Genomic DNA, 72089 nt, shown 5'->3' with positions numbered 1-72089 from the left:
TCCTTGGTACTCGGGACAAACACAACCTAATTTTTATAAAGAGGGATCCCACCAATACAGTGGTTGGGTGGTTGGCCAGCTAGGGGGCCTGGGAACTCTTTTCCTTGGTACCCGGGACAAACACAACCTAATTTTTATAAAGAGGGATCCCACCAATACAGTGGTTGGTGGGTGGTTGGCTAACCCATGGGCCGGTTAGGCTAGATTGATGGATACAAAATTCAGTTAGGTTTAAGTCACGATAGTTAAAGTAAGTCAAAGGGAGATTCTTGCTCTATGGGAAAGAATCAACGGTTATGCCTCACTTGTGGGGGAAAAAGCGATGATCTTATGAACCAAGTTCAAGTCCCTTCCTTGATTCGACCATGTGACCCCTACGGGTTCAATCGGAATAGATAGAATAGTTAAGGCTTTTGATCTCGTTAGATAAATTCCCATTAGAAGATTTTCCTAGAGGAATTGTTTGTGCCTTCTGGGCAAGGAAAGTTTTCCGATCTCAATTTTCAGAAGAACCGCCAGACTAGTCCCTTGCCCGGACATCCGTGGTGGTGGGTGAGGCCCCGAGTAGGAAGCTCTGCCTTGCGTAAGAGGTTGCTACTTCCGCTCTGCTAGCACTCGTGAGTTTGGTGCATAGAGGGGGCAGGGGTCTCACATGGCTAGACCATCATATGAGGTCCCAGCAGTAGGTAGCCCACTATTAGACCTTTGAGCCGAATCATATTGAACAAAGCAGTCGGCCATTTGAAAGGTCTTAAATTGCTTGGGCACCTGTCATGTTTCTTCAAATTTAGCACTTTCCTTGTCTATTAGCCTTTTGGCTTCTTTTTCTACAAGTGCTAACTTTTTGTTGCATGCCTTACGTGCAGAGCGAAAAAGCTTTTTAGGGACTGGTTTTGGTTGAATGGGCGCAACTGGCTGTGGGACAGTAGTGTGGACCAAAAGAGAAGTGTTTGCCACAACCTACTCGAATCATTATTGAAGCATGTTGTGATCATTTCTTGATATCATTATATCATTACCTTATGTTCATCAAAAGTACTTATCACATATCCTTAAAGTTGCTATACCCCTCCCCATCCCCCCTGAGGCCCCCTCCCCCTAACTTAAATTTAAGATTTAGTATTCACCCAAATACATGGCCTTACCCCTACCTTATAAGCTTATGCCTCATTTCAAAAAACCCCCCACTTGTACACTCACGTGATATCATAAGTTTTCTAAGAGTGAATCCCTCGGGATAATAAAGCACTAACCAAGATAGCAAATCACAAATAAGCTCATTGCATGCTCTCTGATAAATAATCTCCTAATAAATCATCGTTATATGTTAACCACTTCATTGGTCAACATGGTTTTGCCTGCCTGTCCTACTGTAAAGGCTCTTTGCTATCACAAAAATCCATTCCTTTATAAGGCAATGCTGGAATCTATGAATCAGCCTTACCCTAATCTCAATGAAATAGGGAAGTCACAAACTTCATGTACATACTTGCTTAAGGATAGAACTAGTGGGGCATGGACTTTTTTTAAGTTTTGTCGAGCCTAGTATATGTAAGTCATTTTTATATTAAGCAATATACATTCATTTCCTTGTGAGCTCTCCTTGTTCTCCATTCTCTTGATACTCTCTTGATTGCTTATAGTTTGTTGGGTTCTTATATAGCTATTGATGGTTTCTTTTGCACGAAAAGGATGATTGAGTGTATGTCTCTCCCTCTCATGAGCTTCCCCTCTACCCACCGTGAAGGCGATCCTCTTCTTGCCTCCATCTAGGCAAAGAGAGCTCTTTCTTCACTCCCATAGCCTCAATCTGATAAGAAGACAATGCAAAAGACATGAGCTAGTGTACCCACACCGGATGCCTCAGCTCTATGATGAAGTACCTTGATTTAGGCAAAGAGAGCTCTTCCTTCAATCCCATAGCCATGGAATCTTATCTCAGTAGTAGTGTGATAACATGGAGAGGATACAAAAGACAAGCTAGCACACCCATATTGGATGTTACTTTTGTAGCTGAAGTACCAAATACTTACTTTGGTATGGGCTAAGGTAAGCTCTTGCCTTGAATGAAAGAAATCAAGGTGGGAAGAGATTTGAGCCATTCATAATATGAGAAATAACTTCATTGCTTCATTCATAGTGTGAGTGCTACATGGGCTTTATATAGCCTTTGGATCCAGTCCTAGATGACATCATTGATGATGTAGATGAGCTAGATGCTTCCCCTAAATATGCTCCACGACCCCTTTGATGTAGGGATGCTCCTTGACGACATGTGGATGGACATGTGGAGTGATGCTTCATACTCTGATTTGACCTTAGGATAACACTTCATCCTATGCACATTTGTTTGATGGCTAAGGGACAAGTTGGGCTTATATTTCTAACACCCCCCTTAAGCCAAACTTGACACTCTAGTAAAAGTTTTGAGCCTAACAACATCCCCCTTGATACATTAGAGTCTCAACCATATAATAACAAGGTTTGAGTACTCTTTACAAACAAGAAGGGAAGAAAACAACTAAGGCTTTTTTTTACCATACAAGAGTGGACAATGACAACCTTTTTACAAAACATAGGAATCATCATCATCTCTAGGTTCAACAATATCGGAGACTTCTACAAAGTGATTTTCTTCAACAATGTTGACCTTCTCTTTCTTCTTGTCCTTGAGGTAGCATCTTTGTGATGGATGATTTGTCTTTCCACAATGCACACAAGGATTGTTAGTGAAGCAATCCTTTGTTTGGTGATTAGTTCTCCCACAGGTTGCACATTTCTTCTTGATGTTGATGGTGGAGATCGCATAGGCACCTTCTTGATGTTGATGGTGGAGATCGCATAGGCACCTTCTTGGAAGTCTTTGATTTGTTTTTTCTCTTATTTCTACAAAGAGTTTATCACACTTTCCAAAGGAATAGGATCCTTCTCTTTAAGCACAGTGACAAGTTGATCAAATTTTGAAGGCATAGTCTTCAATAAGATGGAAACAACATCTTCATTAGGTATAGGGGGTTGGACATACACAAGTTGAGTCATAAGACTCTTTAACCTATTGATGAGTGAATCCACTCCTTCATTTGCTTCTATTGTGAGCCCATAGAGTTGCATTTTAAGACTAATCTTAGAATGCTTTGCTTTAGCACCAAAAATTTTCTCAAGTGTTTCCCAAGCTTGAGCTGCAGTGTCAGCATCATCTATATAATGTATAAAATTATCATCTAATGTTGTGATTATTATCCCTAAAGTTTGTTCATCCTTTGCTTGTAAAGCAATAGTGGTATCTCTAGTGACAACTCCTTCTCCCCCTCCTTCTACTTGTGGTTTAGCTAAGCTCCATAAGTTCTTTCTCATTAAATGCCCCTTCACCTTTGTTTGCCAGGTGTGAAACCCTAATTAGGACACTTAGAATTAGAAGCTATGATTGATGTGGATGCCATAGATAGGGAGGTCTTACCCCACTGAGGAGATATACTCAGGGGAGTGTTAAGAGGTGGCTTTCAAGCTTCATAACCATATACACACCTATTATCTACGTGGATAGATATGTGATAATGCTTAATCAAAGACCTTTTGTGCATGAGATAACGTTATTATGATCATTAAAAAAGGATTAAGCAAGATCATTACCACCAAGCATTAAAATGCTTTATGTAGAAAATCTACAGAACCCCCCTCTGCAAATCAGCTTGCCATTGGAGATCAGTTGCACCATTTGGCAAGCCCTTTTAGGATAAGATAGAGCACATTGGGGTGCATGTACAGATCATAGGAATTGAAGCAATTCATTTTGTGGAGGGAGAACAAGCCAACAGCCGCCTTCTCAGACGCAATGAATATTTGGGGGAAACTGTAATGCCCGGGTCATGAAGTAGTGGATCTAAAAAATTGAGGCGATGGGGTGACTTGCACCCTGAGCAGAGGGAGAGATTTTATGAAGAAAGCGTGCCAAGATATGCCCTGTAGAAGGCGGTGGAGGTCCTCCAATACAGGTGGTTACTGTTTTGGGAAAGCCTATTTTAGCTCCACTAATGGTGGGTGATTAATAAGTTGATTAATATGCTAAGTAACTAGTAAATTAACCTAATGAGGGCCTTGGGAACATAATTGGCTCTGATACCATGAAAGAAATCAAGGTGGTAAGAGATTTGAGCCATTCATAATATGAGAAATAACTTCATTGCTTCATTCATAGTGTGAGTGCTACATGGGCTTTATATAGCCTTTGGATCCAGTGTCCTAGATGACATCACTGATGATGTAGATGAGCTAGATGCTTCTCCTAAATATTCTCCATGACCCCTTTGATGTAGGGATGCTCCTTGACATGTGGATGGACATGTGGAGGGATGCTACATACTCGGATTTGACCTTAGGATAACACTTCATCCTATGCACATTTGTTTGATGGCTAAGGGACAAGTTGGGCTTATATTTCTAACATTGAACATATTTGGTGCCACTAATGGGAAAAAGCATAGGAAGTAGTTCCGATTTCAATCCGTTGTTTGTGGCTATTGGGTTTACCAAATATTGTATCGACGAATAAGGAGTCACATCCCAAAAGGTCAATTTTAAAGTCTTGGTTGCTTTTGTTTTTTGTTGTTTGAGTCTTCCTTTTTATTTTTTAAGTCTTGTTTTATTTTAGGTTGACATTCTATTTGTAAGATTGGAAGGGAATCTCTACTTTCATTGGTGATTTTGAGCCCAAGAGGCCTAGATTTGATTACATAGAGCCAAGAAGTCACCTAGCTAGAGTGATTAGGAGTGATTATCAATATGAAAACATAAGCTTTGAGTGCTCCAATTAAGTGGATTAGAGTGTGGTGGTTATTTCATTTTATTTTATTCATGCATTGTTGCAATTAGTAGCATAGAGCATCTAAAATCAACAAAAATCAAACCAAAATAATCAATCACTCTTGCATAATTACCCAGAAATAGAATTAGGAAACTTTAACACCTCATACAATTCCAAGGAATTTGAAAAACTAGAAAAGCCATGCCAAATCACCTCTCAAGTTGAGAGATGTAATCCACCTTACTTGGAGGAAAACTTAAGTAGATACAATAAGAGAAGCAATAATATTGCTTCCATGTTTCCAAGGAAAAAAAAATTGAAAAAGAGAGCTTATTTCTGTTAGGCAATTTGAGGTGTAAAGTAAAAATGTATATTACAAAATACTCATTTCAGTAGTTGCATCTACACCTAAGCTTTCAATACCATCTTTAATCAAAATATGTGGCCCATAGTTATTGGTTTTTTTTAAAAAAGAAGCATAAACATTGCATGGAAAATTGGGAGAGTTAGGATCTTGTGGAGGTTATGGGATCCCAATAGTCACATAGGTAGCCCAATAGTCACATGGGTATCTTAAGATTCACATGGTTGGATGGCTATATAAAGCCCCTCTTATATGCAAATTGGACATGACTATGGTATGTACATGATTCTTACACATGATTCTGGCACACACACTATACATGATTCTTGGATACACAATATGTGATACATGGATATGGAATACACTATGATGTTATGTTTGTATGTTTATCTTGTAGCTTTCATCTTGCTCTTGATCCATGTTTCCTACTCCTTACTCATGTGTACATGTGTACTCCATGGCTATGTGTGTAGGAGCATGTGTGTTCCCTCATGTTAGCAAGGCTATGCTAACACTTGGCCATCATGACAAGACGAGAAGCTTCAATCTTCTCCTTGCCCACAAGCTCTTTATTAGAAGTCAAATTCCTAATCCATACACATTACTTACAAGAAGAGAGATTAGTAGCATGCATGATTCTAGATTAACTTCATAATGTTTGTTGCTTTCTCAAAATCCCATGACAAGGGAGATTAGCATGCTTCTTGGTGTTCTTGATATAATTATTATGCATCATGAAGTGCTTCTTGCATCTTGGGTGGCCCCATGCTATTAAAAGCATGCCAAAAGCTTCACAAATAGCCATTTTCAACACCCTATTCTTGGACTGAGGATTTTATAAAGTTTAACCTTGTTGCCCTAACACCCCGAGGGCATACGCCTATAACTAGAGAATTCCGCCTTCACCATTGCACCTCTTCACGGATCTTCCTGGCAGCAACCAGCTCTTGCAAAAGGTTTGCTGCCTAAGATGAATTCAGAGAGTCTATCTTTCTTCTTCACCCTCTGCGCTGCATGCACCTCATAGAGGTGGCAGCAAGCTGCGCCCAGCCACTTCTCTAGATTGTTGGGATTACAGTGATCTGTAGGCTGATGAATCCCTCGCTTACTTCTACCTTGACAAGGCAGAATTGGAGGCATCAGCTTTTGATCTCAAAAGCTCCAATGACAAGGTAGAATTCTCCGATGACTGCGTAGAGGAGGTCACGGGTCTGAGTCACAATGGCCTCACCTCCACAAGCTCTATCTTTGGGGCATTGTCTCTCCAAGAGGCCCACCATGTTTTCCAAAAACTAGGTATCTCAGACAGAAAGCTTCTCTTTGTCAATGTGGAGAATTCCAGCCTCGGGATTCGCCCAAGGGAGACATGAGGCCGCATGGTGCATACTGTGACAACTAGTGGATGAGTGCAAAACGGAAGAAAAAAGAGATAAGGATAAGGTGGAGAGAGAGAGAGAGAGAGAGAGAGATGATGTAGCAAAAAACTTATCATTGCTTTAGCTAAAAACAAGACTTACAAATTCCTTTTTCCTCTCACACAATATTGAGAGAGATTTGACCCTTTTATAGCTTCTAGGCTAGAGTTTGCTACACACAAACCTTATCTCTAACATGAGATGATTCGCTACACACACACACACACCTTATCTCTAACATGAGCATACAATTTCAACACCCCCCCTCAATGCTAACCATGGGACACCGGGAGGCATTGGACATCCTCATACACCAAAAACAATGGGAAAGCCTTTAACATAGGCTTGTACAAGAGTTGGCTTGAGAGTTACAATGTGTGCTTATTACAATACTCCTTTCTCATAGGAGTCCATCATTAGGAGTAAAGGTATTGGAGACAAAGTTCCCTGCCTCTTGTTTAGAAGCATGTTACGGACACCTTGAAGTAGTGTGCCCTTGCTCTCCACACTTACTACATTTGAGCTTATGGGGACACCTTTTGAAACATTGATAAGCTGTATGTCCCTTTTTGTTACAATAAAGCATTTAAGGTTATGTTTCATAACAAGAGCCTCATTTGATGTAGGAGGAGAAGTAGATGTAGATCCTCCATTCTTCACACATAGTCGTTGATCTTCTTCAAGGAGAGCCACCTTGATGACTTTGAAGGTAGGGTTGGGAAGGTGATTTAGGGTGGTGTGACAAGGTTGGAGAACTCATCGGGCATCGCCTTGAGAAGAACCACACGACGGATTCCTCCTCTTCGATTCTTGCATCAATGCTTGCAAGTTGTCCCATTGTGCTCTTCATGTTACTTATGAAGCCTCGAAGGGACTCTCCACTCGTCATTTCTAGGCTAAAAACTTTCACAGTTGAGAGAGATACGGGAGTGAGTGCCCTTTGCTCCATACAACTTTGCCATCTCGTTCCACATTGCCTTCATGGTCTTCATGTTGGTCGCATGATGGATGAGCTTTTTGGCCATATATAGAGCTATAAGGGATTGAGCTCATTCATCATTTTCCAAAAGTTTGGAATCATCAAAATACACCACCTTTGTGCCTTTCACCAAAGGCCACAAACCCTCGCTCATGAGAGCATACCGAACTTGGACTTGCCAAGTGTGAAATCCTTATCCATCAAACTTGTCGATGGCATGTGTATCCTTCAACATGATGCTGATGGGGAGGTAGGAGAGTTCTTACTACTTGCCTTATAGAATAGCAAGAGCAATGTCTAGCTCCTTTTATAAACCGGGTATCCCAACACGAGAGAGGAAAAACAAGCTTAATGATTTCAAAAGTAAATACATGCTTATGGAAAAACACAATAAAGAATTTCATATGAATAAGGCTTTAAATCTAATCAAGGCATGGGCATGTGAAAAAGGCTTGTCATTTTAATGAAAAATTACTCTTAATGGATAAAAGGCACCCACGAGTCATGGCATGGAGAAATGAGCATGTTGCTATAGCCTGCTACCTTGTGGATGCCTGGATTACCTTGTGGGTCACCACCTCTTCCAGCTATACAACCAGTCGCGTGGAACACCTCGCTTTGATGGGGCTGGACCAGGTTAACTTACACTAACCATGGGTCATCACTTGCAAATGACACTGCCACCTAAGCTCTGTTGGACACCAACAAGTGAAGTCGCCATCAACTCTGCCAGGACACCAATGAGTTCCTGAAGTTCAACACTAGTTGTTGTTGCGATGCCAAGGTCCTCATCAGCTTCTAGCAGTTTTGGCTAAAAGGGTCGATAAGCCTCGGCACACGGAAGGTAATGCACGCAAGGTGTTGTTGAGGATGATGCAAAGTGGCTGGGTGAATCATGTAGCAAGGCTTGCAAAGTCGCACGATGTAGAATGGCTGGAGTCGCCTCTAGAAAGCAGGAAGCCGCTGAGAACACTTGAGCAAGATAGGCTTGGAGGAGAGACCCTTGATACAAGACTCGCTCTGATACCATGTGACAAATAGTGGATGAGACGCAACAGAAGAAAAAAGAGATAAGGTGGAGAGAGAGAGAGAGAGAGAGAGAGAGAGAGAGACGATGTAGCAAAAAACTTATCAATGTTTTAGCTAAAAACACCTCAATTGAATTATATTCAATATTCCTCTTTTGAATAAAAGAATTCATGGGATTTACAGAAATCAATTCCACTTTTGATAAATAGTCATAAATTGAATTATACTCTCCCACCACTCATAGGATAAGGTATCCATGTTTGTAGCACCTCAAGGGTTTCATTCTTTTTCCAAATGAAGATATAATCTATGTCCTAATCATGAGCCATTCTAGTTTCTCTCATGAAGGGTTTGCCAAGAATGTAGTCATAGGTATTGGGATGTTGAGAAAATTTTATCACCACAAAAGAGTGGTAGAAACCTAGACCAAAAGTATTGATTCTCAGATTTTGCGAAAGCAAAAATGGGTTTTGTTATGGCCCTATCACAACAACCGGTAGTGTTAAGTGAATGTTGCCCCCACTTCACAGCACTACTTGGTAATGATACTAATTTTAGCTCCTCCATCTAGGATAGTTGTAACTTGATTGTCCTTGTATTTTACAGGGAGGATGGCATTTCTTTTCATCATCACTCTCAAAGTAGTGGCCTAGCTCATTCATTGATAGTTTCAAAAAAGCTTAGTGGGCCACCTCTTTCCTAGAAAGTTCCTTATGATTCTAAAGAGTATTGAAGTGGTTGTTCTTCCATGCTCGTTTTTAATCTTCCATACATCCAATCCTTTGGGCTTCCTTGCAACAACGAGCTAATATAAATATGGACTTAGGAGGAAAGGAAGGCGATGAGTCCTATTATATCTCTAAGTGTATGTCCATTATCACTTACAAAGCTTTTGGGGCTGGTAATGGTATATGGAATATGTATAGGCTCCTTTAAGTGGCACTCTTCTATCATCACCCAAGAGCTTGGAGGCAATGACTTTAAAAATTTTATCCTCATTTCCTAATACGTGTTCCAAGCCTCCTTGGAACACGGGTTATGGAATGAACTGGTTTAATGGACTATATCATTTCCTGATCTTCTCATGAGTAAGGTGAATTTGGCCTCTACATGGGCATCCACTCCAATAGTGGTGGGGACTACTGGGAGGTTCTAGCGTCCATTTGTGCTTAGCATGCCCTTACCAATCCTTGGGCTACTTCTAGCCTGTATTTTTTCTCAATTAGAATGGGGTATTCTGCTAGCTTCTTAGATAGGTTGCTAGGATCTATGACTAGTTCATCTTCGTCCTTAGTGGGCTAAGGATTCACTTCTCCCATTGAAGAGGATGAAGAGGATGAAATTGAAGTCCTTGCTTGAATCCTCTTGAGCTATCATGTAGTCTTCCCCTTATCCTATCTTCTGGTCTTAGGGGCAACTCTAGCATTTTTTGACACTTTATTAGCTATGCTGGTAGGAATCGAGCTAGTTTTTGTGCCCTTTGAGTATAGGAATCTGAAGCTTATCTAGCTTTGTGAGTAGTGAATCTCCTTCTATTTTGTATTCTAATCACCACATCGAGAGAAACCATTGATAATAGCCCATCCTTGGACACTTAGCAAGATAAGGCTTGTTCTTGGTTTATGCTCTTGGGTTGGGCCTGGATTAGATGCTCTTAATGGGCAATCCTTATACCTATGATCAATGCCATAGCCCATGTAGAGTGGTACTAATGGTTGTGGGTTGGTCAGTGAGGTGGGGCTATCATAGCCTCCTCTTGATGGGAGACACTGCCACTTGGGTGAGGCCCCTTGTAGTGATAGTAGTGTAGCGGGCAAATACGGTATCCATATATGGGATCCTAAGGCATTGATGTCCCTCCCCCTATTGGAATGCATAGCGGCCATATAAACAAATAGACACTATCACCATCTTGAACATAGTGACTTAGGATTTTCCTTGGGGGACTCTAAGCCTCTAGGGGTTCTAGGTAGTTAGAATCCCCCCCTATTCCCTCTTCCTCCCCCTAACATATTTATGTTAGGATCAATTGGTTCACGCAGGTCACCCGGGAGAATGGGTGGCAACATTGGAGGTGGTAGGGGTAACTCTAGGACTCCTAGCACTCCTCTTTGAGGCACGTGTTTCCCTGACTAGCACTGTTGCCTATGTGGTTGACTCTCATAGAGCAATGGGAAGTATTATGATTTCCTACCCTTATGTAGTATGCACACTAGATTCCTCCTTGTCTTAGTCTTAGGTGGGGGAATTCTATGCTTGTGTGGCTAGCATAGCATATTGAACACCAGACTAACTCACGATGACTAGGGTATAAATGTGGTTAGCCTATGTTGTCTTTCCTTACCCTAACCTTCAACTACTCCATTATTAAAGCATGGCTACTGCTATAGGTCTTCTCTAGAGTTGGTGCGGCATGTGGCTCTTTCCCTTTGTCATCAATCTTTGTAGGCATTGTGCCAAAACATGCTTCGTATGGGGCTCCTTCAGGGAGATTGGTTTTATGCAAGGTTGAATCAAGGATCCCTTCCAGGAATCTCCTAGTTAACTATTCGTTAGAGAATTTATCATTGTAAAAACATCAAGAGTGAAGGTATCTCACTCTGTCAAACATCAAGAGTGGAGGTATTCACTTTGTTTGTCAGAGAATTGTCATTATCAGAATATCGAGATTGAATCTATCTCACTTTAATTATCAAAATATCGAGATTGAATCTATCTCACTTTAATTATCAGAGAATTTATCATTATTAGAACATTGAGAATGGAGGTATCTCACTCTATTAATGTAGTCTCTTATGGATTCATTCTCTTGCTACTTGTTGACGGGTTCACTAACAAGAATACCCAATTGTAAAAGCAGTCTTTAGGGTGTCAAAGTTATCCTTGTCTTCCATGGTGAGGCCAAAGGCACTCACCCTTGCTAGGTCATCAAGACAACCACATTTATCACACATTTGATCAAACACTTCCAAGTGTGCAATGGGATACTCGATCCCATTTAACTTTGGCATCAATTTTGCGATTTGCATAGGTTTGATTGTATTTTGATGTCTAGTGTTTGGTCCAATTGCTTGCAAAAAATAGAGGTGGTGTTGTTTGTGAGCCCCATTGCTATCCCTCCCTATTTGGGCTACTATCCTCAAGATATCTTTAGTGGTTAAAGTAGCCCAGGTAGTGGTGTGGGTAGAGGTTGAGGTAGTGGTGTATGTAGAGGTTGAGGTAGTGGGGCTATGAGAGTGATATTATGGGTATGGGTAAAGAGCATGGCATATATAGGATATTTCTCTTACCCTTGAGACAAGTTGGGGTATTGCAGAGGGTATCCATGTAAGGTTGAGTCATGCTAAGGTATGTATGCCCCTCCCAATGCTAGGTCTATTCCAAAGCTCCCTGCTCCATGTTATAAGTTTCCCATTATAGTGTACCTAGGAGTTTGGGTAGCCCTCTGGTCATATTGAACCTGAATCCCCCTTCACTACTACTGGGGTCTAATGCTTCTAATCTTGAAGATACTATAGGCCTCTAAGATACTATAAGCGTCCAGGCTATTCCAAACACTCCAAGGTTCATGTTTTGAGAGCTAGGCAAGCCAAAGCTACTGACACATAAACATTGTTTCTGTAGGCCATGCCAATTTTGGTTCTAGGAGGGATTACTCCTTATTAGTCCTTCCTCAAGTGGGTTGGTCCTTCTCATTCTTGACCTAGACTTTGGAGTGGAGGTCTCCATGTTTTGCCTTTCTAGCGGATGGGGTTGCTAGGCTTGATAATGTCTCTAATCATGTCCATAAAACTCGTTTTAGATCCATACAAAGGCTCAGAAGAGAGAGGCTCCCAGTAATAGGCCTCACTCAAGCTAGCATCTTTAGGGTTTCTTGGAGACTGCGATGCATAAAGAGGTTTCTCTTAAGGAGGTGCCATTTATTCAGTGTCATTTGTTGAGGCACTCTCTTTTAGTGGGGGATCAAGTCCAAAAATCCTTCTTAATCTTATATAAATATAAGGGTGATTAGCTTAGTAGAGTATACCCTTTACTGACATGTCATGTGGTGGCCCCTAGAACTTTGGGATTCAGTTATATTTTTTATGTTTTGAGTTGTGAACGTGCATTCATAAGTTAAGAACATGCATTCCCACTTGGGTACATTCATTGGCTAGTGCGTTGGGAACATGCATAGGGATTTGTGAACGTACATGGCCAAGAAATATGGAAACATGCATGGATAAGTCTTGTGAACATGTGTGGTAATGTGCAAACATGCATGGCTAAGTGTATGTGGACTTGTGAATGTGAATTCACACGTGAGAATGTACATTCCCTCTATGAGATATGCATACATAATTTTGACAGGTCTGCCACTTGTAGTGGTGGAAGTCTTCACCATATGATGGTCAGTTTTCAATCGTTTTCATCATTATGAACATTTATGGGAAGAATATTATCTGACCTTTCCTTAATGAGAATATTATGCAAATTTTCCCTGTCAACTTAGGAATATGTGTTCCTAAGCCCAGTCGAGTACGTACGCAGTGAACATGCATTCTTAGGCTCATTCGAGTACGTAGTGAACTTGCATTCTTAGGCTCAGTCAAGTACATACACATGTGGTCCAAAAATTTAGGCCCTTACTCTTCTTAATGGTGCATGTTTTTGGATTTTTAATTCAATAGGATGCTTTAGGTTTTCCTAACCTATCTAATGATATGCTCAATAGAACTTAATGGTTTTTCAATAAAGATTAATGGTGAGATTAACTCCTAAAATAAATAAAAACTTAGTTTGCAAATGCAAGAAGGAAAGAGAAAGAATAAATGGAAATAGAACACTTACTTGTAATCATGTAACTTAAGCTTAAAGGGTTGCTGCTCTATTGGAAACAGGGTTGTAGGAATGCACACACACACACACGCGTGCGCACACAATGGAGACTCTCAAGGGAGCACACAATGAGATGATAGAGAGATAATGAACGTGTGTTGTACAAAGATGATAAGTATACCCCAAGATGGGTGTATACTAGCACGAGGGAAAAAACCTCCTAAAGAAGGAAAAAGTGCCTCTGCTCTAGTCCTAGTGTGTTTACATATATCACTACCAAATATGCCTACAAATCTCTCTTGGGAGTAATGATGTAAACAAGGAGTGAGCCGGCACAAAAAGTATAGAGATGTGCCAGGCTATTTGGACTATGAGAGGGAGGCTAGACTAATCCCCAAAGGAAAGTAAATTCAAAGCTTTGCAAAAAGCTTCAAACTTCTCTCATGAGAAAGCCTTCGTTGATGAAGAAATCTGCCATGTTGTCCTGTGTTGGCACATAAGCCAAGCTTCCCCTGCAGAGTCTCTCTCCTTGACATAATTATAATGCACCTCAATGTGTTTTATGCAAGCATGAAAAACTGGATTCCTCACAACAACTGTCATAGTGCTCTAACCATTAGTAAAGATGGTAGTGGCTAAGGACTCACCGATAGCGAAAATAGCAATAAGGCATTTAAGCCAAACACACTTGTTAGCAAGGGCCTTCTATTTCTTTGTGGTTATTGTAGCCTTGGGGACATGGTTCTCTTGATGTCAGTATCTGATTTTAATGTTATCATCAAATCAATACCTCTTAATATGAGCTTCTTCTACCAACCCTTTGATCTTAGAGCCTTCTCAGTAGTGTCTTGTGCTTCCTCTTCTACTCAGGCCTTCTTTGGCAAGTGCGAGAGTGAGTGCTCTTCTGCTTCTTTTCTCCCTTGAAATGCTTGGGTGGAGGTCTGCCCCTCTGAGGGCCTTTGCATTGGTGCGGACAACTATTGATGTGATTTTAGCCCCAAATAAATGATACTTGTCAAGGGGATTCCTACCCCAAGGTACTACCCTCCCAAGGTTAGCAACTATTGAGGAGTCTTGCCCCTAGGTACTAGCCTCCCAAGGTTAGCAACTTCTCCAACTCTTTGTATACTATTTCTACAAAATTCTATAATGCGGCCTCTACATCTTGCTCCTTATAAGCTCAATAGAATTTAAGAAGTATTCATGTGTCTACCTCCTCTGTAAAATGTTTGGCTTGTAAATTGAGAAATAACTGCATATTGCTTTTGTCGGGTTGACAAAGTACAAACATCAATCCAGTGAGGCTTTACTAACTTAGTGGGGCCAAATAAAACTGCCCTTTCCACCTATGTGGCATTCTGTTTTATCCATGGATGGCTCACCTGGGCAATCTTAGTGCATTTTGCACTGCTTTTATTATCAGCCTCAAAGTCACCCTTTGCATACCTTGGCCTTGGGCTCATTCCACATGCAATGCTTTGGTTGTTTAGTCATGAGATGCCATTGCTTGGAAGCATCTAAGGAAGTCCATTCCCCATGGCAATAGTCTAAAACATTGAACGAGACTACTTTCCATAGGAGCCTACTAGCATTAGCATCCTCAAGTACAAGCATGTGGCAGTAGCAACTAGTGGATAGCACCATTGTATAATAGGCTTTCTCGGCGTGACCATACTTGACATGAAACTTTAGCATGTAGCCATTCACCATCTCAAGCTCTTTGGCTCTGAAATACCCCTCTCTCTTTTTGCACTGATTTGATAAGGGATTTGTTGGGTATTTTGGAATCTCTTATGTCTTGTGTGTCCACCCAATGTACCTATTGTTCGTGTGTGTGTGTGTGTGTAACCATCTATATGTGTTTGTATAGGTGGGAACATTTCATATATGTGTAAGTGTGCCTACATATGTATGAACATCATCCAATGTACCTATTGTTCGTGTGTGTGTGTGTGTGTAACCATCTATATGTGTTTGTATAGGTGGGAACATTTCATATATGTGTAAGTGTGCCTACATATGTATGAACATCATCTTATCTGGATAAGATAAATGTATGCTATGTGTCATGTCCTCCATATGTGTATGATTTATGTGAGTCAAAAGATAAGGTTTGTAGCCTATAAAAGCATGTACTTAGTGTACTTAAAATCAATCTAATCAAAGTACTATTGAGTCAATGTGCAACATCCTCTCTCTCTCTCTCTCTCTCTCTCTCTCTCTCTCCATAATGATTTGCTGTGAAGATTTTTCAGTTGAGAGATCGACTTTTGATTTCCCGATTTATTTTTTTTAAATTCTTCACCGTTGATGGTTCTTTTTCAGTTTGGTTCTTTTTCGAGTTTTTTTTTCTACCTGACCTTTAGTTGTTTTGATTGCTATGGTTACTTCTGGGCTCTCCATTTTTTATTGTCTCAAAATCGTTCCGTGGTCTTGGGCTATCACTTGGCTCAAAGTGTCGTTTTCCATTTCATAGACCTCCTCGATCTTAGAGTTCTTTCTAGTCTCAAATTTGTGGTTGCCTTCATACCTTTTTGTGTACGAGCATGGTCGAACTTGAACTACCATGGGTGTGTAGATCTCGATCTTAAAGTCTCGTTCTTTAATGTGCTGAGCACGCCATTCTTTTCTCCAGTTTTGTGTTACCTGTCCCCCGAATGTGCCCTAGAACTGGTCCCTCTTCCTCTCGTCAAGAACATTAGCACGAGTGTGATTTACCTTCTAGTCAAGGTCCTGCCAAAGCCAGCACCATCATCTTTCAGAAGATTTCTAGCTTCGGAAGGTGATTCCAACTTTCCACCACCCAAGAGACAACAAGGTCAACCTCAGGATATGGGAAGTTTCAGAATGGAAGAAAGGTCCTTTTCCCGGAACTCAATCCCCTGGAATTCAACTTCAGAAGTTCCACCCTTGAACAAAGAACCTTGAACAAAGAAGTGAAATGCTATAACTGTCAAGGATTTGGACATCGCAGTATGGATTGCCCAACTCCTTTTGGATCAAGGTTTGCGGGGCAGGTTAGTCAGGGACCAAGATTCCAGACTCTAGCTCCTTCCTTCCAGAGTAATCAAGTTCCCTTTCGTCAAAATCAAGGAAATCCCATGTTTCTCCAAGATTGAAAACATTGTCTATTTAGTGTTCCATGGTGAGCCTTAGATTTGGGGTCAAAAAGTCTAAGGTAACTACCACTTCAAGACTATATACTAGCTTAAACGATGTGTGGTTGTTTATGACTTTATAGACTATTCTATAGGCCCAAAGTGCAGTCATTAACCTTCTATCCCAATTATGTGACTCTCAACTTGCCCACCATTATGTGGCTATTCTATAAGCCCAAAGTGCAATCATCAACCTTCTATCCTAATTACGTGGCTCTCAGCTTACCCAACATTATGTGGTTGACTTCATGTTCGCTATCATAAACTCTCCTACCAACTCTTTCATGGCTTTGTTCAAGAAGTGAGCACCTTGAACATTTACAATTTCAATTGGGTAACCAAACCTTTTTATAATTAATTCATGTATGAACCAAGACGTGTTCCAATCGCAGTTGTCTCTGATAAAGCCTTTGCTTCCGTCCACTTAGTGACATAGTCCATTGTTACAACTATGATGTACAAGTTTAGCCTTGGGGTCACCTTTTTGAAAGGTCCTATTAAGTCTAGATAACTAATATGTTTACGTTTATAAGATAAGTGAAAAGCAATACACATGTCGCACATGGAAGATCTTGTCTATATCATCTCAAAATATTATTGTTTCAAATTATTTTGTTAGTCATGTGTCAAATGATCATACATATTATTTATGCACACTTGTGCGTAACATTGCTATATTCCTAACACATATATTAGAAAAATTTTGATATTTACACTTAATATGTAAATAAGCTTTAGTGTTTGAGCTATTTTTATAAAAGTGAAAAAGCAAGCCCAATCTTATAAGCACAACTATTAATAGCTCCTCAGACTATTTATTGAATACAATTCTTAAAATACTCATGTCTTGAAAGTGAAAACTACACGCATTAAAGAGGAGATTGCACCCAATAGTGTGTGGATGTTAATATTGCTCAATTTTTCTTATTTTATGTTATGCTATGCTCTATCATATCAATTTGATTCAAGTCTATTCTTTAATCTTCGATGTATATGTAAGTTTTTAATTATTTCTTCGATAAGTACATGAGGTCTCGTGAACAATCCATGAGAAATGCAATTAGCTGAAATAAGAAACAATCTACATGTGATGAAAAAGGTGATTCTTTAAGATGAAACATTTCTTGATTATGGTGATTGCATCAAGGAAAGCAACCCATACCAATAAGTATCAATAATCCGTTGCCATGAGCATCAGTTAGGGCTGATGTAGTGTCCAATTCAAGTATCACAATCAATCATAAGCTTACAATCAAAATGACTAAATTGCCAAGGGTCCTAAGAAGCCAAGCCAAGTCCAATTCGAATATCACAGTCAGTCATTAAGCTCACAATCAAATTGACAAAACTGCCAAGGGTGGGGAGCTCCTAAGAAGCCAAGCCAACAATGGACTTTTTGATAAGGAATATAGTTGTAACTTGTCATCCATGCTCTCAGATGATTATGGTCTTGTATGCTTTTCAAATGTTTGTATATTTTTTCATAGTTACATGTTTAAGAGGCACACCTATTTTCATGTAAATAAAAGTTTTCATTAAAATCAATTTTATCTCAAATTCTTTTAATGAATTCCCTCAACAATGCAGAAAGTTAGCATTTCCGTATTTAAAAATTATGCAATAGGCGAAGTCTAATTTAATGATAGAAATCGATGAATCCTGTACGTGCAGCGAAAAAGTGTGACGTTGAAATTGTATTGTATCACCAGTTCGAATACAGTAAATATCACGAGATAATAATGGAGCATAAAAGCTATGAAAGTAAGTCATTCAGTATGGGTCATTATGGACTGTCAAAACTCCTCTTGATACCAAGCTCATGAGTGACCATGAACCTTTCCAGTTCAGCATCTATTGTGCCATGCTGCTCATCAACTTCTGCAAGCTTGCAACTATCTCACACTGGTAGCAAGCTAGATTGAACACTGCCTCCTTGGCTTGAGGCATGTTCACTCTCAAGAATGCCCACAACTGATATGGCCATTGGATTGAGCGTATAAAGATTTCAAGCGAATTCAATCCCACAGAGTAACATCGAGGAGGGTAGACCAGACACCTAAACTATTTCAAGAGGCGGGCATTGACAAGCTTTATGGAGCTTTCAATCATTTAGAACCCCATCTGCAGTAGATACCATCAAGTAACTTGGTGCAAGAAGAGAATTATAATGAAACCATGATAAATTTGCCATTGGGTAATTCACTACCATCATTTTTCATTATCTAAATGCCTCCTGAGCGAAATGCTATCAAAGTCTGTTTTCTTTTTAATGATGATATCCATTCCCCAGCCATCACTTACCTCACCAACATGATATAAGGCCACTCAACCACATCATATGTCATCTTGTGCTACAGAAAATATAATGATCACTCTAAAGCATTGGCATTCCAAGCTTGCCCCCAAAAAAACACACAAGCACCAAACTTTTTTCAATGCAAAAAAAGGGGAAAAAAAAACATCATGATCCATCTAGTCGATAGTGGCCTTAAAGAAACACAATCAACATCAAACTTGAGCTTTTTTCAAAACAATCAAGCCTGTTCCAGCTGCAGCAACATCCTGAACTCTTCAGTCGTGTGAAGGCACAATGCAGCAAATACTTCCGAGGGTTCAAGTCTCCACATGCTACGAATGAGGGCAAGAGAGGAGCCTCCCAACTGTGAGTGGTAACACAAAATGAACTGCAAAAAAAAAACAAACAAACAAACAAACAAACAAACAAACAAACAAACAAAAAAACAAAAAAAAAACTTCTCAGCTAGCTTCCTCTTCAGAGCCTTTTAAATAAGATGTCTCTGACTCATCTGCAATATGCCCTGCACCACTGCCTCCATTGCCACCCGATGTACCATGGCCAGCTTCTGCAGCTGATACAATATCTGACTTAGCCCCTCCACTCAAACCCCTGCTTGCCTGTACACCATCGCCTGTGTTCCCACCACGGCCAAAGTCATGGAAGCCTCCAGATGTAAGAGAATTGTTCCCTCCCATGCCTGACTCAGAAGCCATACCACTAGGAGCATTAGGGCCCCCTGAGTTCATTCCATGCTGTGCCTGCATGGCCTGTTGTTGATGTTGCACATGATGCAGCGATGGATATGATTGTTGGGTATATTGAAGAGGATTCCGCACAGCCATGAATGACTGCTGTGCCATCTGCTGCTGAGCTTGCTGATGAGCCACGTAATGCACTCCAGGCTGCATGACAGCAGCTTGAGGAACCTGCCGGGCAGCATCACAAAATACGTTCCTCGAGGTCTTAGTGCATGTTTATTTGAGCCAATTCACCTCATCAAGAACGTCAACCATAAGAACTGACTTATTGATGAAACACACCTGTGCTGCATGAACAGGAGGTGGTTGAGGCTGTGAGTCAGCAATAGCAGCCAAATACATAAGATTGGCCTGCAACCTTGCTTGATATCTGCATCACAAGATGGTCAGTGTCATGATGCCTAAACAAAATCTCTTAAAGCTTTTGTTTCCACTTTACTGCATGTCACATGCACAGCATGTGGACATGCCCAGTTTTAGCCTGTGATTAGGAGCTTTTTGGGGCAGAAAACAGCTCAGTTTAATACTAGATAATTTTCCAAGCAGCAGTCAGAAGGAGCTGGAAGGAAATTATGGGTAGTTTGGCATTTTATGTGTATTTATGCTTTGTCCTAAACTGGCCGCCTGTAGGTACAGCTATTTGGGAGCCTATAAATAGCTAAGTTCATTCCCTTTTGTATTCATCTGTTCCGTAGGCTTTTGGGGCAGAGGTCATAGCTGACAGCTGGCCAACTGTGGGTAGGGGTATTTGGGAGCCTATAAATAGGCAAGTTCATTCCCTTTTGTGTTCATCTGTTCCCTAGGCTTTTGGGACAGGTCATAGGCATAGGAGATTCCTTTTGGGAGGCCACAAGGCCAGGATCAATGTATATATTGATGAATATATGGAAAACTTTTTCAGCAGCATCTCTCTTCTCTCCATTAATCTTTGCACGGAAAAGAGATCCTTCTATTAGTTACCAAGAAAAATTGCCACACAAGCAAACGGGCCAAATACAAGCAGTTCTTCCGCATGTGACACTGCATTAACTACCTGCAAAAAACCACACACCAAAAAGATCCAGTGATATAGAGAGCTAGAAAATTCCCACAAACAGTGTAAGCAGCCCCAATGCCTTGCCCCTCCGACCTCCCTCCTTTGTGCTACCTTTCCCCTGTTGCACCTTCTTCTCCCGACTTCTTCCAGCCCCCCTATTTTCTTGTTCTGCCCCCCAGGTCCTATTAGTTACCAAAAAGAACTGCCACACAAGCAAAGTACAAACTCCGCTCCATTGTCAATGAGAAATGGGCCAAATACAAGCAATTCTTCCACATGTGACACTGCATTAACTACCTGCAAAAAACCACACACAAAGAAGATCCAGTGATATAGAGAGCTAGGAAATTCCCACAAGTAGTGTGAGCAGCCCCACTGCCTTGCCCTCAGCCCTCCTTCCTTTGTGCTACCTTTCCCCCGTTGCACCTTCTTCTCCTGACATCTTCCAGCCCCCCTATTTTCTTGTTCTGCCCCCTAGGTCCTATTGGCACACACAAACCTAGTGTTAGGGTTTGTGGGCCAATGGAAGCTCTCTCTCTCTCTCACACACACACACACACAGAGGAAGCAAATCAATAGAGAGAGAGAGAGAGAGAGAGAGAGAGAGCTTCCATTGGCCCACAAACCCTAACACTAGGACCTAGGGGGCAGAACAAGAAAACAGGGGGGCTGGAAGATGTCAGGAGAAGAAGGTGCAACGGGGGAAAGGTAGCACAAAGGAGGGAGGGCTGAGGGCAAGGCAGTGGGGCTGCTCACACTGCCTTGCCCTCAGCCCTCCCTCCTTTGTGCACTATGCACTATGCACACACACACACACACAGAGGAAGCAAATCAATAGAGAGAGAGAGAGAGAGAGAGAGAGAGAGGGAGAGGGCGTCACATGCACTATGCACTGTAGTGCATGGTGACAAGATGGCTCATCATCAGTGCATCATTGTAGTATTGTACAGCAATAGACCCCTTTAGGATAAGAAAATGTCATATGCCGTGGCCCCATTGTAATCCTCAATCCAAGATATGTCAGGCACGAGCAACGTAGGTCATTCCTCAGCCTTAGAGTGTCGACCAGTCAGTCAAGTGCCTTAACCCACTTGGAGAGAATCATTCATGCATGTAGAGTCAGTAGAAGCCTTAGAGTTTGCATCAGATCATGGTCTGCATTTGCATAGATTCATCCCATATGCATATAGACCATTGTAGAAGCCTTATAACATTATTCAGCATTTTTTTGCATTATTTTATCATTTTATTTCAGCATTTTATCATGACCAAGTCTTGTAGCATTTAATGCGACAGTCAGCCAGCTCTATAGCCAGCCAACCACCAGCCCCATGATCATATAAATAGCATCGCTTGCATCATTCCATCTCATCTCCACATTCAAGCATAAGCGATTCAGCATTCAGCATCTCGCATCTACATCGCTTGGAGCATATAAGCATACATCATCATCAAACGCATCATCAACAATCAGCCCAAGGAAGAAGCGCTTCAGCCCTTGCGTTTCTCAGCCTACAGCAGATTTCAGCATTCATCCAGTCATTGCTTTTCTCCATCCTCCCGGGAGAAGGTAAACGCAGCATATTCATTCATTCATCTTGCATATTCACAGCCTAGAACAGTCCCAAAACAGCCCATCCCTCAGCCACAATTTGGAGCCTTCCTACAGCCCCTTGGAAGAGTGCATTGGCCTTGAGATTGGACATCATTGGTGCTTCTACAGCCATGAACAGTTCAGCCCGACTCTTGGTCTTTCGAAGGTCTTATGTTTGGCTTATCTACAGTCCCAATTCAGTTATTATCTTCAAAGTAATAAAACAACTACTCCTAGCAATAGGAGGGGGGCCTTCAGTGGGTAATTTGGGACCCAATAAGGTGTACAGATTTATCTCTCTCTCTCATCTCTTAAATTGTGAAATGATAAAGTGGATTGCTAAAGACTCACGAAACTCGGGATAAAGAAGGCGGTGTGAGAGTTTATGTGACAGGATTCTACATTTACACATAATTCCGCTGCATGTTACATTGGTATCAGATTCAGCTTGTCCACACACACTGCATCCTAGTGTGAGAGCATCCTTGGATGGTAGCATGACCACTGACTTCAGTAAAATGTCTACACAGGAGAGTACACATCAGCAAGAAGATGTCTCCCTCGAAGGAGACCATTGTCTTCCACCAACAGCAGATACCATAGCTCTATACTCCGAGCACAAAACCAACTTCTCATGGAGCATCTCCAACTCTTGGAGGCAACCGTAGCAAAACCCACTCCACCGGCTACCCCCGACTTCATCTCCCTCTTTTTTTTTTTCCGAGAAAAGATCCTTTCATTAGTTATATAAAAACGCCCGTAGGGCTACAAAAGATCTCTCCTGCTCCTAAGAGAGAGAAGAGCCGCGAATACGTCATGGCAGCCCGGGAGACTCTCCCTAGGTGCTGCAAAATACAAGCATCAGTACAAAGAACTGAGCGGCTAAATCATACAATAGGGGGGGGGAAGAGCCAAACAGGTGGCCTGTAGTGCCAACGGGGGGATCCCGTGTGTAAGGTGTAGAAAGGGCCACAGCGCCAAGTGGTGTGAAAGGCCTGGCGCCGTAAGATCGCCTCATCCGAGTCTCCCCGGATGCGGTCGTACTGTCCTCGCAGGGTGTGGATCAACTCCTGCCAAATCCCCCGTACAGTCTCTGCTGGTGGCTCCAATCTCCCCTCAAAGGCCGTAAAGCACCGGGCCCTCCAGGTGAACCAGATGGTGAGGCTGCTGAGGAGCTCCCATCGTAAATCCCTCTCCTGTGTCCAACTGGCGGACGAGAAATCCGGTGCCGGAACCAGGCGAGGCTGGCCCCTAATAAATCTGATGGCCTGACTGCCCTGCTCCATCTCATAGCCCATAGCAGGCCCTGACGAAGTTGACCAAGCAGCGGCACCCCACGTAAACGTACCCTCTGGAGAGAGGGGGGCCAGAATACGCAGCATCCGCAGCCAAATCTGCTGTGCCTGAGGGCAGTCCCAAAGGCAATGTCTCTGTGTCTCCATAGGGTGGCCGCATCGAACGCAGGCCGCCGGAAGACCGCTGTAAACAAGCCAAGTGCCAACTGCTGAGCCCCTGTGGGCGACCAGCCACTGAAAAGCCGAGATCCTGCGGGCCTGCCGACTAGCCCAGAGCCGAGCCCAGAAATCCTCCAGGAACTCCTGTGAGAGTCCCTGCAATCGCCAATGCCCCGCTGCCGCTGGAGAAACCGTCCTCCTCGCCGTCAAAATATGCCATCCTAGCCGAACAGTATACTGGAAAAAGGTGATCTCTGTGGCCTCAAGGGATGCATAAGGATCATGCCACTCGTACTCCCCGGGGTCCCACTGTAGCCGGGCCAAGGGGCGCGCTGCATATGCCCATATGCGCCAATCCGGGAGCACATCAGCAGGGTCGGGGTCAATATGCCACTTTCGAGAAGCGGCAGCCACTACCCGAATCCTCTGAAAGGTGCACTCTGCAACCAAAGGCGACTCCACCTCCACTCTCTGGAGTCTGCCCTCATCCTGAATCTCATAGTAGAGGCATCTGCCATCCTCAGTGCTAGCTCTGACAGCAATCAGGATCTCCAACTGTGTAAAGGCTCCCATCCACCGTGGGGCCACTGGCTCGAGAGGCGTGAACCACTCTGTTGGGGTAAAGGCGTTATGCCCACCCTTATAGTGTGTACAAGCCCATAAGTTATAGTACATAGTACACTTAGTACTTTTAATGTACTAAGTGCACTATGTGTACTAGTGCAATATACATGTGTGATAGGGGAGTCACACACTCATGCCTCATGAGTTGACTTATCCCCACAACTCTCTCTCTCTCTCTCTCCCTTGTGCTTCTCTGTGTATGTCTCTCACATGACCTAACCCTAATTCTCCCATCAACTGGTATCAGAGCTTTGGTCACCAAGTTCCCCTCCCTCTCATCAAGAATTGTTTGCCCTTTTGCTGGTCGTTTTTTGCTCATTCTGTGAGTCGCCCTTTTGCTGGTCGCCTTTGTGCAGCGCTGGTCGCCTTTGTGCAGCGCTGGTTACTGGTCGACTGTGTGACCAGTCGCAGGCAGGTGGGTGGAGAGAAGCAGCAGCGTGGGCAGGCGCATCCACGCTGCCCAGCAAGCGAATCCACGCTGCCCAGTAGCAGCAGCTGTGCCATAGCCCGAGGCATGCGTGCCCATGCGTACAAGCGAGGGTCGTGAGGCAAAGACCAACGAAAGCAATAGCAAACCGCCTTGGACGTTGGTCAGCAGCGGGAGAAGCAGAACTCAGAGTGGTGAAGAGGCGGGGGCACATCTACGTGCTCAGCACTGCCAAAACCAAGCATAAGCAGCGCCAAGGCTTCTCTACCCTCGGCCCCTGCACCTGGACGCAGGCAACCAGATAGCGCAAAGGGTTTCCCTGCCATCTGTGTGCTGGAGAAATTGGAAAGCTAAAAAGAGCATCAACACAAACGTGTCCCCACTTTTCTTCTACAACAACAAAATTCAGCCTGCAAATTCAAACAGAAATCAGAAATCAGAGGTATTTTTGCTTCAATTTTGCGAATTTCTTATCAATTAAATCAATTGAGCAAGTACAGGTGCTCAATTGCTCAATTTTTGAGCAAAATTGGCAAAATTAAGTGACATTGGTCACAATCAGGATCAATTTGCAGAAAATTGGTCACAATCAGGATCAATTTGCAAGAAATTGAATGTCAAAATTTGGGGCTTTTTATGTAATTGTGCAATTAAGCACTCATACATGCTGTATGATGTGAAAAATCGCACATTTGGGCAGAATTGCAGCAAATTGCAGTGCAAATCAAGGGGCTTTTGTGCCGATTGGTTGATTTGCATGCAGGCAATCGCATTTGATGCTGTGGATAATGTGTTGATGCCTTACAAGCACTCAATGTGCCTGTAAATCAAGGGGCTTTCATTATTTGGATGTATATGTGGCCAGGGGGAAGCATCGTGAACACTCTGGATGCCTTCATGTGCGTCAATGTACCATGTATGATCAGAAATTGATCTTAAATCAAGGGGCTTTCATGTATTGGATGTATATGTGGCCAAGGGGAAGCATCGTAAACACTCTGGATGCCTTCATGTGCGCCAATGTACCATGCATGATCAGAAATTGATCTCAAATCAAGGGGCTTTTCAAGTTTGTATGCTTGTTGAGCTTGGCAAAGTAGCAGGCAAGACATTTATGCCTTGAATCCTCAGAAATCAGCTTGCAGTCAAGGGGCTTTTGCCCAATTTCTGTTCGGGACTGTTGTATGCAGTGTACGGGACTGTAAAAGTCTGATTTTCACTCATTTGGACAGCCAGGAGAGCATTTATTGCTACTGTACCTGCTGGTACAGATTTGGCACAGCTTTGTGCATGTTTTGGCATGGCTGTACACTGTTTTGAGTGACCAAAAGGTTCAATTTCAGCTGCTGTACTTGCCGGTACAGGTTTGGTACATCATTGGTGAGCACTTGGTACTGCTGTACAGTACTTTGGAAGGGCAAAAGAGCACATTTAAGGTGCTGTCCAAATTCTGCAGCAACCAGATTTTGGTGTTTTCATCACATAAAGTGGGAGAAAAGTTGCATTTGTGCTTCCGCAGTGGGAGATAAAGCTTGGGAGAACATTTGTGAGCACTTTGTGTGCTTTGGGTGCAGTGTTTGCACATCTTGGGTGCAGTGTTTGCACATTTGCAGGGAGTCAGGCATTACAGGTTGCATTTTGCTATGGCAACCACAGGTGAGAGCTCTTCATTGCTTCACATCAAGAAGCTTGAAGGCTCGCATAATTATGATATTTGGCAAACCCAGTGCTACAATGTGTTGCTCCAGAAAAAGCAGCACAAGCCTATCAAAGAAAGGGGTGTGATGCCCGCTTCTCTTACTGCTGAAGAGTGGGAAGATATGGATGAGCTGGCAAGATCTACTATCATGTTGTCTGTGTCAGACTCATTACTTTTCAGCATTCGTGAAGAGAAGACAGCTTGGGGAATGTGGCAGAGATTGCAGGACTTGTATGCCCAACAAAGTGCCTCAAGCAAAGTGTATTGGTTGAAGAAACTCATAGGTCTTCAGATGAAGGAAGGGGCGTCTATGACAGCCCATCTAAATGAGTTTAATGGTATTGTCAGCCAGGTCATTAATCAAAAGTTGGCAATGGACGATGAGTTCAAAGCCACTTTTCTGTTATGCACTTTGCCAGAGAGTTGGGACACATTCAGGACAGCCACTAGCAATTCGAATGCTATGCTGTCATATGCAGATGTTGAGGGTGCTCTTCTTCAAGAAGAGATGAACAGGAAGAACAACTCTGTTGGAAAGTCCAATGCAATGAATGCACGTGGGAGATCCCAGCAAAGGGGGAAAAGCCAAGAAAGGGGAAGGAGCAAGTCTCGCTCCAAAAAGGATTTGGAATGCCATTATTGTGGCAAAAAGGGACACATTAAAAAGCAATGCTACAAATGGAAAAATGATCAAAAAGAAAAGGGAAAAGGCAAAGACAAAGAGAAGGATGAAGCCAAAGATGTAAAGCCAAAGGGCAAAAGTGGAGTCAAGATTGAAGAAATCAATGTGTCACATGCAGGTGGCAGTGAGGATGAGGTCCTATTTACTTCTTCACTTGATGCCCATTCACTTCTTACAGGTGGTCATGGTATGCACTCATGGATCATTGATTCAGGTGCCTCCTTTCATGTCACAGGTTGCAGAGACTTGTTTGTCAGGTACACTGCTGGCAATGAAGGAGTGGTTTATTTGGGTGATAACCATGCATGCAAAATTCTTGGCAGAGGTGATGTGAGGCTTGTATTTTCAGATGGCTCACAGCTTATGCTCCATGATGTCAGGCATGTGCCTGAGATCAAGAAGAATCTGCTTTCTACTGGACAGCTTGATGATGCTGATTATGTTACCACATTTGGTAGTGGAAAGTGGAAAATTAGTAAGGGCTCACTGGTTGTTGCCAGAGGCTCTAAGGTGGACACTCTTTATTTCATGCATGCAGGTGTTTGTCACCATGCTAATGTAAATGCAACCGAGCTGCCGGAAATTTCTATGTGGCATAGCCGGTTGGGACACATGAGTGTCAAGGGAATGGAGCAATTGTCTCGTTTGGGTTACTTGCCTTCTCTAAAGTTTTCAAGTTTTCAGTTTTGTGAGCATTGTATATATGGTAGGCAACTACAGTGCCCCCACAAGAAAGCTCTTGGACAGAAAGATGCTCAGTTAGAGCTTGTGCATACAGATGTATGTGAGATGCCTCAGCTTTCTTTAAGAGGGGCAAAATATTTTGTGTCTTTTATTGATGATGCCACACGCAAGGTGTGGGTTTATCCTCTTCGTTTGAAGAGTGATACATTCTCAGTGTTTCAGAAGTTTGTTGCTCATGTTGAGAATCAAACTGGTAAAACACTGAAAGCGTTCCGACAATGGTGGAGAGTATATGTCCAAACAGTTTCAGGACTTTTGTGATGCTAAAGGCATCAAGAGGGAGCTCTCTACTCCTTATGATCCTCCACAAAACGGGACAGCAGAGAGGATGAACAGGACCATTCAGGAGAAGGTCCGTTCTATGTTGTCACATGCTGCATTACCTCATGGTTTTTGGGCTGAAGCTGTTATGACAGCCGTTCACCTTATAAATAGGTCACCTAACACGAGGCTTGGTGGGAAAGTGCCAGAAGAAGTATGGACAGGGAAGCCTCCGTCATACAAGCACTTGAGAGTGTTTGGTTGCGTTGCGTACGTGCACATACGTAGGGAAATGCGCACCAAACTTGATCCTAAGTCTCACAAATGCATATTCCTAGGATATGGTGACAGAGGTGAAATGGGGTATAGACTTTGGGATCCCATGAATAGAAAGATCATACGCAGCAATGATGTCATTTTTGATGAAACATGCATGTATAAGGAGCCTGCAAGGCAACAGGAGCCTGGCAGAGTCATCTTTGATGATGATGGACATCATGGACAACAACAAAGGGCTGTAAATCAGCCATTACAGCAGGAAAACCAGCCCTTAAATGGTGCTGAAAATGGTCCAAATGGACAGCCAGACATGGCAGAAGATATCCCTATGGATATACCACAGTTGGAGGAGATACCGGGCATGATTTTTCAGCCTTATGGCATGGAACAGGAGCCACCAATGGGTGATATGCAGGCTGGACAGCAACCTGCAAATGATGGTCATTGGGTACGGAGGTCCACAAGACCCTCCAGAGCCCCTGACAGGTTTGTTCCAGGGGTTGACTACTTGATGCTCACTGACTGTGGGGAGCCCTCATGTTACAAGGAGGCTTTACAGAGGGCAGACAAAGCTCTATGGGAGCGTGCCATGAAGTCAGAGATGGATTCTCTGCATAAAAATGAAACATGGAAGTTGGTGCATTTGCCTGCAGGCAAGAAGGTTTTGCCATGCAAGTGGGTATACAGGCTCAAAGTTGCACCAGATGCAAAGCCAAGATACAAAGCCAAGTTAGTGGCTAAGGGCTTTAAGCAGGAATATGGTGTGGACTTTGAGATCTTCTCTCCAGTGGTCAAAATGACCACACTTAGAGCTGTGTTAGCTTTGGTTGCACATGATGATCTGGACTTGATTCAGATGGATGTGAAGACTGCTTTTCTTCACGGTGATCTCCATGAGGAGATATATATGCAGCAGCCAGAGGGTTATGCAGTGAGTGGAAAGGAAAAGCTTGTATGCAAGCTGAAAAAGAGTCTTTATGGGCTCAAACAGGCACCAAGAGAATGGTATCATAAATTTGATACATTCATGAAATCTCAGAAATTCAGGAGAAGTGACATAGATCACTGCTTGTACACCAAGAAAGCTTTGGATGGCAGTCTATTGATTCTCATTTTGTATGTTGATGATATGTTGATTGCCGGGAAATCTCGTAAAGAGATGGATGCCTTGAAGCAGAGGCTGCATCAAACCTTTGATATGAAGGATTTGGGTGATGCAAATCACATCTTGGGTATGCTGATACTTCGGGACAGAAATCAGCATGTGTTGTATTTGTCTCAGAAGGAATACATTGGCAAAGTCTTGCAGAGGTTCAATATGGACGGGGGGAAGAAGACTAGTACTCCTTTGCCTCCATATGTGAAACTCGGTGCTATAAACAGCCCACAGTCAGATAGAGACAGGGCTGATATGGCCAAGATTCCGTATGCTTCAGCTTGTGGCAGTCTCATGTATGCCACGGTTGCTACTAGGCCGGACATTGCATTTGCAGTGGGAGTGGTTTCTAGATACATGGCCAACCCTGGCAAGAAGCATTGGGAAGCAGTGAAAGGTGTCATGAGATACCTGAAGGGCACACAGGATTTGTGCATTTGCTTTGGCAAACAGGATGCATTAGTGCATGGTTACACGGATTCGGATTATGCCGGTCATCCAGATAACCGGAAGTCTACTACCGGTTATGTGTTTACATTCACAGGAGGTGCTGTGTCATGGATATCCAGGATGCAGAAGTGCACTGCCTTATCTACTACAGAGGCCGAGTATATTGCAGCCACAGAGGCTTGCAAGGAGGCATTATGGCTATCTCGGTTAGTGGTTGATTTGGGTTATACAGGGGATATTCCATTGTTGCATTGTGACAGTCAGAGTGCCATCCAGTTGGCAAAGAACCCTGTCTTTCATGCAAAGACGAAGCATGTGGATGTGAAGTATCATTTCATCAGAGAGGTGATAGAGAACAAGCAAATTCAGCTTGTTAAGATTCATACGGATGACAACCCGGCTGATCTGCTGACGAAGAGTTTGCCTCCGGAGCGGTTTGCTCATTGCAGACACTTGATGGGCATTGGATGAGGCCATTTTCAGCCTTGATATGGCCTTGTATATTATCATGTACATGCTGATTTTTTCTTTTCCTTTACTTAAGGGCACTTTGCCTTTAAGTGGGAGGTTGTTGGGGTAAAGGCGTTATGCCCACCCTTATAGTGTGTACAAGCCCATAAGTTATAGTACATAGTACACTTAGTACTTTTAATGTACTACGTGCACACTGTGTACTAGTGCAATATACATGTGTGATAGGGGAGTCACACACTCATGCCTCATGAGTTGACTTATCCCCACAACTCTCTCTCTCTCTCTCTCCCTTGTGCTTCTCTGTGTATGTCTCTCACATGACCTAACCCTAATTCTCCCATCTTGTAGGATCGCGGGGGCAACAACTTCCCGGGAGGTCACCCATCCCAGTAGTGTTCCAGCGCAGGTGCGCTTAACTACAAGGTTACACAAACTGGTCTAGCCATCTAGACCCCAAAACCTTAAGGTGTCAGGGACCTCCGGTCTAGCCAATTTATGCAAGCCTTGCCACACAAGTTGGGCTTACCCCAACAACCACCCCCTTAAGCCAAACTTGGGACTCACCTGTCCCCCTTAGTACCAACATGGTCCAACCGGCTCAGAGGTTGAGAGCTTCAACGTGGCCTCTGCCCTGGCTCAGAGGTTGAAGTCTCCTTCAACATGGCACTTTCCATGGACTCAGAGGTTGGACTTTCAACCATGGCTCTGATACCACTTGTAGGATCGCGGGGGCAACAACTTCCCGGGAGGTCACCCATCCCAGTAGTGTTCCAGCGCAGGTGCGCTTAACTACAAGGTTACACAAACTGGTCTAGCCATCTAGACCCCAAAACCTTAAGGTGTCAGGGACCTCCGGTCTAGCCAATTTATGCAAGCCTTGCCACACAAGTTGGGCTTACCCCAACACACTCCTCTGTGAGTGCCTCCTGTATATCATCCCTCATAATCAACCCCCCTCTGAAGTGACTCAGTCTCTCCACCTGGATCTCCTCTGGTAGACTGCAGAAAGCCTGCCAGTCTCCAAAACTACGAGCGGGGCCTGCCGCTAAAGGTCCCCAGGCTAGACGAGGCCGAGAACCCAGCATATGACCCTGCTCCGTGCGAACTGCTGGGCTCCAGATGAGCGGCTGCCTGGCCCGCTCCTCAACACAAGAAGGAGGCCGCTGAGAGAGCCCCGGTCTCAGCAGCTCCCAAGCTCTCAGGATACTCAAAGCAAATCTGTCCTCCCATCCTCTACTGAGGCCTGTCCTCCTCATCTCTATGAAGATCCAGCGAATCTCTGGTGCCCAAGTACCCCCTGCAGGGGGCGCCCGAGCCTGCACAGTCGCTGCAAGAGGAGCTCTTTCCACGGCTCAGCGCCTGGAAGCAACCCCCGAACAATAAGCTTCCCCAATAAGGCTCTGCTCTGATCGACTGGATCTATAATGCCCAAACCGCCCTGAGCCAGCGGAAGTGTAATAACTGTCCATGCAACCTTTGCCCGAGCTGGCTGACCGTCCCGCCCAGACCACAGAAAGTTCCTGATCAGCCTCTGTACCTGGCTGATGCAAGAGCTCGAGAAAATCCAGCAAGACGTAATGTACCACATAGTCGCTAACAGCACCTGATTTGCCACCACCACCCTCCCAGCCAAGGATAGTCGAGCTGTACTCCAATACAATAGCTTCTTTCGAATGCTCAGAAGAAGCGGGGCAATCTGCTGCTCATGTGACAAATCGAGGCCAATCTGGCATCCCAAATACTGCACTGCTGTGCCTGGAGGAATCCATCTAAAGCCGGGGTCCGGGCTCCATGCCAGAGTGGGAGCACTACTGGTCCAAAAGGCCACTATCTTGCGCCAATTGATCAATGCTCCCGAAGCTGCACTAAAAACCTGGAGCCACTGCTCAGCCCGAATAAGATTGGCCTCTTGGCCATGCAAAAATAAGCCCGTGTCGTCTGCAAACTCAGCATCAAGCAAATCCTCCCCCCGGACTGGGAGCTGAAGTCCTCTCAAACCAACCTCCTCTGCCGTCAAATACATACTCATAGCCTCCGCAAAGAAGAGAAAAAGGAAAGGGGCGAGAGGACACCCCTGACGGACTGATCTGGTCAGCTCAAAACTCGGCCCCCGTCCTCCTGCAATCAGCACCTGGCTGCGAGCTATGGAATACAGAGCTGCCACCCCTCAGATCCATCCTGGCTCAAAGCCCAGGCGAAGCATAGTGCCCTCTAAGAATCCCCAATCAACTCTATCGTATGCCTTCTCAAAATCGAGAAGCATCACGACCAAGTCCTCGCCAAGAAATCTAGCTCGGGCCGTCGCCTCCCAGAAAGTAAAGATGTTGTCAAGGATACTGCGCTCCTTGACAAATCCTGTCTGAGTAGCATGAATCAACTCCCCCAGGAAGGGCTGGATCCTCAAACTCAAGGCCTTTGCTAAGACCTTGTAGACAGTATTGAGGATCGTAATAGGCCTCCAATGCCGAATGTCATCTGATACTCCCTCCTCCTTGGGGATAAGATAGATCAAGCCCTCTGAAAAGCTCTGCGGCATCACCCCAGTGTCCAAAACATGCTGAAAGCCCCTGCGGAGTCCTGGCCCAAAAAGGTCCCAATAGCGCATAAAAAAGGCCGGCGTCAGTCCGTCCTCCCCTGGGCAACTATGTCGCGGCAGGACCCTCAAGGCCTCGGCAAGCTCAATCTCTGACAGAGGCGCACCTAGAGCTGTACGCATATGGTCTGTGACCCTCCTCTGCACATGGGCCCACACAGTCTGTCTGCAAACATCTCGATCCTCAGTGGCTGGCTCCGCTGAAAGCAGGTCACTATAAAATGCAGTGGCAATGGCTCTAATCTCCCCGAGCTCAGTAGCTACCGATCCATCCGGTCTACTAAGCTGGCGGACTCCTGCTCGCGCATGACGGGGTCCAGTGATCTCAAAAAACTCCCCAGTCACTCTATCACCAAGCTGCGTCCACTGAGAGGCCTGACGACGATAGTAAAACTCATGTCTCTGCTCCTCTACCTCTCTAACCTCCTGGCGTGCCTGGCTCAGCTGGGATGCCACCCACTCACATGTAGGCTGCTGCTCCTGAAGGCGCTGTAGCGAAGCAAGGCTGCGTCTCAGCCGTTGCTCCCGCTCGCGAATCTCTCCCAGTCGTGTCAAAGCTGCAGCGTGTAGAAAAGAGCTAAGATCAATGAGTCCCTGGGCACACTGGCCCGCTGCATCCTGGTCAGACCACTGACTATCATGCCAGATCCTCTCAATGTCCTCAGCGAGACTGGGATCTGCAAGTACCCTCTCTGGGATCCTCAACTGCAAGCTGGGCTCCCGTGTCCCCTCCTCCAATGTCAATATAACTGGCGCATGATCTGAAAATGAGGTGCCAGCGAGAATGCCGACGGAGCCCCCTCGCTCCCCTAACCAGTCGCCCACATAAAAGCGATCAATCCGTGATAGATTAGTCCCTCCCTGCCGGCGATCCGACCGAGAGAAACTAAGACTGTCCTGAGACCGGGAGAAAGCCCCATGCTGCCATGCATCAGTGATCCTCAGTGACATGCAAAACCGGTCCCAAGCTGCAAGCTCCGTGTCGTGCACTGTAACATGACTGCCTCCCACCCTATCTGCCGGGTCCTCAAGCATGTTGAAGTCTCCCCCAACACACCAATGTGCAGCCTCTGGCAATGCATCTGTAACCTGAGTCCAGAACTCTGCTCTGGCACTAGCATGATTGGGCGCATAGATGTTGAGCACACCCAATAGCTCATCATGCATCCTCAGAATGACATACTGTGCTCTACCAGGCACAATGATCCCTCGATCCACAACGGCCTGCCGCCATACATCTGTAATAACCATGCATACTCCTCCCTGTCCACCCAAAGGACCAAACCCTGCAGACCAAAAAGTGTCCCATCTACCAGGCATTACCGAACCATATCTCCGGATCCTGCTCTCACCCAAGTGGTGCTCCTGCATCATCAAAATGTCAATGCTGCCACCAACCAGGCATCTCTGAAGCTCCTGCCTCAAGCAACCTCGATAGCGTATAAAGTGTGCTCCGCCAAGGCCCTGTACATTCCATGAGATGATCCTCATGGATGCCCTGCTGAGGTGGATGCTGTCTCAGCCGTACGGCGGGCCTTCGCAAGCGGCTTGGATGGAGAGTAGTCCCCATCCGAACGGCTGTGAATCTGCCCACCCGGTGTACTGCAAGAATCCCGGATCAGGCGCCAGTGGCTGTGGCCCATGGCGACTGCCTCCTGCTCTGACATAGAAACCTCGTGTATACTCACATATCCAGGGTCGCGTGCCAAGTCTGCCACTATGCGCACGACCAAATGCCGAATCCCTGAGGTATCCACACTCCCGGGATCCAAGAAAAAATGAGCCAACTCCCAAAGTCGGCCTATCACATCTGTCACCTCCAGATCACTCATGTGGTGAGAAAACTCAACTGCCTGAGTCTTCAAAGTGCTGAGAGCGAGCTCTAGAGTCCACTCCCGGTCACAAGGTCCACATAGAGGGAACGAGAAGGCCACCGCTGAGTCTAGTGCCTCCTCCCCGCGGGCCGGAGGTATCACTACATGAACTCGAATGGGTGCTGGCTCATGGGGGCCCTCTGCTCCAAAAAGCCGTGTGAAGGTATAATCAAAGGCCTCCGAGCGCTGTCTAATGCCAAGGCGACTCAACCGACTGCGGATAGATGAAATCCGTGAGGCCCTAATCGGCATAGGTCTCCTCTGTGATGCTCAAGCGAGGTCAGTGCTCAACGCTCTCCGGACTGCAGGTGAGCGCCAGGGAACTGCCAGGGCCTCCCGGGAAGGTGAGGCGGGCGGAGGGGGAGGAGGGGGAGGCGAGGGAGGTGGAGAGGGAGCCGCTGCCGAAACCGGAGCGGGGGCGGGAGGAGGCGATGGTGGAAGCGAGGCGGTGGGAGGGGACGGGGGTGGGGGGGGTGAAGGGGCGGGAGCTGGCATCTCCTGGTCCTCGGTCGCTGCAGGGGTATCCTCCTGAAGGGGAGTAAAGCTGTTCCTCACGGGAACCCAGTGAGGCTGAGACTGTGGCTGCTGCTGCAGCGGTCTCTGGGCGTGCTGCTGTGGCTGTCTCCCTCGGCGGCGCCCCTGTCCAGGCTGCCACTCCGAGGTCTCTGTGGCCTGAGCAGGTGTCCTGGAGGCAGCCTGCCGAGCCGAATCTGTGGGCGGGCCATCAGTAGCCTGCTGCTGTGGTGAGGGTCGAGGTCTCCTGCGAGGGCAGGCCTTGGCCAGATGACCGACCTGCCTGCAAATGAAGCACTGGTTCGGGAGCCCCGAGAACTCCACTCTCTGATCTATCCACCCCCCCCCTATCCTAGGTAACTAAATGACCTTAGGAAGGGAGGAGATGTCAGACACCAACACTCTAACCGAAGGTAGCCCAGCTGCTCTGGCCACCACTGAAGCTGCTGAGGGGCCCGTCTCTAGTACCGAGCCCACCAATGCTCCGAGCCTGGAGAGGAGCGGAAGATACTCCCGGCGGAGCCCAGGGAAACAAACTGTAACATGGAAGAGGCGCTCTCCCTGCTCCGCCGCTGCTGGGTCAAATCCATGCTGCCAAGGTCTGAAGAAAGCCCGAGCACCCCTGATGTCAAGGGGACTCATGGCAAGGACCTTGGCAACGCTCTGGGCGGCCTCGAACTCGATCTGATAATGTCCCCGGCCCAGAAGCTGTACATCCAGGATCTTGCCCACATCTGCAAGAAGGCGGGCCTGAAGAAGATCCCTGATCTCCCCTCTGCTGGGGCGAGTGCCGACTATACGGCAGATGGTGGAATGAGCCTGGAGGCGTTCCACCTCTGCGGTGAGGCTCGCTTCCTCTTCCGGCGAAAGAGAAAGCCTGATGGGGGTGACCTCAGCCAGGGGCGGGCGAGGGGGCTGCGGATGAGTCCCTCTGAGGCGGGGCGGGAGGAGCCTCCATCAGAGTCTGAAGCTGCGGCGAAGGCGAGGCGAAGGCGGGAACCTGCTGGAACCGAGTTGCACACAGAGAGGCGGAATACGGAGCGAAAAATGAAATCAAAACCCCCAGGGGGCGGAAGCAAGAAAAGGAGGGAGGGGAGGGGGGGGGGGAGGGCAGGGGCAAGCGCACGAGGGATGGGAGGAAAAAGCGAACTGGCGGAGGGGGGGGGATGAGTCACTGCAGAGAGGAGGAGGGGGAGGCGTAAGGGAGAGGAAGGCGGCGAGCAGAGCTATGGGCAGCAGCGAAGGCAGGCGGAAGGGGGGGGCGCAGCAGCGAATGCAGACAGGGGGGCTAAACGAAAGGCGGCGGGGGTCAATGCAGGCAGCGGGCAATGCAGGCGGCGGGCAATGCAGGGAAGGCGGAGAAGGAGGAAGCGAGGAGGAAACGAGGGGGCGAGCAGGCAGGGAAGGCGATGGGCGCAGTGCAACAACGCGAGCAGGGAGAGGGGGCGGGAGCTTCAGCCGACTTCATCTCCCTCTTCTTTCAGATGGAACAACAAAGACTAGAGGATGAGGCCAGACGGCGGGAAGAAAAAGCTAAAGCAAAATCAAGAAAACAACAAGAAAAAGCGAAAGCGAAAGCAAGAAAAAGCTGAAGCGAAAGCAAACAAACGAGACTATGAGGAAGCCCAACGCAGGCTTGAAGAAGACCGGCGTCAAGCTAAACTCGCAACTCCGGAGCACCAACGAGAGCTCGATCGAGAGCGCATGTTACTCAAACACAAGCGGAAAAAGGAGGCCATGCATCTACAATTTCAGCACACCCTCTCTTTAGTTTCCCCACCCATAGCCTGTAGGTGCCACTGGCCAAACTCCTGTGACATAAACGACCATCATCCGAACTCAACCAAATTTTAGTAAGTATGATGGTAAGTGTGATCATTGAGCTTTCAATCAATTTATTCATCAATTTAATGCATATTTTCCTTTGGCAAAGCTAAGAGATCCTCCGAATAAAGTCCATGTAGCGGCTCCCCACCTTATGGGTGAGGCAATCACTTGGTGGCAGCAATGGTCTAGTTTACATACAAACCAAACCACACGTGTTGTGAGGATTACTGTTATTACTTAGTATTTCATCCACTATCTGTGTATTTAAGACTGAAACTGAAAGTAGACTTGAACACAGATGTTTGATTGATTGATTGAAATTGTGATACAACAGGCTCCTTATATAGGAGTTCAAGAGACACGAATGAAAAGACACATCCCATGACCAATAGTCATGACTCTAGGCGAAGAGACACATTTGAAGAGGCATGTCCTTTGATGAAAGGACATGACCTTAGACGAAAGGGTACAACTTTTAGGCTAAGGGATGTGTCCAGTCGATGTAGAGGCACAACCATTCACTAAGGGATAAAACCATTCGTCGAAGAGATGTGGCTATTCGATGAAGAGGTACATCCTTTGACGAAGAGTCGCAACCAGTCGAGGGTAGGGATTCCCTTTGGCTGGTAACTCTTTGCATCTGCAACAGTAATCAGCAATGAAGAGAGAATCTGATATATAAACACGTCACAATCGTGACATTCCCTCCCATTTAAAATAAAACCCATGTGTCAAATGATAGACATCCGTTTGTCGAAGAACTCCTGAAGAAGGTTAGGGTACTGCTGCATTTCTTCATCTGTTTGCCAAGTGGAATCAGACTCATCCAAGTCCATCCACTTCACAAGAAATTCTGTAGTCAACTTTCTTCTTGTTTCCTTTTGTCTTACGTCAAGTATTACTTCTGGAACAAGGATAATATGGTCATCTTCAATTTCTGGTACATAAGAAGATAAGTCTGGAACAGGCGAATCTCCTTGAATATACTGTTTGAGCCAAGATATGTGAAAAGTCGGATGAATCTTTCCCCATGACGGTGGGAGTTCCAACTTATAACTGACAGTTGAATTTTTCTTAAGAATCTTGAAAGGCCCATAGAAGCGAGGTCGTAACTTTGGAAAAACTGACTTCACTGTTTTGTAGCGGTGAGGTGCCACATATAATAAGACCAAGTCTCCTTCTTGAAATTCTGCATGTCGACGATGCTTGTTGGCCTGTTTTTGATATTTTTGTTGCACATGGACCAATTTATCTCGAACTTGTATAAGCACATCTTGCATCTCCTGAACCAACTGATCTGCCAACGCCACTTTGTGTTGTAAAACAAAGTTTGTAGGCACAAGAGGAGTATGTCCATATGCTGCTTGAAATGGAGTTAATCCAATTGCTGAATGATGGGAATTATTATAAGCAAATTCCACGAGTGGTAAATAATCTTCCCATGATGCCAGACGGAATTGAATGTAATGTCGAATCATTTCTTCCAAAATCTGATTGACTCTTTCAGTCTGTCCATCTGTTTGAGGATGATAGGCTGAACTGAATAACAAATTTGTGCCAAGAGATTTGAACAAAGACGTCCAAAAATGTCCAGTGAACTTTGGATCTCTGTCAGAGATGATGGTCTTTGGTAAACCATGCAATTTGAAGACATGTTGCACGAATAATGAAGCTACGTCTGGGGCTGAAGCAGCTTTCTTGCAAGGAATGAAATGTGCCATTTTGGAAAATCGATCAACCACCACAAGAATCTGAGCATTGCCTTTGGATGAACGAGGCAAGGTGGTGATAAAATCCATACTGATACTTTCCCATCTCTCATTGGGAACTGGCAATGGTTGAAGTAACCCTTGAGGAAGTTGTCGAGAGGCTTTCATTGTTTGACATGAATGACAAGCTTTGACAAATTTGATAACATCTTGCTGCATCTGAGGCCAGAAGTATGTAGCAGACAAAAGTCGATATGTCTTGTTGATACCAGGGTGAGCAGCATAAGGGACTTCATGATGTTCTTGAATAAGAATCTTCCGCAATGAAGTATTGTGAGGCACACAAATGCGGTCAGAGAAGAACAGCAACTCATCTATGATAATATAGGCTGCAAACATGTTCATTTCTGCAGGACTGGGATTAGAAGATTTGAGAGCACGGAACGCATCTCCAAAATCTCTATCCGTCAAATATTCATTTTTGAAACAAGCAGGGATTTCCATTTGCACATCTGTGATGGCAAAATTGATGGCTCGAGGCATGCGACTTAAGGCATCTGTAACCACATTCTGAAGACCAGGAACATACTGAATAATCATGTGGAAATTAGCCAAGAATTCAACCCATCTGCCTTGTCGAGAGTTCATAACAGGCTGAGTGAAAATATACGTCAGAGATTGATGATCTGTACGTACAACTGAATCTGCTCCAAGAAGATAATGTCTCCATGTTCGATAAGCATGCACGATTGCCAAAAACTCCTTATCATACACAGGATACCTACTTTGAATGGCTGAAAACTTTCTGCTGTCAAAAGCAATGACACGATCATTCTGCATCAGAACTCCACCAGAAGCACGATCTGAGGCATCTGTCATTACATCAAAGGGCTGAGTGGGATCTGCAATGGCCAAGACCGGGGTTGTCGTCAAGGCATGCTTAAGATCATTGAAGGATTGCTCAGCTTCCGAAGACCACTGAAGTTTGTCCAGCTTTGTCAATTCTGTCAAAGGGGCAGCAATCTCCGAAAATCTATGCACCTTGTTGTGATAGAAATTAGCAAGGCCCAAGAAAGATCGAACATCTGAAATGGTGAGGGGCAAAGGCCAATCCACAATCGCCTGAATCTTCTTAGGATCTACTGCAATCCCATTAGCAGAAATGATGTGACCAAGATATTCCACATGGTTTTTGAAAAATTCGCTCTTCTTTTTGTTGATGTACAGCACATTGTTGCGTAGTACTTCAAAGACTATCTGTAAATGCTCTTTGTGATCGACCATAGATCGGCTAAAAACCAGAATATCATCCAGGTAAACGATCACGAACTTATCCAAGTATGGCCCAAAAATTTCATTCATCAGGGTCATGAAAGTGGCCGGGGCATTGGTTAACCCAAAAGGTATGACCCAATGAAGAGAGAATCTGATATATAAACACGTCACAATCGTAACACGTGTAACAGCTTTTCGCTAATAAGATACCTATTGTCCATAACGTAAAGACCAGATTTCTCACTCCCCCGTATTTGACCAACTTGGCATGTGAGTTCTATGGACTCAAATAGACGGGTCACCCATACTTCAGTTTTTCGGTACGGTTATCACTTTAGCACAACAGTTAGGGTTATCTGAGCAAGCCAAGATGGATCGATTCATTCATAGATTGGATCTTAACATCCGGTTCACAGTTCGTAACTTTGAACACAGCACATATGCCCGGGCTTCAACTCTCGCTCAAAATGAAGATGAACAGAGGCAAGCCAAAACAACCACACTCTAGTACCAAACCCCAGCAACACCAATCTGCTTCGCAGCCAGGGAAAGGTAATTCGTCTTCTAAAGAAACTAAGAAGGACGACAGTTCTAGCTCTAGTTCAGAGGGTGAGAAGGATAACCAATCCAAACCTAAGAAAACCCCTAAGGATAAGGCTAAAGCAGGCATCACTGGAGGCTATCTTCCTCCGAAGGAGCAAAGGAAGTACCAATCAGAACATTGTTTTTTTTCTGTCATACCATTGGGCATGGTAAGAAGGATTGTCATAAATGGCAAATGGAGCAAGCCTCCAAGACACCTTCTTCCACAGTTGCCACAGCATCTCCTGTTCCTCCAGCCCCGCGCCTACTACCACCACAGTTCAGCATTTACCTTCTATGCATCCTATGCCATCCGTGGTATTTGATACTAAGCAAGGGGGTGAGAGTGATGCTGCACAGAAAAGCCTGATACAATCTTATGGATTTGCCAAGGGCCACCAGTTTGTAGTCCTATTTGACATGGACAGTTCTGAGAACGCCATCTATTCCCAGGTGGCTACCAAAATGAGCTACACATTAGTGCCCTATCATTTGGATGTGGACAAGTTTATACCTGGTCTCCGCACCCACATTTCTCAAAAGGCAAAGCAGTTTTCCTTTCAAGTTTAACAAGCCTCATTCTAGTGAGATTTCATTGTCTCACCTCTTTGGGGTGTGACATGATTTTAGGAATCCAGTGGTTTCCTTTTGATTTCTCATCTCCAAGCCCAACGAGCGACCCGCAAGGGAGCAAAAGGAGCATTGATTTATGTTCATGCTCAGACAGCCTCTACCTCATCGATAGCAGCTATCTTATCTCTAGTCCCACAGTTGGCAGACCACTTGTCTCGACACCAACACATTACGCTTAGGGACGATCTCCCACCACCCAAGTCTTCCCCCTTCTCGTCCGGAGGACCATCATATCGATTTGATCCCTCGAGCAGAACCTCCTAGCAAGTTTCCCTACTGTCTTTCCAAGACTTTAGAAGACAAGCTAGAAAAGCAGTTATCTGAGCTTCTCCGAGCCGGATTCGTTCGGCCATCTTCCTCACCATTTGCTGCAGCCATCCTATTTGTCCAAAAGAAGAACAAGTCTGCATGCCTTTGTGTAGATTACAAGGCATTAAACAAACTCACCATCAAGAATAAGTTTCCTATGCCAAAGATTAAGTACATTTTGGAGCGTTTAGATGGTGCAAAATTTTTCACTAAGATCGATCTCAAGAGTGATTACCATCAGGTCTGCATTTTTGAAGCTACCATTCAAAAAAAAACTTTCCGGACAAAGCGTGGTCACTACGAGTTCTTAGTCATGCCCTTTGGGCTTACCAATGCACCCGCAACCTTCAATAAAATGATATCCAGGATTTTCACAATCCTCATTGGTAAGTGTGTTTTCATATTCCTTGATGACATACTTATATTCTCAGCCAACACTACAGAGCAGCATGAGAAGGATGTGGAGAAAGTCTTGCAACTTTCGCAAGATAATGGGCTCTATATAAACGCCAAAAAGTCTTATCTTCGACATTGCAAAGGTTCAATACTTGGGCTGCATCATCGGTTCTTCTAGGATTCGATTGGACCCCTCAAAGGTTCAAGATATCTTGGATTGGGACATTTCACAAACCACCCAAGAGATCCGTTCATTCGTAGGTCTTTGCCAGGCCTACAATACGCATGTTCACCAGTTTTCCAACCTTGCAGCACCTCTCACCGACCTGCTCAAGGAGGTGAAAACTTGTAGACAAAAAGTCACAGTTACAGGCAAGGCGCTTGATGCATTCTGTGCACTCCAGAAAGCAGCCTCAGAAGCGCCTATTCTGAAGTTAGCATCTTGGGATGAACCTTTCGAGGTCATTACCGATGCCAGCAATGTAGCCATAGGTGCTATTCTTCAGCAAGACAATAGACCCGTGGCCTACTACAATAGAAAGTTGGATGTCACCAACAAGAACTATTTGGTTTATGACAGAGAGCTTTTGGGTGTGATCGCAGTGCTCAAACATTGGAAGCCTTTTCTTTATGAACAAGTTTTCACAGTCAAAACAAACCACCATGATCAGGTTTTCACATTTGGATGACGCCGACAAGAACTATTTGGTTTATGACACGGAGCTTTTGGGTGTGATCAGAGTGCTCAAACATTGGAAGCCTTCCCAAAACAGACCATCAAGCACTTAAGTGGCTTCAAACCATGCCAAGTGCCCAATGGAGTGATCGGCAAGCTAGATGGAGTCAGATCTTCCAACAATTTGGAGGAATGATCAAGTACATCCCTGGTAAGCATAACCCAGTAGTAGCAGTAGCAGATGCTCTTAGTCGAAAGACCAGCATCCAGACCCTACAGGAGTCTACCATTCTTGAAATCATTGGAAAAGACTTAGATAGCATGAAAGATTAGTATGTCGATTCCCCTGAGTTTGGTACTCAATACAGTTTGGCTCTCAATTCCGAGCTTGGGCATTACTCAGTGCAAAACGGTTGGTTGTTCTACAAGAGCCGTCTGTGTCATTCGGAAAAAGCGAGTAGCACTTCTCCATGATGCCCATGAATCCTTAGTTAGAGGCCATAGCGGTATCAATAGTACCCTCGAGAAATTGGAACGGTCCTTTTATTGGCCAAAAATGAGGCGGGATGTTTATTTACATGTTCAAGCTTGTAAGATTTGACAAAAAGTCAAGGTTTCACATACAAAAAAGATCGGTTTACTTCAACCTTTGCCTATCCCGGACGGACCTGTCTCATCAACATTTCTATGGACTTTGTAGGGCCCCTACCAGCATCCACCGGATCTCCTATAACACTCATCCCATGCAAGCATACAACCACAGCTGAGTACATAGCCTGTCTTTTTCGCAAACATTGGTACCCCATTTGTGATTTGCCTAGCACCATTACATCAAATATGGATTTCAAGTTCACCTCGCATTTTTGGAGGACATTATTCGAAAACTTTGGAACCAAGTTACATTTGTCTAGTGCATTCCATCCACAGACAGACGGCCAAAGATAAATCTATAACCAGTTGGCCTTTGATGTTCACAAGTCATACTGTCATGACCAGTACTCCAAATGGGAACATTTTCTTCCATTGATCCAAGCCATCTTAAACGATACTCATTCTTCCAGTGTCGGACGTACTCCGTATGAGGTAGCCTTTGGTCGCCGTTTCTCTTCTCTTTTGACAAGAATGGTGTCTCCATCTCTAGAGGCTAACAAAACGATAGAAGCATTCTTCGAAATCATTGAGTCAGTTTAAGACCGCTTGACCAAAGCCCAGGAAGCTTATAGCAGACAAGCAAATAAGTCTAGAAGAGATGTCCACTTCAAGGAAGGGAATTGGATCTATTTGCACATTAAGGAACAGAGATTGAAACAAGTGGACAAATGTTGTCCCAAGCTTTCTTTCCGTAGTTTTTGGACCTTTTCCTAAGTTAAAAAGCTAAGTGATGTCTCCATGAAGTTGAAGTTGTCTAACATTGAACAATGCATGATGTTTTCCATGTTTCTTGGATAAAACCATATGTTGGACCAAAAGTTTTTGATATTTCGGATGAACAACAGCCTGACGTGGTTGACGAAACAAAAATCATTGAGCCTGAGCAGATCCTTCTTCATCGTTGGAAGAATGGTTACAGTCGAAGACTCCATCAATTCTACACGAAGTTCAGAGATCGAGGTACCCACGAAGCAATTTGGCTAGACAAAGAATTCTTTCAAGAGTACCCTGGTTATTGGCGGACTACTTGGAAGCCATGAACCTGCCACCGAGCTAGGCAAGAGGGAATGTCACATGCACTCTGCATTGTAGTGCATGGTGACAAGATGGCTCATCATCAGTGCATCATTGTACAGCAGTAGGATCCTTTAGGATATGAAAATGTCGTATGCAGTGGCCCCATTGTAATCCTCAGTCCAAGAGATGTCACGCACGAGCTACGTAGGTCATTCCTCAACCTTGAGTGTCAGTCAGTTAGTCGAGTCCCTTAACCCACTTGGAGAGAATCATTCATGCATGTAGAGTCAATAGAAGCCTTAGGGTTTGCATCAGATCACAATCTACATATACATAGCATTCATCCCATATGCATATATACCATTGTAGAAGTCTTAGAACATTAATGAGCATTTTTATCATATTATTTCAGCATTTTATCATGAGCAAGTCGTGTATCATTTAATGCTACAGTCGGCCAGCTCTGTAGCCAGCCGACCACCAGCATAGTTACGGGAAACGTACGTTTCAGGAGAAAAAACAGCAGAAACGCCGTTTCGGGACAGTTTCAGGACAGAAACGCCGTTTCTGGGGGAAACGGCGCGTTTCCCCGTTTCAGACCTGTCCGAAACGTTTCCCCTGAGGGGAAACGAGCCATTTCAGCCTGCGAACCCTGATATACCTGTTTTTTTTCTGCGCAGCCCGCCATTCTGCCGCCGCCTGTTCGCCGCTCCTCCCTTGCTTGCTTGCTGCCCGGTTTGTGTCCTCCATACTGCCCAAGGCTCAAGCCTTCTCCTCCCGAGTGCCCAAGGCTCGCCGCTCAAGCCTCAAGTGCCCTCAGCCTTCAGCCCTCTCTTCACTCTTGTCCTCCACGGTGCGCAGGCCCAAAGGCCCCTTCGATCTCGTGTGAAGGTAAGTTGCAGTAGCCTCCGCAACTTGCACGCTTGCCTTGTTCTCGCCATGGCTGAGAGAGGCACCGTGAGCGAAGTCACGCAGTCGGATTATTGGTGGCAACAAGTTGAACTTGAGGGCAAGTATGATACCAAAAAAGGAGGAGCTCGTAAGTGGAGATGCAGGTTTTGTGGATTGCGTAGAGGTGGGAGCCCTCACAGGGTGAAATGCCATCTTCTTGGCATTAAGAGAGAGGGTATTGCAATCTGCTTGCAAGTACCTCAAGAACAAAAAGAGAGGATGCAACGGGAGGTGGAAGCATTGCGTAGCTCAAAGAGGACAAAGACCATGGCATCCACAGGTGCAGGAGCTACTTCATGTTCAAGTCCTCATGTGGCTACTGCATTTCGAAGTCCTCTTCCTTCTTGTGCTACTGTTTCTTCTTCTGGGAGTGCACAGGTTCAGACACCAAATGCTCCTTCACCTATCCAACCTCCCAGACATAAGCAAAGCAACTTATACACATCATGGCACCCGCAAAGAAAGGCACAAGTAGATGCATCTGTGGCTCGTTTTTTTTATTCATGTGGGATTAGTTTCAATGCAGCTAGATCTGATTATTTCAAGGAGATGGTGTCTGAAATTGCTGCATTTGGTCCCACATATGTCCCTCCAACATATGATGCATTAAGGGAGAAGTTTCTACAGGATGAGGTGGTGGCAGTGAATCAAGCCATTGAGCCTGTTAAGGAAAAGTGACACAAGTATGGAGTGACTTTGGTGGCTGATGGCTGGAGCGATGTACGAAGTCACTCATTGGAGGGCATTCTTGCATATTGTCGAGGGTGTTCACTATATATACACTCTTTAGAGTGTGGAGTGCAGCAAAAAACAGCCAATGTATTAGTGGAAATGTGGGCAGAATCTGTGGAATATGTGGGGCCATCCAATGTTTTGCAACTTGTTTCAGATGGTGAAAATACCAACAAGGCAGCGGGCGCACTATTGGAACAAAGGTACCCTCATATTCAATGGAGTGCATGTGTTGCTCATTGTTTGAATAATCTTTTGAAAGACATTGGCAAATTAGATTGGGTGAAGAATATTATTGCAAGTGGAAGAGAGGCGGTTAACTTTATCACACGACATCACTTTTCTCTTTCATTGTACCGCAAGTTTGCAAGAAAGGAGCTCTTGAAGTATGCAGAGACAAGATTTACATATAATTTTGTGATGCTTCAAAGGCTCATTGAAATGAGACCTGCACTTAAACAGGTTGTGGCAAGCCCTGAGTGGGATGCATGGCCCACTTCAAAGCAAGCACTTGGGCTGTATTGCTATGATTTGTGTATTGGCAGTGATGATTTTTGGGGTGATGCATCACACGTCATTGATTTGTGTATGCCTATTGTCAAATTGCTAAAAAAGGTGGATGGAGATGTGCCTTTCATTGGTAAGGTATATGAGGGGATGGATCGTATGATTGAAAATATTAGAGAGAAAGAGAAAGATCCCCAAAGATTGAGGGAGTTGGAAGAGTTGGCTGTGAGTAGGTGGAATCAATATTACTCTCCGATTCATGCAGCTACCTTTGTGTTGGACCCAAAGTTTCAACACAAGGCAAGTTCACAACAGAGTGATGCAAAGGTGGTGCGTGGTTGGAACCTCACTCTCCAAAAGATGGTATTAACTCCGGATGCTCGAAGAACGGTGAAGGACCAACTTGCAAATTACCACAATAAGGAGGGCATCTTTGGATGGGAAGATGCACAACATGACAGGTAATCATAAATCATTGTGATTTTCAGATTTCAATTATAGGTTGGATCTAGTACTAAATGCAATTTACATTGTGCATGCTTAGTACTACATACATCTGAATTTTTTTTGTTTTGCAAATTCAGATTTAAAGTTGGGGCTGTCACATGGTGGGAGGATTATGGAGCCGATTCCCCTGAGCTACAACGGCTTGCCATTCGGATTCTTAGCCAGGGTTGTAGCTCCTCTTCTTGTGAGCGCTTGTGGAGTAGCTTCGCCCATATCCACACAAAGAAGAGGAACTGTCTCGAAGTACACAGGGCTAATGATCTTGTCTTTGTTAATGCAAACTTGCGTTTGCTTAACAAGATGAGACAGGAGTATACACATGACAAGTATATTGGTTTTCATAGACCAGATGGGACCAATGGTACTGATGATGATGATGATGATTCCATGCCAGAGGAGGAGGTTGAGGTTAAAGAGGAGGATCCCATAGATCCGCCAGATGTTGATGTATAGGTCTTATGGGCCAAGGCTTAGGGCCTACACTTTTTGGGCTTTTTAGCTTTGTAGTATGTACTCTTTCATTTTTGTCCTAGAAGCTGAGATGGAACTTGGAAATTTGCAATGCCATTTTGTTACTCTTGAGTCATTATGCAAATTGTAAATGCATGACAAATGTGGTGTATATACTATAGTTTATAATGAATTGGAATTTGGAAATTTGGAATTTGGCATTGATGATTGATCATTGGTTGAACTTTAGTGTTGTCTTTCTTCATGTATTCTCAAATGTGAGTACTAAATGGTGGCTCCTTTTCCCTCTCATAAAAGCCCCTTGCTGACGTGGCGTTTTCCCGTTTCAGCCCTTTCAAAAAATCCCGAAACGTTTCCGTTTCGCCCCTTGCCGTTTTCCAAAACGTTTCCGTTTCTCGTAACTATGACTACCTGTCCCATGATCATATAAATAGCATCGCTTGCATCATTCCATCTCATCTCCACATTCAAGCATAAGCGATTCAGCATTCAACATCTTGAATCTTCATTGCTTGGAGCATATAAGCATACATCATCATCAAACGCATCATCAACAATCAGCCCAAGGAAGAAGCGCTTCAGCCCTTGTGTTTCTCAGCCTCCAACAGATTTTAGCATTCATCCACTCATTGTTTTGCTCCATCCTCCCGTGTCACATGCACTCTGCACTGTAGTGCATGGTGACAAGCTGGCTCATCATCATCAGTGCAACATCGTACAGTATTAGTACCTTTTAGGATGATATTTGTCGTATGCCGTGACCCCATTGTAATCCTCAGTCCAGGATCAGTCAGGCACGACCTACGTAGGTCATTCTCAACCTTAGACAATCAGTCAGTCAGTCAGTCAAAGTCCCATAGCCCACTTGAAGAGATACATTCATACATGTAGAGTTAGTAGAAACCTTAGGGTTTGCATTAGAAAGCACTCTGCATATTGCATATCATTCATCCATTGCATATAGATCATTACAGAAGCCTTGAAATAGCATCTGGTAGCCTTAGAATATTTATTAGTATTTATCTGACATTTTTTTCATAATTTCCAGCATTTAACACCATTTCGTGTAGCATTTTATATCCAGTCGGCCAGCATTTAGTGCCAACCCATAGTTCACCTAAGCATCCAGCGTTTTGGAGAAGCGTTTCATCCTACAGCCATAGGAGCATCAACGCATGTGCATCCAGCCCTCCATCACCAAACACAGCAGTCTACAGCATTCCGCCATCAGTAAACCTTGCGTTTTCTGCATTCAACCAGTTTTCAGCATTCATCTCTTCATCGTTTTGCTACAGCCAATTGGTGAAGGTAAAACTCAGCATTCATACATAGCCTAGAACAGTCCCAAACAGCCCCTATCTCAGCCTCAAATTTGCAACCTTCCCTCATTCCATTGGGAAGAGTGCATAGACTCGAGATTGGACATCATTGGTGCTTCTACAGCCGTTGTACAGTTCAGCCCAACTCTTGGTCTTCAGAGATCTTGCGTTTGGCTTATCGTCAATCCACTATCAATCTCTTCAAAGTAATAAAGCAAATACTATTCTGGTAACGGGATAGGGGGGCCTTTAGTGGGTAATTAGGGACCCCATATGGTGTACAATTTCTATCTCTCTCTCAAATCTCTTAAAGTTTGAAGTCTTAAAGTGGATTGCTAAACTCGCAAAACTCAGGATACAGAAGACGATGTGAGCATTTGTGTGACACGATCCTCAATTACGAATACTTCCGCTGCATGTTACATCCCGGGTGAAGGTAAACGCAACATGTTCATTCATTCATCTTGCATATTCACAGCCTAGAATGGTCCCAAAACAGCCCATCCCTCAGCCACAGTTTGGAGACTTCCTACAGCCCCTTGGAAGAGTGCATTGGCCTTGAGATTGGACATCATTGGTGCTTCTATAGCCGTGTATAGTTCAGCCCGACTCTCGGTCTTTTGAAGGTCTTATGTTTGGCTTATCTACAGTCCCAATTCAGTCGTTCTCTTCAAAGTAATAAAACAAATACTCCTAGCAATAGGAGGGGGCCCTTCAGTGGGTAATTTGGGACCCAATAAGGTGTACAGATCTATCTCTCTCTCATCTCTTAAATTGTGAAGTGAAAAGTGGATTGCTAAAGACTTGCGAAACCCAGGATAAAGAAGGCGGTGTGAGACTGTGTGCGCCAGGATTCTACATCTACACATAATTCTGCTGCATGTTACAGAGGGAGAAGTACTTGTTGCACATATATACAATAATGATAAGTGATATAAGTACAAGTGATAATAATAAACCTAGAGAGAAGTACAAGCACGTATATTCACACAATAATGATATGTGATACAAGTACAAGTGATAATAATAAACCTAGCTAGATGTCCTTTCACATTGGATGTCCAAGGGAAAAAACCTGTAGGACAAAAGTTCCTCTGGAGTTAGTGCATGTTCACATATAGCACTACATATAAGCATGTGCCTTCAAATCCCCCATGTAGTGGTTATGTGAACCTGTAGAAGGTAGCAGATCATTCTATGTAGGAGAGTAAGTCGCAAAGCTTCAAACTTCTCTCGAGACAATGCCTTGTAAACAGATCAACAATATTGTCCTGTGTAAAGCAGTGGGTTAATGTGAGCTCCCCTACATGAAGCCTCTCCCTGACATAGTGATAATGAATTTCTATATGCTTGGTACGTACATGCATTCTGTGCCATGGCCATAGCACTCTGGCTATCACTAAGTATGGTAGTGGGTGTCTGTTGACACTCACGAAGATTTGCAAGTAACCTCCTCAGCCATACACAATCTACCATAGCTGTAAAATCTGCCCTACACTCAACTTCACAAATAGAGGTGGCAATAGTGGGTTGTTTTTTGCTTAACCAAGATATGCATGATTTGCCCATAAAAAAACCGTTCCCACTGGAGTGCCATAATCACCAACCTAGTCTGAATCACCGTAAGCATGTAACCGTAGACCTCTCCCACGGGATAAAACAATCCAAGATCTAGGGTGCTCTCAAGACAACGAAAGATACGCTTTACCCTGCCAATGCTTCATTCCTGGAATAGGAAACACCATACTGAATATCTAGTCTCAGGTTACACATAAATGAGACACCCAACTCCTTGACTATACAAGCTAATATCAAAGGCTTCACCTACATCATGTATGCTCATCTCATCTTAAGCTCGGGTTCTACAGGTGTAGAAATAGGCTTACAATAGGCAAACTTATGGAGGAGCCTCTGTATGTACTTAGATATGAGGCACAGTTCTAGCCTCTTGCAAAGCTGTCATCTCTTCATGTACCATATCCTCTATATCACAAGCTGCAATGGGCTGATTTTAATCACCCATATGCTGTCCATTCGGCATGTTTTGTGGCTGATCTCACCTTATATCAATGCCCAATGGGAGTAGTCCCTCAAATACATTCTGTGAACCATCATGTGTTTGTTTACCAAATTCAGCCCATGGTTGTGCTGAATTTTTTCAGTAGATACCACATCTCTACTCTTTCGAGTGGAAGAATTGTAGAGATGGTAACCATTACTGCCACTACTATAGCCCACAAAAATACAACCGTGGGTTTTCTTTCATACCAGGCCTCAAAAGGAGTGATGGTTTTTATTGCCACTACTATAGCCCACAAAAATACATTTTAAAGCCTTGTCATCCAGTTTACCTCGCAATTGTTGAGGCAATTGTGCATATGCAAGGCATCCAAAAACCCGAAGGTAATCAACCATGGGTTTTCTTTCATACCAAACCTCAAAAGGAGTGATGGTTTTTAATGCTTTTGTAGGGCATCTATTCAAAACATGTGTAGCACACATGATGGCCTTCATCCAAACTTTGTGGGGCAAGCTCTTACCCTTCACCATACATCTTGCCATCTCCATCAATGACCTATTTTTCCTCTCCACAACACCATTTTGTTGTGGTGTATATGGCAATGTGCACTGATGTTTTATGTCCTTTTCTGTCAAGAATGCTTTGAAAGCATCAGACATGTATTCCCCCCCTATATCTGAGCGGAGGGTTTGCACTCTCCAACCTATCTCATATTTAGCTCTTGCCACAAAGTGCTGAAAATGCATAAACACCTTGACTAGACACACCCAAGCAAATCTGCAATAATCATCAATGAAGGTTACAAAATATAGGTGCTATCCAAGAGATGGTGTCCTCATAGAACCACACACATCACTGTGTATGAGCTGTAATTTTCTACCAGCCCTTACAAACCCATCTTTCAAGAAAGCATTTTTGTGCATCATCAAATAAGTAGTTGACAGGGCAAATGCACCGCTAAAGATAGAAAGAATAAGCACAATATCAACTGGCCGCAACTCGGACGAAAACTTCACAATGTGAAATTTGCATGTCCACTAATACGGCTGAATTATATACCTAGATGAATCTAGGAACATGCCCAAATTCTAACCACTGTCAAAAAACCATATGGACTTCTCACCAACACTGAGAGACACATGATCCTAAGAAGCTTCAAGCATCATAGCTACATACCAAAAAAGCCCTGCACAAAACGAGCTGAATCATCAACTTTGCTTGCAAAAGTCTGAGAAAAACAGTCCACAATCTAACAAGATTCTTTTTGCTATCTCTTTTTGCACTCACTGATGTAGTGCCCTAGCTTTTTACAATAGTGCCACTTGCCCTTTTTCTTGGGCTCATCTGCATCACTCTTTGCTTTGCTTGATGGCTGTCCAAAATCAGCTTTTGACTAATAATAGTCACCCTTAGCCTTGTCCTTGCCTTTGTCATTGGCAGCAAAGGCAAGGTCACTACCACGCTGCATGAAAGACTTATTCTTCCTCGTTTGTTCCTCCTACAACAACAGACCCACCAACTCCTCAAACTACAGGGGTTGTGACAAAGTAAGAGAAGTGTGAAAATTCAGGTAGGACTTTGGCAACGACTGTAATGTCCTGTATACAAGTTCCTTTTCAAGAATGACCTTATCAATATTAAGTAGCTGCTCCCGAAGATCTTGAATCTTCGTAAGATGATTGGCCATACTGTCAACTTCATGCATATCCAGGTTCTCAAGTTCTTTCTTGAGATAGGCTAGCCTCGCCACATTTTTTGCCCATACATAGTTTCCAATACATCCCATGCATGTTTTGAAGTCTTGCATGACCGAATGTGTGGAATAATTGACCTCTTGATAGACAGAGACCAAAGAAATAACTTGGACATCATGCACATCCCACCTCTTTTGGTCCTCAGTGGTAGGTGCAGGTATTGCAGCTTGTTGGGTACAAAGCCACTCACTCCTTTGAGGTGTGACAGTTGCAACGTCTGCTGGCGAGTAGCCCCACAGGCCCTTGGCCACCAGCAAATTCTGTCCATAAAACTCCATAAGGAGTAACTGCTCCCATCTAGTTTGTCCTTTTGGGACAAATCACCAAATACATGTGTTGCATTCTGTGCCATTTTGCAAACTGCACAATTGGCAAGAACTGACAAGTGGCAAAGATATATGTACTAATGTGCACTACCAAGCACAATGAGCATAAACCGCCACTGACTACAGTCAACTGTGCTAGTGCTGCACAAACCTCTTGCAAGAAACTGAAGGAAAATAGGAAAAAGCCTCGATTTGCACTTACAGATGTAATAAATCAACTTCTGGAGTGTAGTGTGTGCTGTAGAACCCTTCAATTTGAAAAGCCCCAAATTTGGTGGTTGCAAAATGGAAGATTTCAGTGCCAATTAGTGGCTGGGAGTGAAAGCAAACTCACAGAACAAAAAAGCCCCAAATCTGATAACTGCAGCCTATTTTTTTTTATTTTCACCCAAAACCCCAAATTGATTGGGTTTTGCAATTTGCAGGTACAGCGGTACAAATTCATGTACAACAGGTAAAGATGAGCGAGCAGCAGGTACAACAAGTATGACTGTACAAATCGTTGTGGAGGTGCGGGTGGCTGTACGGACTGCAATATGCCGCACTAGTGCTGTACGGATGGTGACGCATGCATGTACACATGGCGGTGCGGGTGTACGAATGAGTACAAACTGTACGGGCAACCGCTAACACTCAAGGCGAAATCAACCTGGAGCTCTGATACCAAATGTTGGCACACAAGAACCTAGTGTTAGGGTTTGTGGGGCAATGGCATCTTACCCATACAGATGAAGCAAATCAATTGAGGCCAATGAGGTGATAGCTCAAAAGGTAGAGATGTTTGTCTACGATCAAGAGGTCCTGGGTTCAAGACCCCACATGGTACTTCCTCTAGCGAGGTGATCGAGGGTACCGTCATCCAGCAGCCGAGGGAGACTGTGACATGTGAGGGATTTGACCGTCGTAAACACAACCTTAGTCTAACTAAACTGCACTTAATGATGCTTAAGAAAAGACAGATAGTGTCAATGCAATGCAATGCAGCTATATTAGATGAATGGGTTACAATGAGATCTGAATAGATCTATGATGCTGTCCTAGATGACTATCCTTCTCGAGATGAGAGGAATAGGCTGAATGCTGATGCTGAGGACTGTTCCTTGCTCCAATGCTGAGGTCCACCCTTCGATGCCGGCTTCCCTCTATGTAGGAGATAGGAATGATGAACTATATGCTGAATATGCTGAATGGACTGCTGTCCCACTGTCTTTCCCTTGTCTCTTGGGAAGGAAACGCTGAAGGGATGGCTTTGGGACTGATGCGATGCTGATGTGATGCTGAAAACGCAGATGCTCTCCTATTGCCTGGGAAGGAAACACTGAGGAGGTAGATGCGTTGGCTGAACTGTACTGGACTGAACTAGATGAGATGTGCTGAACTGAACTATGCGTTGATGGACTGAAAACGCTGATGTCAGATGCGATGCTGGACTAAATGGTATGCGCCTCTATTTATATGAGTGAACTGGTGCTGGTCGGCCAGCCTTGCTGCAGTCGGCCAGCCCTGAATGCTCACGACTGCACCTGGATGCCATAAATGCCATCAAATGCTGGTCGGCTGACTTGAAGGCTGTCGGCTGATGTAGATATGCTGTCGGCTGATGCTAAAAGCCCTGACTTGATGCACATTAATGCCTTATATGCTCATAATGACTAGAATGCTGATGTTGGTGATGAAACACCCCCATATGATGCTCATACTGATATATGCCTGAATGAATATCCTGATTATATGCCTGATGATGCCATGCCACTTGTACACCTAATGGGTGTGCACGTGACAGAGACCATCCGCTCCATTTGGATAAGCCTCATTTACACGCTCTGAGGGATTTGAGAGCATCTGACAGGAGACTCAGACTGGATGCAGCAGCACCGAGCTAACTTCCTTTGCACTTGGAACCTGGGCCTCTTCTTCACCCGACGGGACTCTGACCTAGTTTGGCACTACCACAATGGGCCTTTCCCCCACCCCTCAACCCAAATGTAGCCTCCCTCCAAAAGCAGGCAGCCATGGAGGGATCCCCCCCTTCATTTACTTCATTGTATCATTACCACATGAGAGGATTGGAGTCTGCTATTGAGCAACCTGTTTTGTTTACTGATAGGAGCAGCCGTTTTGTCAGGCGCTGAGCTGCTCAAATTAGCTTGTCCTCATATAGGAGGCCCAGCAACTAGATCATGCTAAAGCCCCAGGAGGGTGGAGCATTGATTTCCAAAAAAACCTTCGAGAAAGTTCTCTGCCATCTATAAAGTTAAGCAGGAGAGAAATCGGAATATCATGTGCATGAGCCATGCTCCCATGAGATGATTACACTAGCACACTCGAAGAATGTAGTCTCTAGAGTACATGCATATGGGCAAGAAAAAGAACTAGTATGAAACAAAAATACATCAAATTTGGAGATGAGTAAGGAAATATGGATGCACCCCAACAACAATCCCCTCAAAAAAAAAAAAGATTGACACTTACGCTGCACACTCATTCAGTTTACCAAGGTTTTGATTATCCAGTATAGCCAGAATCAGCTGTTTGTTTTCATCCAAATACTGCAGCAAAACCAATCGTGTTTTTTGCTTTTAGGATGAAAACCAAATCATAAAAACACATTGAAATTAAAATTATCATCTAGAAAGTGAACAATTCTAAGTTCCCATGCAGAAGATGAACGCCCAATGCAAACACTCAATGATGGAGCAACACTCCCTTAATGTGTTACGAAACACGAGACCAAATCTCTGCCAGGATGTAACCATCAAGCTTTTGCACCTTAGCAAAGTCTCCACCAAGTGATAATGGGTAGGTCGTAGAGGCATGTAAGTGTAGTGAGCTGCTTGACTGGTTGGAGTGAACACCCTGCACAGTTGTTAGGAAAACCTTGCATGCATCAGAGCAAAGTCCCAACCTTTAATAACTATAGCAGCACTAGAGACGATGAAACTTTGAGGAACCCAATTGCACATTGTTGTTACCACAAGGTGGCGACTGTCTAATAGCCACTGACGACAACTGACGTGTGGGCATCACAACCATCGTGTGCACCTGCACGATACACTTGTCTACATCATCAACCATTCTCCCACAAAGGCAGTTGCTAATATGACACTGGAGGAGGCTTATACACGACAAAAACCTTCAATTTCACATCTCAAAGTTTTCAGCTGTGATGCCTATGCTCATATCCTTGATTCTGTCATGTCCAAATTTGATCCCAAATCCAAGAAGTGCAAATTCCTTGGTTATCGCTCTCAATCCAAAGCTTACACATTATGGGATCCGGAGACGAAGTCCTTAGTAAATTCCTGCGATGTTCACTTTGTTGAACCCTCATCCGCCGATGATTCCCAGTCTCACCCCAAGCTTACCATAGAGGTTCCTCATCCTCTTGCTTGTTCCTCTTCTTCCCCGACACCCCCACCCCCCTCAGCTTCTCCACCCCCAGCTTCTGCACCCCAAGTTTCTCCGCCCTCAGCTTCTCCTAATCCTCTTGCGTCTGTGCGACAGAGGATTGCCCCAAGGCTTCCCCGATGGCTGGAAGCCACTGTTCGTGACTCTCATCTCTCAAATATTGATCTTCATCAGTTTGCTGACTCCTAGGACACAGCAACACCTTTGATACGGGCAGAGAGATTACAACAGCTTCGTCGTTCCTGAAACCTTGCCTTGATGAGTAAAGAGGTGCAGTCATATGAGCCTACTACAGCTAAAGAGGCTCTTGCTCTTCCTGAGTGACGGGCAGCCATGGAGGCCGAGATTGATTCTATTGAAAGAAATGGTACATGGGAGCTTGTGGACCGGCCTTTGCATAGGCAGGTCATTGGGGTCAAGTGGGTCTTTAAAGCCAAGTTTCATGCCAATGGTTCTCTTATTCACTTGACTTATACCAAGCCTGACATTTCTTACAATGTCAGTGTTCTCAATCAATTCTCTTCCACTCCTCGATATTCGCATTGGAAGGCCACTCTCAAGGTTCTTCAATACTTATCTGGTACCTTTGACTATGGTCTCTCTTTCAGAGGAGGCACTGAGCTTGTTGGATACTCTTGACACTGATTGGGCAGGTGATCAAGATAAGAGGTAGTCAACTTCTAGTTATTGCTTCACTTTAGGTTCCGGCCTCATTTCTTGGTGATCCAAGAAGCAGGATACAATCTCAATTTCTTCAACTAAGGCTGAGTATCGGGCCTATTTGGATACTTGCTATGAGCTATTATGGTTGATGGAAATGCTGAGTAATCTTGATGTTCTTTCGGACTCCTCTGTTCACATTCTTACAGACAACAAAAGTGCCTTTACGTTGGCTCGAACTTCATTTTTTCATGGCAAGACCAAACACATTGAGGTCCATTTTCACTTTGTTTGTGAGCTGGTCACTGACGACATCATTTCTCTAGAGTATTGTCCCTCTTGGGACAACCTAGCTGACCTCTTCACTAAACCTCTTCCTCGAGATTGTATTGATCACCTCCTGACCCGTATGGAGGTCGGTCCACCATGCTGGAGCTCAGAGCAGGTGTTGGACTGTGTTCATCTCCAGCATTTATCCCATTCATTGACCTATGAGACCAAAAGATTACATCATGTCCATGGAATACGTCATCACTAAAAAAAAAAGAAACAAGAGCTGAAATGCCAAAACTCATCCCAATACAAAGAGCATCAAGCTCTCACATCACCCTAAAATATACTGCATAGGGCACTGCATCATGGTACCCAATGTAGTAAAGTTGAGCCAGCAGGAGAAATTCATGTGGTGGTGGGAAATGTTGGCTCTAATCCTCTTGTGGTGATGCAAGTGTCGGCGGGGGCCACAGGCATCGGGCTCTGCATAGCTCGATGTGTCACTCCTCTCGGCCTATCTCCTCCTATCTCCTGCATCAACCTGGAGGTCAAGTGTAGTGAGTGGATCTGCTCTCGGAGCTCTAGTTTGGAAGAAGTCCATGAGAGCTCTCTATGCTGGTCCTCCGGCGGGTGCAACTAGTTTGGGCTGCAACAAGGTGGTTCCAAACGTAGTGAACGATACGTTTGGAAAACGTGCTGAAAAGATTCCAAACGTAGTGAACGCTGCCCCCGATATATATATATATATACAAAATTTATAGTTTACTTATAAAATTTTGAAATATGAAGTTTGAAGATTCATCAATGAACATTAAAGCACTTAGTAATACTATACAACCTTTAATTTCAATTTTGAAATATGAAGTTTGAAGATTCATCAATGAACATTAAAGCACTTAGTAATACTATACAACCTTTAATTTCAATTTTGAAATATGAAGTTTACTTTATAGTTTACTTATAAAATTTTGAAATATGAAGTTTGAAGATTCATCAATGAACATTAAAGCACTTAGTAATACTAGACAACCTTTAATTTCAATTTTGTGGCAGGGAGAAATGAAATGTTATATTAACGTCTTCAAAAGGCCAAGTGACCTATGAGACCAAAGAAAGATATATTAACGTCTATGAGAAGCCAAAGCCGGCCTATGAGACAAAAATAATACAACTGTGTTCTTCCGGTCATCGGAAGAAAAGAAAGAAAAGGAAAAGAAAGAAAAGAAAAAGTGTGCATGTGTCTAGATACAACTGTGAATCATCATGGATCGGTGGAGCCCATATACAAACGATATAAAGGGGGGAGAGAGAGACTTGAGCGCCGCATAGAGACGCCCGCAGGAGAAGACTTGAGCGCCCGCATAGAGACGCCCGCAGGAGAAGACTTGAGCGCCGCACAGAGATGCCCACAGGAGAAGACTTGAGCGCCGCACAGAGACGCCCGCAGGAGAAGACTTGAGCGCCGCACAGAGAAACCGCACAGACTCTGCCACACGCACATAAGGAAAAGCGGGAAAAAAAAGACGACGTTGACTTGCGTTCGTTTTTTTAACCTATAAAATCAAAAGTACACGTTCACTTACGTTAGTGAACGTTCCAAACGTAGTTTGGATGCAACTATGGGCTACAATAAGCACTCCCTGTCTGCAGAGCTCACGAGGGTAGCTTCGTGGCGGTATGGGACGTCACGAGGTAGAGATAGGTCGGTACGTCCATCTAGTTAGCTCAGCTCGTAGCTCGGTGGGGACAGCCAAGTCTTGTGGGTTTGCCCACGGCTGTCGAGGTTGGGAGGTGAGTCAGGCCTGCACCCCCTTCTTGTTTGTTTGTTTTGTTTGCAGGTTTCGAGTCTCGTATCAGGAGCGTTCTACGAGGAGATCCTATGGGGATTTGACAGTGGTATCAGAGCATGCCTCGTGAACGAGCAAGTCGGTAGGTAGAGAAGATGAGGTCGAAGAAAAGGTATGAGTTCAAGAAGCTTGCTGTTTTTTCTAAAGTGGTCCGAAACCCTCTCTAAACAGGCAGTGAAAACGGCCTCGTATCTCAGAGAGAGAGAGAAACAAAGAAAGAAAGATATATTAACGTCTGCAAAAGGCCAAAATTGGCCTATGAGACAAACAAGTAGTACAATGATGTTCCTCCAGTCTCAAGAAGAAGAGGTGGTGATGCTAACAGAGCAACTAGGAGACATGATGAATGGCCCCAATCCTCAAGGTCGATAAGCCAAGGAGAAGGCACACGGTATACTTCTCTTGCCAATGGTGAAGCAACACTCCTTTGTCGACTCAAAGAAATGGAGGACTTATTAACCGATCCGAATGCGCAAGCAGTGGTATCAAGGAAGGCCATCAACTATTCAAAGGTATCTCATTTTGAAGATTATGTGAAGAAATCAAAGTTAGGTGATCCTTTGGTGTTTGCAAAGGAATATCTTCATGAGAAGGGAATCATTGGTCCGGATTCATCTGGGCAAGCGGTTTTCTTGGAGCCATGCATCCTAGCTCCCTCTAGTTTACCACCAACGGAGTCACCAATGATGGTAAAAAAGGCGGCTGTACCGGACATCAAGGAGAAGGAAAAGCAAGAGACTTGCAAGCTAGGAGATAGAAGTGTGAAATGATGGGAAGGACAATGACATCACAAAGATCTTAGCTTTCATCACGGAGTTTGATTTAGCTTTCAAAAATCGTAATTATTCTGAAGAATCGAAACTCTATCAGGTAGCTATACATCTCAAAGAAGTTGCTAGTAATTGGTATCTAACACTTGTTACCAAGAACCTCAATCCAAAAACCTAGGAGTTTTATGTTCCAAGCTCAATTTTTGCCCACAAACTTCAAGAAGAAGGTGTGCATAGAGTGGGACAAGTTGTGCAAAAGTACATTAATCGGTTTTGGGATGTTTATCTTAAAGCCACTCAATACATCAACATCAGTGATAGCGAAGTCATTTGCAAGTTTGAGGGAGGTTTGAATCCTCTCCTACAGCCCCTTATGCATGTTTCCCTCAAAGACACTTTGAAGAATTGCATGGAGTCTGCATTGAATGCAGAAGCTCGTGATATGAAGTGGATGGTCAAGAGGAAGGGGCCTTCTTCGGAGAAGCCGCACTCAAAGAAGGCAAAGAACCAAGAGAAGCAAGAAAAGAAGCCTTACCCAGCCTCCAAATCATCCAATCTTAAAGATAAAGCCAAAAAGCCTAACCCAATCTTTAAGAAGCTAACTAAGGAAGAGCTAGAGCAACACATCAAAGAAGGAAGATGCTTCCAATGTAGACAAAAAGGGCACATCGCATGGGAGTGCAAAAAGAGGACCAAAGAAAAAGAGACATCGAAGCCAAAGGTTGGCACCATTGCTAATGTGCAAGTTCCCGAATCCAGCCAAGACACCAAAGAAAGACAACCATGGAAAGCATTTGGTAAGCTCAGAAACCAGCCCATGGTTGTTATGATTGACTCTAGGTCTACTCATAACTCCATCTCTAAAGAAGTAGCCCGAGCTATTGGTCTAATGGAGGAAGACAAAGGTATGTTCACTTTTGCTGACACGTTTTTTGGGCAACAAGCGCAAGTTGTTCCTATGAAGGATCCTTTGAGGATTCACATAGGAAGTTACTTGGACCATGTGGACTTTCTCATAGGTCCTACTCAAGGGTGTGATGTGATGCTTGGCATGCCTTGGATGCGCAAGGTCAAAGTTGTACCTCTCTACGGCCAAGATGAAGACAAACTCAAGATCACTCATAAAGGAAAGAATATTGTATTAGAAGTAGGAGTTCGAGAATACTCCATTCCTCTTGTGGGTCATGTACAAATTAAAAAGGCAACGAAAGTTCCATTTGTAGTTATTTAGTCTTTGCACAAGAAAGTAAATCTGAAGATAATGTAAATGGTTAGCATATGAACTTTTTACAACAATTCAATGATTGTTTTAGTGAGGTCTATTCCAAGAGAACTCCCACCTGAGAGACCTGAAGATCATAAGATAGATCTCATTCCGGGAAGCTCGACTCCAAATCAAGCCTCTTACCGTGTGTGTGCTTCACAACGGGAGGAGATCATGAATCAAGTGAATGAGTTGCTAGAGAAGGGCATGGTCCGACCCAGTCACTCTCCTTACTGCTCGCCAGTTTTGCAAGTGCAAAAGGATGGTTCTTTCCGCATGTGTGTGGACTATCGAGCCTTGAGTAAGGTTACCATAAAGAATAGATATCCTATTCCAAGAATCGATGATATCTTGGACACACTAAGTGGAGCTTCAGTTTTCAGCCGGATTGTTTTAAAGAGTGGGTATCATCAAGTTCGAATTGTACCAGAGGATATCTCCAAGACAGCGTTCCGTACCACATTTGGCCTCTATGAATTCTTGGTCATGCTCTTTGGTCTGACCAATGCACCGGCTATCTTCAACCGAATGATGGATCAAATTTTTCGCCAACATAGAAGATTTTGTGGAACTGTCTTTGATGACATTATTGTCTTTTCACAAAATGAAGAGGAACATAAGAAGCATTTAATTGTAGTATTTCAAGAGTTAAGAACACATAAATTGTACATAAATCCAAAGAAGAGTGAGTTCTTTTTGCAGGAAATCAAGTACTCGGGCATATCATCCGAGCACATGTACGGATGATGGATCCAGCCACAGTCAAGGCCATTGTGGAGTGGCTAACTCCAAAAGATGTCCATGAAGTGAGAAGCTTCCTTGGACTTTGCTCACATTACCGGCAGTATGTGCGCTATTTTGCACACATTGCTACACCTTTGCATGACTTGTGCAAGAAGAGAGTTGTTTTTAGCTGGACTCAAAGAGAGGAGGCAACCTTCAAAAGGCTGAAAGAAGAAGCCAGCAAACATATTGTTTTGCATCTACCACATTTAAATAAAGATTTTGTGGTACATTGTGATGCTTCAGATGTAGGCATAGGTGTTGTTTTGATGCAAGAAGAAAGACCGGTTGCCTGTGAAAGCCAGAAGTTACATGAAGGTGAGAAGAACTACTCCACCTATCAAAAGGAATTGCTTGCATTGGTCCATGCCTTGACCATCTGGAAGTATTATCTCTTGGGCACTACTTTTGTGGTCAAGATTGATCACCAAAGTTTGAAGTACTTTCTTGCTCAAAAGAAGATGTCACCTATGCAAATGAGATGGGCAAACTTCTTGTCCATGTTTCACTTCACAATGGAGAGCATGAAGGGCAAAGACAACTTGGTGGCTGATGCTTTGTCTAGAAGACCTAAAGTTGGTGCCATCACTATCAGACATCACACCGACTTCAAGGTAATGCGTGATTTATATGCTACAGATGCAGATTTTACCCAGATATGACACTGTTTACAGCAAGGAAACATTAAGACGCCTTTCTCAATTAGGGAAGGTTTCTTAATGATGAAGGATTAGCTTTGCATAGTGAAGGAATTAAGGCAAAGGGTCATGGAGGAATGCCATGCACCTCCTTTTGCTGGACCATAGGGGTATTCTTCCTACCACACAGATGCTAGAAAGATACTTCTATTGGCCTTCTATGAGGAAGGACATTGAAGCATTTATTCATGAATGCATCATATGCCAAAAGGTGAAGTTTGATCAAGGCAGGTCACAAGGCTTATTACAGCCTTTGTCTATTCCAGAAAAATCGTGGGAAAGCATTGCCATGGACTACATTATAGGATTGCCAAGGACTCCAAAGGGGAATGATGCCATTTGGAAAATTGTGCATAGATTCAGTAAAATGGCTTACTTTTCCAATGAAGAAGACAGTGGGGGCTGACCAAATGGCTACTATATATTTGGCCCAAATTTTCAAACATCATGGACTTCCAAAGACCATAGTGGGAGAGAGAGATCCAAGGACTACTAGCTTGTTCTAGAGAGCCTTGTTTGAGAATGTAGGAACTAAGCTTGATTTTTCTTCTACTTATCACCCCCAAAGAGATGGGCAAAGTGAGAATGTCAACTTACAGATTTTAGATCTTTTGAAATGCTTTTGTGCTGAAAAGAAAGCAACATGGGAAAGATATTTGCCGCTTAATGAATTTGCATATAACAACACTGTACATTCCACTACAGGAAACGCGCCATTCGAAGTAGTCTATGGACGGCCGCATTTGCTGCCCATAATGCAAACCACAGAGCAGATCTTTGCAGCTGATAAGTTCGTTGAAAGCATGCACACTCAAGTGCACAACGCCATAGAGAGATCTCAAGCCAAACAGAAGAAAGCTGCCAACAAACATACAAGAGACACTGATTATAAAGAAGATCAGTGGGTGCTTCTCAAGTTTGAGAAAGTACACTTGAAGAAGAGCTGTCACATGCACTCTGCACTATAGTGCATGGCGACAAGATGGCTCATCATCAGTGCTACATTGTACAGCAGTAGAACCCTTTAGGATTTGATATTTGTCATACGCCATGACCCCATTCTAATCCTCAGTCCAGTGTATGTCAAGCACGAGCTACGTAGGTCATTCCTCAGCCTTAGAGAGTCAGCCAGCCAATCAAGTCCCTTAACCCACTTGGAGAGAATCATTCATGCATATAGAGTCAGTAGCAGCCATAGGGTTTGCATCGGAGCCTGGTTGCATATTGCATATCATTCATCTCATTTGCACATAGACCACATAGACCACTGCAGAAACCTTGGAATATCATCTAGTATTTTTACCATATTTTACAACATTTATTTTGGCATGTTTACCATTTATTTTAAGCATTATCCATCTATGCAAGTCGTGTGGTAGTCGGCCAGCAAGTCGTGTGGTAGTCGGCCAGTTTCACAACCAGCCGACCAGCACATAAGAGCATATAAATAGCATAGCCTTGCATCATTCATTCCATCTCATCATCTTTGGAGTCAAGCGTTTCAGTTCTTTGGCATAAGGAGCATCAACGCTTGAGCATTCAGCCATACATCATCAAAACGCAGCATCATCAGCATTCAGCCAGAAGAAGCACTACAGAACCTTGCGTTTTCAGCATACAAACAGTTTTCAGCACTCATACACCTCATTGTTTTGCTACAGCCACTTTGGTGAAGGTAAAACGCATCATATTCATTCATTCATAGTGCATAACACAGCCTAGAACAGTCCCAATCAGCCCCTTCTCTCAGCCTCAAATGTGCAGCCTTCCTACATTCCATTGGAAGGGTGCATAGGCATCGAGATCGGTCATCATGCTTCTAGAGCCGTGTACAATTCAGCCTGACTCTTGGTCTTTCAAAGGTCTTGCGTTTGACTTATCTACAGTCCCAAGTCAATCCTTCTTCATTCTCTTCAAAGCTAAAAAAGCAAATACTCCTAGCAACAATAGGAGGGGGCCCTTCAGTGGGTAATTAATTTGGGACCCTATAAGGTGTACAGATCTATCTCTCTCTCTCTCTCGTCCCTTCAAGTTTGAAGTGATAAAGTGGATTGCTAAATACTCGCGAAACTCAGGATAAAGAAGGCAGTGTGAGACTTTGTGTGACAGGATCCTTCATTACGCATAATTCCATTGCATGTTACATTAGTATCAGATTCAGCTTGTCCACACACACCGCATCCTAGCGTGAGAGCATCCTTGGATGGTCATACTTCACTTCGGTATGACCACCGACTTCAATAACATGTCTACAAAGGAGAATACACATCAGCAGGAAGACGTCTCCCCCAAAGGAGACCCTACTATAGATACCATAGCTCGACTCCGAGCACAAAACCAGCTTCTTATGGAGCGTCTCCAACTCTTGGAAGCAACAGCACCAAAACCCACTCCTCCAATTACCCCCGACTTCGTCACCCTCTTCTTTCAGAAGCCAAATAACGTGAAGGGGGTGCAGGCATGACTCGCCACCCAACCTTGACAGCCGTGGGCAAAACCCACAAGTCTTGGCTATCCCCATCGAGCCACGAGCCCATCCAGGTTCTTTTTTGGAGACAATCGGGAGATCCAACTGGAAGAGACACATATCCATGTTCTCGTTCCTCAAGCACTGTAGACTCCTCCCCTCCCAACCTTCCCTCACATTCAAGCTTGAAGCTCCATAGGTTGTAAGTGTAAAAAATAAAAACTGTATTTTGTCGTACGGTATCCAAAAATTTCATATCGTACCAAAAATTCCCATACGGTATCGTATTTTCGTACCATGACAACCATGGTGGTGAGTTAGGCCTGAACCCCTTCATGTTATTTGGCTTTGTGTTACAAGTTTCGAGTCATGTTTCAGGAGCATTCTACGAGGAGATCCGTGGGGATTTGACACTGTCGCTCGTGGTTCGCCTTCACTTCGAGCTCCACCCGCAATCGCTCCTATTTGGCCTTGCATTTGGTTTTCTCTACCCAACTGTTCGGCCAGTCCTGCTTCACGGTCTCGCTCTTCCTTTTCACTCATCCATCGACACCATTGTTCCATTGAGGAACTTTGTTCTTTAGGTGTCTCCTGCTGGGGCCAAGGTTGCCAGTAATTCTGCCAGTTTTTTTTTTCCATCTGCACTCTGTCGAGTTGAATCTAAAGTTGCCTTATCTACTCCTTTAGCTTTTGGTTGTCTTCGTCTTCTTTTTGCGGAAACGTTTCTTCGAATGGTTCTTCTTCTTTAGCGATGTCATCGGAGCTTGATGCCATTGTAGATGGGCGAGTGGTTTTTCCCGATCTCAGCTTTACCATCCACAAGATGCCCTCACCCTAGGTTGCTTGGTTGAATCACGTCCCAAGCTCTGATACCAATGTAGCATGCGCTGAGCTAGGACCATGTGAAACAACGAAGCCTTTCTTTAAACCTCAGTTTAGTGAGTCTTTAGCAATCCTTTAAAACAGCTTACATGAATCTGAAAGAGATGTAGCAAAGACGACACCAGATGGGGTCTCGAATTACCCACTGAAGGGCCCCACCCTACAAGCAGGAGTATTTGCTTTATTTCTTCTTCTAGAGAACTGTATACAAGTTGAACTATGTCCACAAGACTGAGCGGACAAACTGACTAACTCACTGCCAAACGCAAGGACAAAGCGATCAAGCGCTGGGCAGAACTGTGCATAAGCTTTAGGCGACTATGAAGCTATCTTTGAGAGAAATACACTGGCATGAGGGTAGATGTGTTGAATACTCCTGAAGAGATTGAGCTTCTTTGCCTTGGCTGAAAGCACAAGAATGGCTATAGGTATGCATTCGCAAGAGCCTAGGCATACATGCTTGATTTCTAATGATAATCTCTTATTCGTACCTACTCATTTAGGGACTGCACATGCCTTGCCTTTTTATATGGCTCATGTATGCTGGTCAGCTCCTTAAGGAGGCTGTCGGCCTACAAAAATCCCACGACTGGGCATTAAATGCCTAGTCAGTTGTTTGTGGCCTTGTCGACTGCTGGTCGGGCTATTGGGCTGGTCGGGCTTCTGGCTGACTGGCTGTCTGGCTTGGCCGACTCAGTCCGGCTTGGCTGACTAGATGTCAGGCCTCGCCGACTATCACCAAAGCTCAAAGGTGGGCTGGCCTTGCAAGGGGGTAACCAACCCCCTAGCCACATACCTAGGCCAGTCGGCAACCCTTTTGTGGGCTTAGGTGATAGTCGACTAGACCTGACATCTAGTCGGCCAAACCAGACTGGGTCGGCTAGGCCAGACAGCTAGTTGGCCAGCAGCCCGACCAAGGGCTAGCCCCTTCTACATGCAATGATCCTACATGCTTAATCATGCATCCCATGGCTATGGCTGACATCTACATGTACCTGTATGATGAACACTTGTTGGATTCTCCACAGTGGGTTAAGAGGACTGACCTGACACTGACCTCTATGGCTGGGAGACTGACCTATGTAGCTCGTGCCTAACATATGTCCCGGACTGGGCCTCACAAAGGAGTCATGGCATACGACATACAACAAAATTATCCTAAAAGGTACTACTTCTGTACATGATTCTTGCATTGTTGATGAGCCAGTTTGTCACCATGTACCAAAGTGCATGGGTGCACGTGACAGGTCCAAATCCATCTCGAAAGAGGCAGTGAACTATGAAACCTCCCCCTAATCTCATAGTATGCAAGGCATCGGCATAAATAGTGGGCCTCTGTCTCAATCGTTGTACGACAAAGCTGGCATATCCTGTCCTCTTGTGCAGCTATCCCCGGCCCATATCTAGTTGTCTCCACTCTCAATTGATGGGATGAGGTGCAGATCCGTCCAATCACACATCGCACCCCAAATAACAGATGTGTGTCCATCTAGGACGGGCATATGATCAAACCGTCCTCTATCAAGCAAAGAAGACGATCTCTGTAGAAGGCCATCTTCGTCCCCAAGGGTTTAATGCTAGGTCCTTGTTACATGCAGAAGCTCTCACCGAGTCTTCTTTCAGCCCTAAACACCATCTAGAACATGCTGATGCAAAAAACGCAAACAGAAGGGAGAGTAGAGAGAGAGAGAGATAGCTGGAAATTCAGTATATCATATGGTACAAAAAGGTACATAAATCCTTGTAGCCATGGGCTGCCTTCTGGAAAAGGTAGAAAACCCTAACTCTAGTCCTAGATCTAGACCCACACCCAAGAGGGAGTGAATGAACAAAACGATGAGCAAACATGCCTTTTATAGGCCTTGGACAAACTAGAGAACTGGCCGACTGCTGGTCGGCCACCCGCCTGGACACCAGGTTCATCATTGAAGTACCCGACCTGTTTTACTGCAGCCGACAGCCTCTTCATGTATTCCACCCAGCCGACAGGTCTTCTTGTCCAGTCCAGTCCATCCCTTGCCATAACTTGCACATCAATGCTCCAAAATCTTGGTTCTATCTGGTTCTTAATCCTTCTTTATCTGGCTGCACTCTAGGATTAATCCTGAGATTAGCATGTACATGTGCATGCAAATGACAGTCCTCTCAGTATCTAGTCTCACAATGTCCTTCCTCCTGATGACCCTGTTCAGCTTAGTGCAACTAAGAGCAAAGGAGGGGGCCTCTATGATGTACTGAAACCAGGGGAGTGCCACCATCAGCATGCCATGTATACCAAACCAAGTGCTCACCTATGCATACCAGCACTGTGTTTCTCCATCTAGTGCCAGCTATCTGGAGGACTCTAGGGCGAGCCGGGGGTATCTATCTGGTGGGAGCTCCCATAACCTGTGCCAGTACGTCACTATCTGGAATAGAGCCTCTATCACAATCAGTGCAGCCCCCAACTCCGCTCACACACTCTCATATGGCACTGAAGGCGTACTCCTAATCATGTGTGAGATCATCATCACTAGGGGCCTCTCCATCGGCTTCCACCCATCATATACCTCTTCCATATCTGTCTCAACTGGCTCCCCCCTTCGTCTCCTCCTGTGGTACAAACTGGGACCCAAACGAGAGCTCCATACAAGAGTGCAGGTGTGACTAGTGTGTCAAATAGTCAAAGCTTCATCCTCGGCTCATGAAACTGTATCTATGAGCACTACTTCTCGAGTGAGCCCATGGCTGCATAGCCACGCATCGATCTGGTTTCCGCCGCCTTCCACATAGAGAACTACGGTCCAACAAAAGTGATCCCAAGATATACATAAGAGGTCACATGCTCCATGAGTTCCCACTATATGTAAACTACAGTGTGGATCTACCTATCCACTCGTGAGGTATTAAAGATCATAACCTTGGTCTTCCCAAGGTTCACAGTGAGAGATGTAACAAACTGAAAGGAGAGGGGAGCAGTGATTGCATGACGCAATGATTCTTTGATTGATGTGTTGAAAGCTTCAAAGAGTACAATGCTTTTATAGCCTATCTTTTGACACAACACACACTGGGGCAATGACACATGGCAAGTGCCCATGACATCACTACTTATCACATACACACATAAAGGGCTAGAAGAGGTTGTTCACACACTTACTCACATAAGTGAGTGTTCACACACACATACAAGGGCTTTTCCACACAGGTGAGACTCTGAATACCCATCTCTAGGGTCAATTCGGTCCTAGCTATTTGCAACAAGCAATCAGTCATTCTACTCATTCAATAAAGCAAATACACCATACGTGATGGGACCCTTCAAAGGGTATTTGGGACCCAACACTATGTATTGTCTCTCTTCTCTCTCTACACTCATATTCTCATTACATTGTGCTATACATCATCAAGAACAAAGTTGCTGAAAACTGTTTATCAAAGTATAATCCTTGTTTGTAAGCTTCCACATGTTACAATGGTATCGGGGTTTTTGCCTTTTGATGAGGAGACTCAGCCAAGAAAAGAAAAAAAAATCACTTGTGTGCTTGGTTAAAGACACCGAAGCACTCCCCATTCCGGTGTGACCCTTGTCCCTCGAAGGATGGCAGCTTTTCAGACTCTGAAACGCAACTGGACAAGTCTCCCACACACATAGTGGATGGTTTGTTTGCGGCCAAGAAGAACCTTGACCACTTCCACTTTGGCGACCTTCGACAATGAGGGAACAACAGATCCATGAAGAGATTGTCACCACAACAATGGCATCATGGAGCACTTCTCTCAATGGGGACCAAATGACACTGATGTTCCAAAGTTTCATGCAACTCATGAAGCAACAGGGAGATCAATTACTTGAGAAAAAAGTAGTATCCAAGCCATGGAGGAGTGATTACCTCTTCTTCCTCCATTCCTACTTCCCCCCTCGCCAAATCTCACCTAGATCCCTACCACATTTCCTCCCTCTACTATCTCCGATGAGAGGTTAATGCAACAGTCCCATTCTCAAATTGAGTTGCAGATGCAGGAGATGGAGCTTTGGATGAAGGCAAACCGTAAAGCAGCAACTCAAGCCGCCGACCAAGAAGACCAAAGATGGCACGTGGAACACGAACGATTGCTTGCAGCTGTAGACGCAAGGGCGGTACCGCGGCGACTTCCTCAATTCATCTTCACAAGAAGGTGAACTTCAATAAAGTAAAATGGTAAACTCGATCCCACCTCTTTGTATTCTTGCATTCATCAATTTGAAGCTTATTTTGCTTGGGCTAGAAAGTCAAATGTTGATAAGGTAGTGTTAGCTAGTTGCTACATTGAGGGTGAGGCCATTCCTTGGTGGACACATAGGGTTCACGCCAACTCCCGTTTCAAAGTTGCCGACTATGTATGGGACCGATTCATCACCGACCTTGAAAAGCAATTTTTACCTCCTTGTTATCTTGAGCGGCTTGAGGACGAGTTCAAGGAATTGGGCCAAAACACACAGCTAGCTCTCCAATTTCCCAACAAAGTACAATTGCACAAATCTGAAGTGGACAAGAGAGGGCAATTCCTTTATGGTTTAGACACACAAATCCAATGGGATGTGCGTATGTTTGAACCACCAACCTTCGAATGGGTACTCGCTATTGCACAAAGTGCCGAAATGAAGTACAACGGTGAAAAGCCCAAGACCTCCCAGCCGTTTTGCCCAAGGCAATGCATAATCTCTCTCTTCGCATGGGAGTGAAAAAGCTAATGAAGAAGAAGTCACACGGCACTCTCAAGAGATTAGCTCCAATCCCACCCACATACACCTAAAAGAATAACTTAGAGCAAAAGAACTTGAGAGATAAGACTCAAGGCACTCGCACAATGGGGATTATTGTTTTTCATTCCTCAAAATTGTTTTGTATACGGTGCCTCTTCATATACACTTGGCCGCTGTGATCAGATATCCTTGCTTAAGATGTACAATATGATAGAGAGAAGCATCGTCTAGACATCCTTATTTAACATGAACAATAGGATAGAGAAAGCACAGTGTGGAGATCAAAACTAAAGCATGGAGCCTTGCGTAAAATGAACAATATGGCCAGGACTACAATGTGGTGCCAGTAATGTATACTGTCTGCATCAAAAATTTTGGCTATGGCTCCACTTTCTTCCAGGATAGATCAAAACAACAGGTTAGAGAGAAGCATGGTGCCTTACTTAACATGAACAATATGGCCGGAGGACAACGATGTGATGCCACCAACACAAGATAAAATTTTGGGGGGAAAACGAAAAGATTGAAAATGGAGTACCTTCTGAATAAGTTCTGTTGTGACGTTGTGAGCCGGGTAGGCCCCCGTGTGGGCTTGCATGGGGTGCTGCATCGAACAAGTTTTGGCTAAGTTGGGCTGGGTTGTGCTTAGGAACCCCCAGCAAATAGCAAATAGCAAAAAATAGCTCTGGTTTCTTCACTCCCTCGGCTCCTATCCCACAGCTGGGCTGATACTTGCTTCAAGCAAAAGCCCAAAATCCCAGCACAGTAAACGAGTCGCATTGGCAGCATCATCTTCTTGTACTTCCCACCCAGTGACTCACTGTCCTTGCACTCTATGGACCTTAGGCTAAAAGAAGATTAGAATTTTCAATGCTATCTTCTAAAAATATTGTCAAATGTCCTAAATATATATGCACCCAAAATGCTTTCTTTTTATTTATTAATTAATAATTAATGAATGTTGAGTTTTACTAAGGTGCACGAATGGTTGCATGAATTTATTCGATAGTCGATAACCTAAGAGAAAACATTTAAGAGAATCTACTTTTTATGGTAGCAGCACGAGCATTCTATGTGTCTCTCTGATCGCGATAGAAGGGCTATCATGCCGTCCGTGTAGGGATAGTGGCAAGTATCAATTGAGGGCCTCTCTCTCTCAAAGATGTAA

The 72089-nt window shown here is 44.5% G+C and overlaps 1 protein-coding gene and 1 long non-coding RNA gene across 2 annotated transcripts; both read right to left on the bottom strand.

Annotated features, from left to right (window-relative positions):
- Nucleotides 1-5215: 5215 nt before the first annotated feature.
- Nucleotides 5216-6676, bottom strand: LOC147641444 (uncharacterized). The gene is made up of 2 exons (XR_015267686.1): nucleotides 6532-6676; nucleotides 5216-6483 (listed from the first exon to the last, which is right to left on the bottom strand). It is a non-coding gene; the product is annotated as an uncharacterized LOC147641444 (long non-coding RNA).
- A 12393-nt stretch (nucleotides 6677-19069) lies between these two features.
- LOC147641443 (GRF-interacting factor 1-like) lies at nucleotides 19070-71787 on the bottom strand. The gene is made up of 4 exons (XM_086821445.1): nucleotides 71460-71787; nucleotides 55616-55692; nucleotides 19904-19991; nucleotides 19070-19789 (listed from the first exon to the last, which is right to left on the bottom strand). The coding sequence occupies exons 1-4, from the start codon at nucleotides 71529-71531 to the stop codon at nucleotides 19322-19324; spliced, it is 705 nt and encodes a 234-aa protein (XP_086677571.1). The 5' UTR covers nucleotides 71532-71787; the 3' UTR covers nucleotides 19070-19321.
- Nucleotides 71788-72089: the final 302 nt, after the last annotated feature.

The sequence above is a fragment of the Cibotium barometz genome, chromosome 2 (genome assembly GCF_041138505.1).
Source record: "Cibotium barometz isolate CiBa-2024 chromosome 2, ASM4113850v1, whole genome shotgun sequence".
NCBI classification, from domain to species: domain Eukaryota; kingdom Viridiplantae; phylum Streptophyta; class Polypodiopsida; order Cyatheales; family Cibotiaceae; genus Cibotium; species Cibotium barometz.
The sequence above is the reverse complement of the archived record's forward strand: the minus strand, read 5'-3'. Positions and strand labels throughout refer to the sequence as shown.

Excerpts from the sequence above, each read along its gene's own strand:
- LOC147641443 (XM_086821445.1), bottom strand. The coding sequence starts at position 71,531 with ATGCAGCACCCCATGCAAGCCCACACGGGGGCCTACCCGGCTCACAAC. Across the intron at positions 19,992-55,615 it reads AAACTGAATGAGTGTGCAGC|ATATCAAGCAAGGTTGCAGG; the intron begins GTAAGTGTCAAT and ends CTTGTGATGCAG. Across the intron at positions 19,790-19,903 it reads CTCCTGTTCATGCAGCACAG|GTTCCTCAAGCTGCTGTCAT; the intron begins GTGTGTTTCATC and ends GCTGCCCGGCAG.